At 33.4% G+C, this 72,089-nt stretch overlaps 2 protein-coding genes across 2 annotated transcripts; both read right to left on the reverse strand.

The window, feature by feature from the left end:
* Positions 1-15,008: 15,008 nt before the first annotated feature.
* Positions 15,009-37,038, reverse strand: LOC132745320 (uncharacterized). Its single transcript, XM_060734213.1, has 4 exons — positions 36,841-37,038; positions 18,648-19,248; positions 18,088-18,246; positions 15,009-16,280 (listed from the first exon to the last, which is right to left on the reverse strand). The coding sequence occupies exons 2-4, from the start codon at positions 19,221-19,223 to the stop codon at positions 15,321-15,323; spliced, it is 1,695 nt and encodes a 564-aa protein (XP_060590196.1). The 5' UTR covers positions 19,224-19,248; positions 36,841-37,038; the 3' UTR covers positions 15,009-15,320.
* A 4,046-nt stretch (positions 37,039-41,084) lies between these two features.
* Positions 41,085-45,153, reverse strand: LOC132745321 (uncharacterized). Its single transcript, XM_060734214.1, has 2 exons — positions 45,015-45,153; positions 41,085-44,722 (listed from the first exon to the last, which is right to left on the reverse strand). Exons 1-2 carry the CDS (start codon positions 45,027-45,029, stop codon positions 42,983-42,985), a joined length of 1,755 nt encoding a protein of 584 aa, XP_060590197.1. The 5' UTR covers positions 45,030-45,153; the 3' UTR covers positions 41,085-42,982.
* Between the last annotated feature and the right edge of the window lie 26,936 nt (positions 45,154-72,089).

Consider the following 72,089-nt stretch of genomic DNA (forward strand, 5'->3'; position numbering starts at 1 on the left):
CACCACCATATATCAAAACGACATCACTATTTATAATTACCACAGCACCATTTATCAAAACAACAGCACCATCTATCAACATTATAGCACCAGTTATCAAAGCAACAACATCGTATATAAATTGACCACTCAAGGTACCAAAGTGACACTACCATATATTTAAACGACATCACAATTTATCATTACTGCAGCACCATGTATCAAAACAACAGCACCATATATAAAATTACATCACCAGTAATCAAAATGACATCACCAACTAACAAAACTAAAGCACCATATGTCAAAACGACATCACCATTTATCAAAACCACAGCACCATCTTTTAAATCCACAGCACCATTTATTTAAACTTCAACACCATCTGTCAAAACGACATCACCATTTATCAAAAACCACAGCACCATTCATTTAAACTACAGCAACATCTGTCAAAACGACATTACCATTTATCAAAACTACAGCACCATTTACCTAAACTTAAATTCTCAGCACCATTAAAAAAAACTACAGCACCATCTGTCAAAACAACATCACCATTTATCAAAACCACAGCACCATTTACTTAAACTACAGCACCATTGTCAAAACCACATCACCATCTATCAAAACCACAGCGCCATTTATGAAGTCTAAACCACCATTTATTTTAACTACATAACCATCTGTCAAAACGACATCACCATTTATCAAAACCACAGAACCATTTATGAAATCCACAGCACTTTTTATTAAACTACAGCACCATCTGTCGAAACGACATCACCATGTATCAACACCACAGCACCATTTATTTAAACTACAAGACCATCTTTCACAACGACATCACCATTTATTTAAACTATATAACCAATTATCAGAACCACACCATCTGTCAAAAGGACATTCCACTTTAGAAGTGTTAATATAAGGCAGTCATGACGTTCCATACAAAATGATGCTTTTATTATGAAATAAACAAATGGACTCGCCCGATTTGAAGGGGGAGCAGTAAGTATTGACATAAAACGAAAAAAGTTTAAACACGCAAAATGACATTTATATTAAAGTTCAGATACAATGTGTAATAAATTATAACATATGTTGGCCTTTTTTAAAATTTGCTTCTTTGTTCAATGATCACACTTATATTGTTCTTTGTCGTCTGCTGCTAGTAACAGTGTTTACCTCTAAATAAAAGTAAAACTTCCTGAAATCAAAATGGCGCTGTCCATAAAACGGAATGGTGCTGTCCATAGAACGAAATGGCGCACTTTATATACATTCTGAATGCTTAAATTGAATACTAGTTAAAAGCAATAATTTACTTTGTAATAGAAATTGTTTGGAGTAATCTCCAAATATTATTAAACAGAAGTTTCTTATTCTGCTACTCTAGATAATAATGTTCTAACAAATTAATTCATTTTAATTATTCATCATAATTCTTATTTTCTGTATTATTTTAACCAAATATATGCATATGTTTTGTGTTTCATTGCAAGTACCTTATGTGCGGAAAGGAATTTATATAAGTCCCATTTGACTTGTTTTCCAATCCACGAAACATATCAGTGTGATTGTATATGCTTACTGTATATATTTATGTTGTATAAATAGAAATAAAATATTGTTTAAACTAAAGTCATGATCTGTTGAAAAACACGGACTGCTTGTTCAGAATGTTTGCCGAGGATTGGCGCCATTTTGAAAATGCACAAAATTCATTGAAGTTTACATACTTAACGCATTTTATGCAATATATTAATTATTTCTATTCTCGATTTGATGTAAACATCGTCAGTACATGACAAATATCCGGTTTCTTATATCACGTGACTCAACCAAGCTCCCTTATCAACAAAGTAGAACCGCATCAGCAGCTTATTAGTATGAAGCCCCTCGGTTTCCTCAGTGCTCTTTGTCTACTTGCTCATTAATTTGAAATATTTGTACAAAACGGATTTATTCGATATTATTTACTATAAAACAACGAAAATACAAGCAATGACTACATAAATGCCGTATAGTGCCGTTCTTGTACAGTATTTATTGCTATTTTACCGAACATTATTAAAACTTGTAATGGCGAGCCTGATTTACAAATCGGACAAAAATGGCGTCGAATACCAGAACATCACAAAGAAAATCTTTTGACATGTCATCGCCAGACAACTTGGGCGTAAAGGAATACAGAGAACATCTATGTTATTAAGGAATTAATGTTTCTGCATCTATGAACAAAGGTACAATGAAAACTCTGTATAAAGAAAATTCACATAAAGGAAAAACAAATTAAGCTCCGAGTCGTAACAGAACGACATCGATCGCCACTATCTCGACAAGGAAAAGACGAAGACACAATCAATGTATTTCGACCCTTGATAATACTATGTCAGCCTTCACTGAGATAGTGAATGCATTATCTGAACCAAGAGGATCTTGGCAGTTGGAAACAGAAACAGGATCAGCAAGTAATGGCACCTTAATTGACATTAAAATAGGTAAATCTTCAGAAATACATTTTCAACAACACCATCTAGATGAAGTTAAAGACTAGTTAAAGACTAGTTAAAGACTAGCTCAGTCTTCTATATGCATTCCAGCAAGTCAATTTGGAAACTTGGATACTGTTTCGGAATCTTTGAAGAAACAAATGATATAGGACGAATTCATGCCTTTTATGGGAAAATATTTTACGATGACCACTTGGCATTTTCCAGTAATAAAGCAGATAGACATGCAAACCAATCAATAGGGCAATCCGTGATAAAGAAAACTATCATCTGCTACTGGGAGGTACCCGGGCTTAACAATGATTTCAATGCCAGTCCGTACATCACGATTAAAATTTTTTTGCTCAATCATAATCAACAACAACAACTACTACAAGGGCATCCCAAATCTCCTACATGGAAGACAAAGACAAAATCGGCAGACGAATCGTGACACACAGAGGAACTGATATGTAACACTTATAGCAACAAAAAGGGCTGTTCTAGACGAGACTAACACTGACTTCATATATGCTTGATTAGTAAATCAGATAGCCATTCAAAAACGTCTTGCCAGAAATTTGAATACAAATAAAACTACAAACATCCAAAGAAATCAGACTTACTACTTTTTATAGCATCTACACCAATTAACATTAGCAGCTCAAGAGAAGAACTAAGGAGTCATCAAAACAAAAGTTTAGTCAAATATTTATGTAAGATCTGCAAAAAAATCCAGAGGAAGTGGATAACTTTAAATTTAGAGCAAGATAATAACATTTTACAAGGCCCTTTTGAAACTCCCCTATAGACCATTATAGAGTTTCACCAATTTGAATAGCATAAAGAATATTCTGTCAAGAAAAAAATTATCGTAGACTGATCATTACCTCATAATGATGAAAGTCATTTGAGTATAAATGAATTAATAGAAAAAGATCAGTGCAATCTTTCATATGTTAACATGGACGAGTCAGTATCATCTATACAAACATGAACCGGTTGAAACGGGTGGACACAGAAGAGTATACCTCTTCAAGTTTCAGAGTTATGTCCCGGACAAAGTTCAAAGTGCAATAATTTCAAACTTAGGCATGACAGGTTATTATTATGCTGCTGACCGTTCCAAGGCGGCGCCCCACTGTGTTCCTCAGATGTATGTCTTATGTTGTTTCATACTGTTTTGGTGACACTTTTGCTTGTGTCCCTTGTTGTTTTCTCGTCTACGGTAAGTATCTTCCCCATTGCCTCTAGTTTTTATTTCTTTGATTACTCCCCATCCCCTCCCCCGGTCTCCTGTCCCCTTCCCCTTTGTGGGCCTATTTTTATTTTCTTTGGAATTCCTAATCAGTTACAAATTAATTATCATTTAATGATTAACCTGTCCGTGCTCTGTCTTTGCCCTGTCCTGTTTTTGTTTGGGGTCCCCCTGGGCTCCTTGCCATTGGTTCTTGTTGCTGGGTCATGTGGGGGTTGCGTTCATTGAACGCCGCCTTTCCTTGTTGATCTTGTTTATCATATTTTTTACTGTTCTTTGCACTGTTCATACACCAAATGATATCTATCCACCTACAATGTTTCTTATTCATATCTCTTATAGTGTCCGAGTAATGTCCCGGGCAATGGTCAAAATGCAAATATGAACACTGGGAAATAACTCCACAATTAAGCAAGGCAGAGTTATGCTTTTTCACTGCATTTCTAACAATTGAGATATATCTACCTACAATGTTTCATGTTGATATCTCATATAGTATCAGGGTTATGTCCCGGACATAACGTAAAGTGTAAAGTGTAAAAATAAACAAAGGGCAATAACTCCAAAATTAGGCATGGTTATGGTTATTTTGCATTGCTCTTGTACCCAATAAAATCTATCTACAGAGTTATGTCCCTGACAGGAAAAGCGGATGGACTGACGGGCAACCGGACGGACGGATAGACGGACACAGTGGCGAATTTATGCTATCTCTTTGGGAGCAAAATAAACGTATATACACAGTTAGTGTTTGGAAGTCGTTTCTCGCCAAAAAATTCGATAACCTACCAATTGCTATAAATGGATTGCATTGCTCTTGTACCCAATAAGATCTATCTATCTACAGAGTAATGTCCCGGACAGGAAAAGATGCGATTAAATAACATTTGTCTATGTAAAATATTTCTTTTTTGTCATTGAACAATGCATAGATTAAATTAAAAGCTTATGAAACTCGAGCCTATATTCAAAAATGAGCAGTAGACTTTTATCTTGACACCGGGTACACAAAGTCCTTATTTCATCGAAATGTATAAAATTGTACCTTTTAAGTAACAACTGATAATGAAATGTAGCCAGGACTAGTTTTCAGTATTTTTCATCGATAATAATCATCATAAATCTTGAATCATCACGTGACTCAGCCGAGACATCTTGTTTCGTAAACTCTTTTTTCCTAAATTTAGTCCAACTCCAGATCATTTTATTTGAAAGACCCCGAATAACCAGAAACAAATTACCATATTCCTTGTAAATTGTGTTAATATGTTACATGGATGCATCTAAGAAGTTATTTTTTAATAGATGAAAATAATTGATAGAACAAATAAGTACGAGTAACAACCTTACATTTTAAGGATATTTTAAAGTAGCGTCTCCTATTTTATTTGTCTTTCTACTGAATAACAAACAATATTTGTTCAGATATTATATGAAAACATTAAAGCATTATTCTCATGAGTTGCATTAGCTGAATAACAGAATAAGTAATACATATTTTTCTCTTTAAACATTGAACAGTGTATCATAGTAAGAACCCTTATGTTAAGCATTATTTTGCTTATATATGTTTAAAGAAATACAGTTTGTTTTCTCCAATTAAGTTTATCCGTATAATGTAAAACGCTTTAAATGACATCTTCCGTGCAAAATTTTACTTCAAAATACATATGTCGAAAGAAATATAAGCCAACATTGATATTTTAGGATATTTAGGGATTTAGCGGCCATCAAACTTGAGCTAAATGAATATTCATTCCAGAAACTACATAAAGACTACAGACGAACTTTTATTTGGTATATAAAATTTGCTGTTGGCGGGAAAAAACCCAACTCGATGTCTTTTAAAACCCAAAAAATTTTCCCAAAAACTTATACGTTCTTTTTCCCTAGAAGAAAACTACTGACTTAAACTTTTTAAAAATACTAACTCAATGAAACCAACCCCTTATATTTGCCCAATTTTGGTTTTTAAATTTTTTTAAATATGCATTTTAACATGAAATTGGGGGTTAAAATATGCAGAAAATTTCGGGAAAAAACATTATCTTTTTCATAAGTTTTTCATTGTATTCTTGATATAAAAGTATTTGATGTGAGAAGTTCATTCGAAAAAAATCGTTGGGCTTTTTACTGCAAGTATTTTTTTTTAAAATTTTTTTAAAATGAAATTTTGATTTTCCAAAACATTTTTGCTGACCCTTTGATTATACATTTTCCCACATTTTAAAATTTTTTTCTTAGAAAATTGGGTTTTTTTAAAAAGACCCCAAACAAAAAAAATTTTAAATTTAAATTTTGGGAAAAACCCAACCCCTTTTTCCAGTTATATGGGGGGCTTTACTCTTTGCTTTTTTAAAAAAAAAAATTTGTTTTCCCAAAGGGTTTTTTGTAATTTTTGCCAAATAAACGTTTAGACATTCTTTAAAAAAACAAAAAGGATCACTAAAAAATCCAAAAAAAGGGTTTAATTTTATCTAACACAAAATAAATTTTGGCGTTTCATCGAAGTCTAAAAAACTACCCGATTTTTTAAATTGCAAACCCCAAACCACCCACATTTAAAACAGGGAAATCTAAATAAAAAATTTTGGGAATATAAGTCAGACGGGAAAAACCCATTAACCGGGGAAACGGTGTTCAACCGGGAAATTTCCCCAACCTCACACCCTTGGGCACACCTTGTAAAAATGACAAATTAATAAATTAAAAAAAATACACCTTGGTCTCAAGAAAAAAAATCACTACCCACCACCCGTTTACGTCGACCGAAAGCGGCGTGTTTCCCGGACGTAAACTTTTCCCTTAAAATTTTTTAAATTTTGAGACTTTATAAAAAACTTGAAAAAACCAGCCCTATTTAATAAACCTTTTTTGGTTTTTTTTTTGAAAATTGATTTCGAAAAAACTTAAAAAAACTATAGAACGTTGGGGCCAGCGTAATAATCAACTTTTTTGTTTGTTTTTTTAAAATGTTTTAAAAATTTTGAAAAATTGGGAAAGAGAAAACGACTTTGAACGTTTAAAAATTTCAATCAAACCCTTTTTTTTGGTTTTTTTTTAAGTAGTCAAAAATCTGAACACTTTTTAAATTTAATTTTTTTTTATTGGGTTCTTGGGAAATTTTACTGCACAGTGAATAGCCTTGCACATTTTTTCGCGTATAAGTGTTTTAGGCCCGAAGGGAAATGGGCCCGCACTTGTGCATTGGTTTGGGCTATTTTCCTTTTTTTATAAATTTAAAATTGCCCTTTTTAAATGGCCACCAACTGGCTTTAAAAAGATTAAACACTTACTGGCATTATACTTTTTAAAAAATTCATAAATGGGGTTTAAAAAATTTTTTTATTTTAAAGGGCACACATATAAATCAGTAAATTTTTTCGAATAAAATTTGAATTCAAATTTCTTTCCCTTTTTTTCAAAAGCCCCTTCCAAAAAAGGCCAACAAATGCACAAAAAAGTTTTTTTTTGTTTTAAAATAAAATTTGAAAATATTCCCTTTGGTTTCCCTTTTATTTTGTATCCTTCATCCCGAGATAGGTTTAAAAAAAACCCAAAAAATACCGTATTAAATTCCTCCATAAATAATCCATTACCCCCCTTAAATTTTTCCTCTTTAATTTTAACCAAAGAGAAATTTTTACCCCTCACGACAACCAAACAAGACTCAGCTAAAAACTTCAGTGACTTTTTGGCAAAAAACTCGTTGTTTTATGTTGTCCAAATGGGGTACCATGATTTTCCTTTAAAACCCCCTTTCTTGGAAAAAGGAAAACTGTGGATGGCGAAAAGCGCCGTCCCAGCAGTAACCCCCAGCTGGAGCTTTCTAGGGGGTGTTGTAAAAAGGGGAAACAATTTTGTCGGGGAATTCCATTTTAAAGTTGATTTCTAAAAATTTTTAAATTCCCCCAAAGTCTAACAGTGGCAATAGGTATTCTGATTTGGGGGGTTTGACTTAGAACCTTAAATGCCCTTTTAAGCTTCCACTAAATGGGATTAAGCCCCCCCTCGTCTTTTTTCCCCTTTCCACCCGGAAAGATGACGTCTGATCACATCAAATAAAAGCATGGAATGCCAATAAACCAAATTGGCCCAAAACCCGGGGAAGGTTTCAACCCTTTAAAATTTTTGGTAATATCTAAATTGGGGTTTTTTTCTTTGGGGAAAAAATATCCATACCTTTTTTTATTATATGTTAAAGGCTGTTGTAGCATAAAAAATCAAACAGTGCCCTACAAGGATTTTTTGGGTTTTATTACTTTAAAATAATAAAATTGTTATTTTTTGTGTAGATGGAATATCAGTACTTTCTACTTTTTAATTTTAAAACTCGGGGTCCTTTTGTGGGTATTATCTGCTTATTGTTGTCCATGTTAAATTTCACCCGGGGTATTTTCACCCATAAAAACCCCCAAAAAAAAAAAAACAAAAATTTATTTCCGGGCGGGTATCCCAAAACCAACCGTTAATGTAAACTTTAGATTCCCAAATTTATTAAAAGGCCCCTTTTGGCCCAAAATTTCCTTTTTTTTTCCCGTTTCTCAAAAAGCATTTTTTTTTTTGTTTGTGGTGATTAAAAATTTCCAAAAAGTTACTCACATTTTCCCAAATTTCCTCAACCATTTTTTTGTTTTTTTGCATTTTGATGTTTTTAAAAAAATACAAAAAAGGCAAAATACTATAAAGAATTTTTTCCTTTTATGACAAATATTCTCCTTTCTCAGTTTTTCTTAGGTTAAAATTTTTAAACACAAATTCCCAAGGGGGCAAGGAATTTTTGACCTTTTACCTCAATAACCCACAAAAAAAAAGAAAAAAAAGGGGGGGTCCCGAGGACCCTAAATTTTTCTCATTTTTGATAAACTATTTATGCCCTGGGGACCTTGGGTTTTTACGGGCAACCGAAAATTTTTGCATTATGACCATCAAAAACCCACCAAAAGAAACATGGGGTTTTTAACTTGGGTTTTTTTTTTTCATTTGTTGATTTGGGAAACCAAAAAAATTATTTAAACTTTTCCAGTTTAAAAGGGCCCAAAAACTCTAAAAACGAAGAAAAAATTAATCAAAACCATTTTAAATAACACAACTACACATGCTTAAACCTTCCTTAAAAATTCTTTTACTTTAGGTAAAAAATTTTAATTTTGATTTTTTGACACAATTTTGAGAACGGCAAAGCATGAAACCCGGGCGGGCAAAGGGTAATTTTTTTAAAAATTTAAAACGATAAAAAATAAATTCACTTACTTGTTAAATTCCTCTGGGTCGGCTTGGCGATTTCCCCGTGAAAAAATAAAGATAAAAAAATGATATTTTTAAAATTTTTTGTTTCATGGTTAAATGATTTTTTTTTAGCGCAAATTTTCTTTAAAAATGTAAGAGAAATTTTTTTTTTGAAAAGGAAAACTGAAGATAAATTATTTATATCGATTTTGATAGGACTGTCCTAAAAACAAGGCGATAAATCCACTTGATTATATCTATTTTCTGATTATTATGATGGTATATCCGGCCAAAATTTTTGTCAGTAACAAGTTTTAGAAATCAGATTCCCCATTCACTCAGTTATAGACGGACATTTTAAAATATAGTGTAGACAGTTATATAACTTAAGAAGGTCGTGATCTTTGTTTTATTGGCATGCATTGATATTTGATGAAGTTGAAAAATGTTAAACTTACAACAAAAAGTGAATCAATTATGCATACAGGCAAGGACTTGACCTTGACCCCCGTCCCCAAATTCAACCTAAACTTAGGGAACATTAGTTTAGAATTTATTGTTAACAACAGTAACATTGCCATTGATACATGTGATCCCAAGTTGCACTTAAAGTGAGAGGATCAATACCAAATATGAGAGATATCATAAATTAATAATCTTACTAGGAGAACTTTAAGATAAAAAATATTTTGCCGGAATAGGTTAACCATACCAGGTCCTATATTTTGTAAAAGGGGAATAACTTGGAAAAAATGGATAACACAGTTATAAAACTTGCCCATAGCATGAACTGTGATTGATATTTAATCGTGCAAACTATGAAGTCATTAATACAGACAAAACTTAACATAAATCCAAGTTACCGGTTTGGGTTAACCATATTCATTTTCAAAAAAAGGAAATAACTTCAAAACAATGACAGCAAAAGTTATATAACTTGGCACGATCAAACACTTTGTATTGAAAAGTGTGAAAAGAATGAAACCATTGGTACTGCTAGAATGTAATAATTATTCAACTTGCAGGATTATGTTAACCTGTTTCAGGCAGACGTTCGGATTAACAGTTCAACTACTACATACCCGAGAAAACAAAACTAGTCGAGTTTTGTCCAAAAATTAAGCCAGAAAATAGCAAGAGCAATAACTAAGAATATGAAACAAATATGAAAAAGTGAGTTTCATATGAATGTTCAAACTGATATTCACAGACATGCACCCAACAAGTATTTATTATAAAAAGGGGAAATAACTAAAGAATATAGAACGTTATAACCCTTGAATTATGCACTTTTCATAAATGAGATTCAGCAAACTTTGAAATGAATATCTTAAACACTTCTCTGGACAAATATAAGCATGAGTTAACAATAGTTTGGAGAGTTATCACTTTTGTGCATAGCACACCGTCTAATAGAGATGTATATATCTAAAAAAATTCAAACAGATTTTTCTATTAATTATCGAGTTATAGCCCAAACAAAATTAAAGAATACAAATTATCAAGGGTAATTACTCAAAATTATGATGCGTACAGTTATCATATCTGTGCATTGCGCTCTTTTTAAAACATTTCTATATAGCTTTAAAGATTCAACACGTTTCAAGGTACGCTCTGAACAAAATATAGCATAAAAAGAGACATAATAAGCATTGCAGACAAAAGAAGAAAAAAGGTAAATAAGAAAGGTACAGACAATATTCTTGCAAAGGCACTGCTCCTGAATAAGATCTATGATGTTTCAAGTTGATATCTCAAATTTGACTAATGTAGAGCAAAAAGAATATAGTTTAAGTTATAGAAGTATTCCTTTCTATATTTTAAAAAGGATATGTAACTCCAAACTCGAAGTAGATGAACACACCACAAAGATTATTTGGATGTTGGGATAACATTTTAGCTCATCAGAGTACATCATACTCAAAGGGCATTTGTTTTGTAATGACAGTTATGTTTTTGGTCGCCAGGGCCGTTTTTCATATTTTCCCCATTTAATTTATTTGATTTAAAAGGAACATTAAAAAAAAAAACCCCCATACCCAAAAGGGTTTATCTTTAAATGACCCTCTAAATATGGTAATATAATGGTTTCGATTTTGATACATAAGAAAAGGGCAAAAATCTAAAACTAGTCTTAATAATAAATTAAATCTTTACAATATTGTTCTAAAATGAAATAACAATGCCCAAAAGCTTTAAACTCAGCAAAATAATAAACACTTTACATGGACTGAAAATGGTCATATTTAGATTTCTTATTGGTATATCTGATTACAATCTATTCCTTTGAGATTTTGTTTCGATTTACTCACACTGATCTAACCAAAAGAAACAATTTATACACATTAAAATAAATTCTGACCTAGGGTCCAAAAAAATCAGGAATGAAAGGCGATAGTGAACGAGACATAAGAGATTCCGAATTAATGAATTAATTCCAATATTGTTTGAAAGAACAACTCAGTAACGTGTGTAGCCGCTCCCGTAACTGGCAAAACATGTTCGAATTATCTGCCTCATGGAGTGAACGTAACGCCTGATTAAAGTGTTAGACAGGGTCTGCCATTTCTCATGCAGTACCGGAACGAGGTCTTTAAATAACGTTATCCATCTGGTAACGTGCCCTCACTCTTCGCCCAAAATCATTCAAGACATGTAAAATGACATTCATATACGGGGGTCGCGAGCTAAAAAATTGGTTGTTAAACAGGCGATGTATGGTCTTTCATTGTATTGAGGTCCTCTACAGAGTATGCCAATTCGGTCAATATTTGCCCGCCCTAGGATCACTTAATTTATAAAGACAAACATAAAACAATAAAGGTAGGTCTTTTTGTAAAACTGCAATTCTTGGAGCTTGGATATTTGGCATGCAACAATGGCTAGTGCACCTTTACAGAATAGTTATAGGGCAAGTCATTTTATAAAAAAATATCCCTGTCTTTTTGGCCATTTAGTACACATAGACTTAAAAGAAAAAAGAAAAGTCTTAAAACCTTCTTTTTGAAAAATTGAATGCCAAAAGTTATATGAAATCTGGAAACAAAATGATCCCTCGGAAGCTTTAATCACAACAGAATTGCATGGGAATTGCATGCAGACTCGGTTCAAGTCAAAACTGATCCGTTCGTTTGTGTACTTAGTGTCTTTAAACTTATAAACGTTAATAAATTGTAGTATTCATTTAAGAAACAGCTCAGCCAAAATCCTTGATATTTTAAATGTAGCATTGCCTAGTGGACCTTTACAACAGAAGTATAAGTCATGCCACTTTGGTTTAAAATTGCCCCGCCCTGGGGGTCACTTATTTTACATAGAGTTGTATTTTTAGCTCACCTGAGCATGCTCAGGGTGAGCTTTTAGGATCGATGATTGTCCGTCGTCCGTCCGTCCGTCGTCCGTTCACATTTAGTTGTTTACACTCTAGCGGTCGCATTGTTTCCTTAATCATCATCAAACTTGGTCAGGATGTTTATCTAGTTGATAGCTCGGATGAGTTCGAACATGGGTCATCTCGGATGAGAAACTAAGTCACAAGAGCTAAAAATAGTTAAACCTTGTTAACACTCTAGAGGTCACATTTTTGCCTCAAACATCATCAAACTTGGTCAGGATGTTTGTCTAGGTGATAGCTCGGATGAGTTCGAACATGGGTCATTTCGGATGAAAAAGTAGGTCACCGGAGCTAAAAATATAAAAACCTTGTTAACACTCTAGCGGTCACATTTTTGCATCAATCATCATCAAACTTGGTCAGGATGTTTATATAGTTGATAGCATGGATGAGTTCGAACATGGGTCATCTCGGATGAAAAAATAGGTCACCAGAGCTAAAAATAGAAAAACCTTGTTAACACTCTAGCGGTCACATTTTTGCATTAATCATCATCAAACTTGGTCAAGATGCTTGTTTACGTGATAGCTCGAATGAATTTCGAACATGGGTCATCTCAGATGAAAAAGTAGGTCACCAGAGCTAAAAATAGAAAAACATTGTTAACACTCTAGCGGTCACATTTTTGCATCAATCATCATCAAACTTGGTCAGGATGCTAATCTAGTTGATAGCTCGGATGAGTTCGAACATGGGTTATCTCGGATGAAAAAGTAGGTCACCAGAGCTAAAAATAGAAAAACATTGTTAACACTCTAGCGGTCACATTTTTGCACCAATCATCATCAAACTTGGTCAAGATGCTTGTCTAGGTGATAGCTCGGATGAGTTCGAACATGGGTCATCTCGGATGAAAAAGTAGGTCACCAGAGCTAAAAATAGGAAAACCTTGTTAACACTCTAGCGGTCACATTTTTGCATCAATCATCATCAAACTTGGTCAAGATGCTTGTCTAGGTGATAGCTCGGATGAGTTTGAACATGGGTCATCTCGGATGAAAAAGTAGGTCACCAGGGCTAAAAATAGAAAAACATTGTTAACACTCTAGCGGTCACATTTTTGCATTAATCATCATCAAACTTGATCAAGATGATTGTCTAGGTGATAGCTCGGATGAGTTCGAACATGATTCATCTCGGATGAAAAACTAGGTCATAGGAGCTAAACTCAGAAAAACCTTGTTAACAATTGTCATCAAACTTGGTCAGGAAACTTGTCGAGGTCATTGCTGGGAATAAATCGAACATGGGACATCTCGGATGTGAAACTAGGTCACCGGAGCTTAAAATAGAAAAATCTTGTTAACACTCTAGTGGCTACTGTTGTGATCCAAATATTGTGTTGATTGGTCTGAAAGTTTGTTTTGATGATTTCTAGGTCAAGTTTGAATATGTGTCACCTGGGTAAAAAACTAGGTTGCACTGCTCAAATATGGATAATCCTTGTTAACACTGTAGTGGTCACATTTTTGACTCACCTGTCATGAGACTTGGTCAGAATGCTTGTCTAGGTAATTGTTTGTATGAGTTTGATAAGTCAGGTGAGCGATCTAGGGCCATCATGTCCCTCTTGTTTTAAGTTCTTTTCGGTTGCTTAATTATATTCCAAACATAGTTGAGGGCGCTTTTACATAGGAATCATTCTGTTGAGCTATATCCCATCTCAGGAACTAGAAGAGATGTTAACTTGAAACTTAGATGATCTCACTTTTTCTTTTTTTTAATCAAAATATTAGTAAGAAAATTACAAAGCAATCAAAACTGATGAAACAATGCCGAGTTAGCAAAGAGAAAGTGGTGAAAGAATTTCTTTATTCAAAAATGTAAATATTAGGCATGATGACTTTTCTATTCCAGTATAAAAGAGAAAAAATGATCTTGGTTACGGAGTCAGGGTCTTGTTTGTTTATAAAATTCTGGAAACTAAGTGATCCCTCGGAAGCATTAATCACAACAAAATATCATAAGAATTGCAGACTCAGTTTGATTGAGTCTGTACATGAGGGATAATGAATAAGTGCAACATCCCTCACACCCCCTAGCACCGGCTTGAGCGGTACTCAATTCTAACACTTTATAGTGTTGGCATCAATGATCCCGAAGGACCAGAAAATATAACAACACCTACGTTATATTTCAAGCAAGTTATAGCCCATAACAACGTCATGATCGATGCATTTAGACTTTGGGCTTTCTTTAGGGATTCTGTATTAATCTATTTTAAACTTTCAAAGCATTTTGAATAATATTAAAGATACCGTTACAGAACTAAACCCCTATACAAAATAATCATATGAATATATTTAATGAAGTATCGATTTAGATGGATTAATCTCAGAAATTCAAACAGAAGTCTCACTAAAGTCTTATAGGTGGGAGGTCTTGTATTTCATTTTATTCATAATAACAATAGTCTTTTTTCATTATCGTTGACTTTAAAATAATTGCCCATCACAGTTAAGGTATAGCCTATATATTGATATAACAATGTCATGATCGATGCATTTAGACATATTAAATTTCAATGAATTGGAGTCTTTTTAAAGATGCCTTCACAGAATTAAACCCCTATAGAAATACTTACATGGATATATTAAATGAAGTCGATATAGATGGATTAATCGCAGAAATTTAAACAGAAGTCTCAAATAAAGTAGGAGGTATTGTATTTTCAATTTATTCACTATTACAATAGTCTCTTTTCATGATCGTTGATTTTAAAATAATTGCCCGTCATAGATAAGGTCGAATTCACCTACGGACTGTGGATTTTTTGATAGCTTTCAGAACGTTGATGGTTTTACTAACCTGCCTGAAATGATAAACGGAAGGACATCTGAGGTCCTCTTTCACCATTCAAGCTGAAAAGTCACCATATGACTTGTACTCAAGTGTGCGACGTACAACCCAACCAAAGCAAACAAATTAACAAAATCAAAATTAAAAGGGTACCTAGAAACGTTTGCTACACATAGACAATGTACTTGATAAGCACTAGGTAAGTTATAAAAATTGATATGAAGTGTTGAAAACGAACCTTTAAGTGTGATTTTGGACTTGCACAGCTGAACAGATTTCTGAAGTTCGTACGACCTTTTTGGAAAAATGATGTTTTTGTTACAACATGTCCGCTCTTATCAGACGAATCAGCGCTAGTCCCCATTAAAACTTTTACTTCGTTGCCAGCCTTGCTGATTTCAGATAGAACGTTGTCTTTTGCATAACAAATATCAGATATAGCTTCAATTTTCTGTCTATCAATATCGCCTTTTGCCTGATCCCCGGCTGTGTTTATTTTAGATATACCATCAGTAGTATTCCCAGCAATGTCTTGTATTGCCTGATCCCCGGCTGTATTTATTTTAGCTATACCATTAGTAGTATTCCCAGTAATGTCTTGTATTGCCTGATCCCCAGCTGTGTTTATTTTAGATATACCATCAGTAGTATTCCCAGCAATGTCTTGTAATGCCTGATCCCCGGCTGTGTTTATTTTAGATATACCATCAGTAGTATTCCCGGCAATGTCTTTTAATGCCTGATCCCCGGCTGTGTTTATTTTAGATATACCATCAGTAGTATTCCCAGCAATGTCTTGTATTGCCTGATCCCCGGCTGTTTTTATTTTAGATATACTATCAGTAGTCTTCCCAGCAATGTCTTGTATTCCCTGTTTCCCGGCTGTGGTAATATCTGCCATAAGTGTTTGCTTTACCGATGTCCCAGCGTTTCCAACATCAACTAAAGCGGCATTCTTAAATTCATCAACTTCTAGTTTTAATGCATTCCGTACAGATAATGCTTTCTCATCAAGTTTACGCAATGATTTTGCTGTTCTTTCGTCAAGTTCGGTTAACGCCTTATTTCTGTTCTCAAGAAGTGATACTGTGTCTCCTTGGTTTATGTGAATTGTGTTGTTTCTTAACTACAATGCAAAAGGCATATATAAGTGTAATATTAAAACATTGAGTTTAATATGCCTTGTTTAACAGAACTATCACAGTATATACACTTTGTTCCGCTTAAACATTTGCTTAAGCGAGAGAAGTAAATATGTAAAATACTGATTTCGAAAATGCCCCCTTCTTTTACTATAGGAGTTACATGAAATAGATTATTTATGTTTTATGTCCAGCTGTAAAACCTGTATTTTAAGGGGAAAAAGCTTCCTAAAATATTTTTTTTACACTTTGAACAACGATTTCCAGGTCAACATATAATCGGCGAGCATAGTCACCTAACACTTAAAAATAATCATTCGAGCTCCAGAAAATAAACTTATACTAAGTGAACTGGCAATTGTTCATTGTATTGTTACATGTGACCTTGCGGCCCAGTTTAAGTTGAAACTTGAACCCAAAAGACTCTGTCTTAAATATGCAAAGACAATTTATAGTCAATTAACCAATCTTATAAGACTCGAGGCCTAAGAGACAATTTCTTCAGATTCATTTTACCAGATACAAGGATACCTGAGTCATCATCATATAATAAAAGTTTATTGGTTAGGGTTACAGACATGTCATTGACATATATTAGACATAAAAGAGGACCTACAATGAACCTCAGTGGGACACCATAGGAACTCGGAGCAGTAGTAGAATGAGTACCAGCCACATCCACCAGCTGCTGTCTATCAAATATAAGACTTGAACCATGTAAGAATGTCATTACCTATGGCAGATGCTTGAAGTTTCATAAAGAAAAAGAAAAAGAATTTCTTCACGTGCAATATAGTGTGATCAACTGTATCAAATGCCTTTTGTAGATCTAAAAGTAGAATGCAATACTGCCTTTGTCAATTATCATATTCTATAAGTATTTCATCATTTGCAAATTTACTTATCTCCATATCTCCATATTTTGCCTTTATCCGTAGCCAAGAACATATCACACAATAAAAAACCGAATAACTTCAGTGATAGCAATTCTTTTTCCCAACAAATGAAAAATTAATAATTACTTTACATAACTTTATTTTGAACAACTTTGATATGGCTTTTAAAGAAGTTTATTAATCAATCAAGAGAAAAAATTACTTTATCACAATTTTATATATTCGGAATATCAATTTGTTAGTCAAATATGCCACATTATAAGTCATTTATATTGTTCTTCATTTCAACTTCTATTATATCGATTAAATAGACAAACTGCTGGCTACATACTTAGTCCCTAACTATAGCTATTAATCTGAAACAATATTGTTCTGTTTGTAGTAACATTGACCCTAACCGTAACCCCATGGAGTCAAAAAGCAGTCATAGACCTTTTTTTCAAATAAGCTATGCACTTTATTGTCTTATCATGTCATATTCATACAAATTAAATTATCAGACTGGACCTTTTTATTTTCTATTTCAGCAACATTGACATTGACCCATGATTGCTCTTTCCTAATAATTGTTTTCTTTTGTCTTGTCCCCTTGGTCAAAACATTAGTAGAACAATGTTAAATCATCGGTTTTGAGACAAATGTGAATGCACAACCAAATACCGAGTATAACATGTATAAGAGAAAGTGACAATTGATTTAATAAGCTTATTGTAATTAATAAAATATTTCCTTAAGCCTTTGTATTCAGTCATTATTTCAATGTAATATACCGAAATAACTCGAATACAACCGGATGCCATTCCTTCAGAAGTTCAACGAGCACTTGAAATCAAAGCATATACTCACTTTTCACATTAATATATCATATTTGTCTTTCTATAATAAAATTATGTACCTGTGTTAGTTTATAAACCGCTTTCTTTGATGCATCATCGTTAATCAGACACTTTGGATCTTGAAGAACTACAATGAACGCGTCCAAATAAGAACACACAGTTGTTTCGTCTATTTCAAGCTTTGGGCTATGTAATATTTTATTACGGATATCTCGCGCCTGAAAGAAGTTTTATGATACATTCATGTAGAAGGGGAATCACATTATTCCTATGATTATTTCGTTCTTTATTGTGTTTTTGTTTTGTTTTTTTGTAATACATGTATCAACGAGAACATTATTTTTTCTGCTTATAGTAAAGGAATATTTGGTTTTAATAAGTACTTTAATGTGTTTATACTTCTAATGTTATACTAAAGAACTAAAGAAATTCTGAATTTCGAATTCATATTTCATTGAATGTTTACGTTAATTTTCTGAATATACAACACACTGATTTTGTTGATTACAGTTAAATGTGTTTAATTAAATGGCTATAAAATTAGTCTATTCAATAATTAAATAACATGTTTGATGATATAAAAATCATTTATAAATTATTGGCGGTTTTCTGTACTTACCAAATGAAACGAACTAGTATTGTTATGAGGATTAATACTGGTCACAAAGTTTTGCATTGACTTGTTGTTTAAAATAATGCTTAAGAGACCAGCAGCATCAGTATCTTTAGCTGATGTCCCTGGACCTTTAGTTGTTTGGAAACATTTTGCATAACTCCACCCATAAGGATCCGAACACCACGTGCTTGGGTCAGTGTTTTTCCATAAGGGGTCTTCAAATACATGCTCGTGTATAATTGAGTCGTAGAATTTACTACAAATGCCACCAGGGCATTTCCTACGCCCTACAGGTCTGCTTCCAAAACAGTTAGTCGGACTCTTTTGGGTGCATGTGCGTCTGCTACATGCCTTTGTAGTGTTGAAATGATCTGGAGAAAGATTATGTGAAGTACACTGGTTGCACTGTTGTGGTGATCCAGGTGGTAATGTCAATATTATATTTCGAAGGGTATTATCACGACATTGCAGTACCTTTTCTCCAACAAATTCTTGAAGACCTTCCTCTAAGTATTCTAGTCCTTTTGAGCCTCGAACCCAATTCGTAAACAGATCTGAATCCAGTTCCTCACTTTCCATTATAGCATTTTCGAAACAGGTCAGTCTGAATGGAAATATAAATTAATAAATGTGATAAATAAATACAATGTTTCTTAATGTTATAAGATCGACATTTTAATCATGCTAGTGTATTCAAACTGAAACTGAAACATTTATATTCATTTACTTTTATAATTACAATGTATATTATATTACATGCCATGAGAAACAAAACCACATATGTCTAATCAGTTTTTTCTATTTTTTTCACTTTGGTCATATTTGATTAAGAGGTAAAAAGAGGAGAGTTGGGTGTGAGATAAGTCTTTATCACGGCACAGCAAAGACACAGCATAGTCCCGCGCAACTAATCACAGCATAGTATAGTAAAGCATAACGTAGCATATCATTCTAACACAGTTGACGAAACTTTATACTTGATGCAGCATAAAATTATAAATATACAATTATAGTAAAACAGTTCATATGTAATGTGGTGTAAATTGTAATAAGGTAGCATTTTTAACAGTAAGTTAGCTGAAAAGTTTTGTTGGCAAGTACATTTGCTATACTAGATTATGGAGCTTTTCAAGCAGAATTTATTTGTAACAATATAACAAAAGTATGACAAAGCTGACAAAAATGACATGATAAAACGTTTACATGTATTTCAGACAAAGAAGATATTTGTAAACAATATTTCACCACGAAGAATATCATTTTTACTAAGACGAAATTACTGTTGTTTGTACTATGCATATAATATAATGAAATTATCTTCCTTTAAGTTATACGCCTGTGCATAATCATGTATAGTCTATTATTAGGCATTTAGTTTGAATGCATATGACAGTTATTAGATGTTTTGATATTTTTGCTTGACAAGTGCTTTAGCAGTGTAGCCCTTGTAAACTTCCTTATTGTTTTTATTTACTATCAACATTATGAGTTAAGGTAGAACTTGACACTTTGCGACTTTTTGAGTAGCGTGCAAAAAAATGACCATATTTCTAATTGGATTTCGTTGATTTTATTTCAATAGTTTCAGCCATTTTTTGTACACATCACGTCAAAGTTGACCATCAAAGCCCGTTTTTGAACATGACGTCGTTGCGTAACCTTGGCAACTGTTACGGGTATTTCAACGTCATTGGCAGACAAAATACCTTAAATCCTACAGCATTCGACGGAAATTATCTTTTCCTTTACGCTGATATAAAATTTATTGTTTTACGCCTAAAAATGTTTGAGAAATGGAAAGAAAATTGTCAATTTTGTGTAAAATTTGACGTTCACTTTAGCCGCAATTTTCGGCTTTAAAGCGACTTATTAAACAATTCTTGAAATAAATGTTTGATTTGTTTCTTTAAACGTCCTTTAAAATGTATACTTAGTCAAAATAAATAAATAAAAATTAGGGGGTCAGCGAGTCAAATTTTCCGGTACACGTCATTTTATTTCCCCCACTCCGTGAGTAATTTTGTAACGAAATTCGACGTATGCAGATACGTTTGAGAGTTCAAAGTGCGGCAATAATGTTCAGCTTATCAGAAGAATTGTTCTAGAGGTTTACTTATACATATCAAACAACAATGTTCCATTGAAAATTCGTAAAATTTAAAATGAGACCTTACGATGAAAAAGCATATTTATATTTAAAATCTTATCCTGGGATTAAGGCGTTGATATTTTGCTTATTCGCTTAAAATTTAGGCGTTGATATTTTGCCTATTCGCTTAAAATACGCGTCATTTTCCTACAAGCACGTCACAATTTCTGATTGATATATACTCGATTTTTTCAACAGAAGCAAAGACTGGAACCCAGGCTAGTAAAGTCTAAATACAGATACATTTCAATATAACGTGTTGCTTGAGCAAAAAAGGAACTGCCAGCAGTGTACGAAACTTGCAAGATATGTAACAAAAATTGTCTTATTAACTATCATGGGCTTGGTCGAAGTGAAATATTATCGCATTTCCATTCTGTGACGTTTATGGTTGCTGAAAATAATGTACGAAAAAAAAATCCGATTATTTTTCTTGTTTTGAAGCATGATTAATAACTTCTTAAGGAATCGTGAACAGACGCATGCAAAGAAAATGACACTAGGCGTTCAACGGCGACACATACGCTGCGCAAACAAATACAAATTGAGAGTTATTCATTGCAGTGCAACTTTTTGATATTTTAATACATTAAGATTCATTAAACTTTAATCGAGAAATAAGCCATAAGGAACAAAAAACAACTAAACATGTATTTTATTACGTCAATTTAGAAATTTACGGAAATCCAATCATAAATTAATTCGTAGTCTCCAAGAAATTTTGCAAATCTATACATTTTGCATTACCCACACTATGAGTGATATACTGTATATGATATGTATTTTATTTCACCTATTTAAAACAATTTCACTTGTAATCAAAAACTATCGCAACAATTTGACAGAGTATATGCTAAATAATTGGCGAAATATTGACATACGGTTCATAAATGAAATTTAGTCAATTATATTAGGGTGAAGCAACAGTCATGCTTGAAACGTAAGCTCAGTGGGTGTTGAATAACAGGTGTAGCAAGTTCGATTCTACAAGTAAATAAACATCTTTAATACAAATTTTCTCGTTTAAGTTATCATTTTAGAATATCATAATGTTAAAAATAACGATTAATTGAGGATTCACCATAAACGCTGTATACAAAACATTACTATCAAAAAACATTACCTTTGCAAAAATTCATTATTCACAGTTTAGCCAAATTTATGGTAGAATTTATTTTGAATATGAAAATTTAGAAACAGTACTTTAAACATGAAATATAATGAAACGCTGTAAATACACGTCTTCGAATGTTTAGCAGAACATATACGCGAACCGGTGGTCCTGAGATAGGAGTATTGCGTTGTAAATCTTTATACAAAATAAAGATATTTAGATACATATTGTCATTTTTTTGTCTGTACATGCTACGGGCACTGTAGAGGATCTGTCGATGTTTTATATGTTCTGTTCACTGACCATTTAATCAGTATGCAACTGACATGTTTATAAAACCAGGAAATATTATTTCACTATTTAATGTTATTATTTTTTTCCTCTTGTAGAAAGTGGGTAATTTTGAAGTACATCTTCATTCTCTGTTTTATGTAGAAAATCTGTATTTACTAGAATAAACAAATCATATTTTGGTAATATCTGACCGTGTTATTAAAAAGAATAGGTATCTTAGTAAATACGACTTCATTCAAAGTTCCTGTATATTACGAGTGTACGGATCACGGTAAATTAGTCATATACGTATTGCATTATATACGATCCCGTTCATCTAAGTATTCAGATTTCACTTATTTTTACCTGTCTATCTATAATATACGAATTCCGTACCCTTTATTATATCCATATATGTTCCACAGTGGTAATAATGGCGTAAAATGCAGTTAATAGCGTGATTTTGACACAGGGCGATCGTTTTAATAACATTAAAGTAACAAACGCCTCATGATAGCGTGACTTTTATCCAAAGGGGTGGGGGAAATAAAGTCACGTGTACCGGAAAAATTGAGTCGGTGACTCCCTAATTTTTTTATTTATTTTGACTAAGTATACATTTAAAAAAAGACGTTTAAAGAAAAAAATCAAATATTTATTTCATGAATTTATTAATAAGCCGGTTTTAAGCCGAAAAATGCGGCTAAAGTGAACGTCAAATTTTACATAAAATTTACATTATTCTTTCCATTTTTCAAACATTTTTCGGCGTAAAACAATAAATTTTATATCAGCGTAAAGGAAAAAATAATTTCCGTCGAATACTGTAGAATTTAAGATATTTTGTCCGACAGTGACATTGAAATACCTGAACAGTTGCCAAGGATACGCAACGACGTCATGTTAAAAAATGGGCTTTGATGGTCAACTTTGACGTCTTGTGTACAAAAATTGGCTGAAACTATTGGAATAAAATTAACAGAATCAAATCAGAAATATGGTCAACTTTCTGCTTGCCAATTTTCAAGACGCTACTCGAAAGTTCGCAAAGTGTCGCGTTCTACCTTAAGTTATAATTATTATTGTATTATAGTTACTAAAATTTCAACTTTTATAGGACCTGATAATTCCTATTTAAGTGTACCGTCGCGTGGTAATTTCAATTATTTCACTATCGCTATTTATATAATAATGTGCGGTGACATCACATTTTCAACATAGTGGTCAAATGACGTAATTGTAGAAACATGAGGTCAGTTTTGTTATTCTTAATTTATATAAAAACAGACAGCGAGTCAGAAAATAGAACATATTTATCATAAGTATGCTGTACTATGAATGACAATGCTAAATCTAAAGCTTTTGCTTCAGCAGTAAAAGTTGATGCATTATCTGCTAACCTCATACTATATGTAAAATTATTTTCAAACACAGCCGCGCCTACTTTGCAACCTTCTTTTGAACCGTCCGTATAAATGTGTATGACATCTTCATATTCTTCCTTAATTCCTAGAAATTTCTCTTTGAAATGTTCAGGTGAATTTGATGTCTATTTTATTTTTGAAAGGTTAATATTTATTTCCGTGGAATTATAAGTCCAAGGTGGAATATCCTCATCGTCATTTTGAAGGATACTGTCTGGATTAATTTTAAGTTTATCTTAATCATCTTTTAAACGAAGGCCTAATGGATTAATTTCCTTTGGTTTGTTAACAATTTTTTAAGTATAACTTGGTGAAGTAAACTATGGTGGCATATTTCTGCCAACAGTTAACCGTATAATTATCGCGTGTGTGTGTTAACACGACACATAACAGAATGTTATCAGACTTCTTAAGTTTTTTTTCTGTTAGATAGATGAACGTCATATAACTTCCGAAAATACTAAAATACTTAATTAAACAAACACAAAAGTTTTATAGATAAACAAATAATTATCTGTAACTGGAAAGTGTTGGCATTTCTTGGCACTTTATAGTGTTTTTAGAAGTAAGATTCTAACGGTCCTACTAAACACTGCTAAGGACTGCTAAGGACCGCTAAGGACTGCTAAGGAGCCACAAAGGACTACAAGGGAGGCACAAAGGACCTTAAAATACCTTCTAGGGCATTCTTATAATACACGGTAGTATGTTTAGTGGAAAAAAAAAATAATTTTAAGAAAAAATATGATTTTTGTGAACATTGTATGAGTTGCCCGACCGCTAAGGACTGCTCAGATATAAAAAAAAGACTGCTAGGGAGGCACAAAGGACCTTAAAATACCTCTAGATTCTAATGAGCTATTTATGTATCAAACAGAAATACGCCTAGTTAGTCTGCTACATTTCTGATATTTATCGTGTTCAGAGGTGTATCATCTTAATATAATCTTAATCACTTGTTTCATCTTAATTCTTAATGACATACAAGGAAAACTGTAACTCTTCAGTCAATACATTTCTCAATTTATCAGTAAAAATATTTTCAGTCTGTAAAATAAACAACAAACATGACGATACAAGACACATCCATTTACTCGGCAAGAAATAAAATTGATGTTAACTTACACTTATTAAGGAAAGCCTAAAAGGATTTAAATTATTATAATACCACAGGGGTATTCCCCCTTACTGGGTGTATTCAGAAACTATAAGGAGTTCTCCTCGGTCATATTTAAAACAACATGGTCATTTGGGTGGACTATGATGTCAGGGTGGCCAGTATCAAGACACGGACCGATTAAAGATCAAGACAGGGAGGACTTTGTTTTTGCTGAACAAGCGGAGATATTCAGATCCACTATCAGTAAGGAAGTGTTCCCTACCCCTGCACTAATACTACAATAGTTTATTTGGAGTAGAGGTTGTGGGACCATTATTGGAATGGTGTATGGAATCACAAAAAGATACTGTTAAACTGAAAAATTTATTCAATTCTTTATAGTAAAGTCACAGCTCAGAACTGTTTCATATTGAGGGGCGGACAGATAGCTTGGTCGGTAGTCAACTGGGGTACAGTGCTCGAGGAGTCCCTGGTTCAAGTCCTGGTCAGGCTGTATATTTGCCTCACCCTTTGACATTTGATTTCCAACAGATAGTAATACAACAATGTGATATTGGCCTTTGAGTTTCATACCATCACCTATTCCACAGGGGACTGTGATTATATAAAACTCCTAGTCCTATACTGTACCCATTCAAGGACGAATTTCAATCAGCAGGGGAATATGTCAAGGTTACGAACTGATCCCTATTTAGGGAGATGATGAATAAGCAGCCTGATTGTTCAGAAGCAGCCTGATTGTTCAGTCGGTTGAGGTGCGGAATGTTATTCCCAAGGTCCCGGGTTCAAGTCCCGGCAAGGTAGCACACTTTTGACGGTAACATACTTGCTCACTGACAGTTTCCGACCCTAAATTAAAGTTTATTATTAATATTATACTCTAATTCATTAAAGTTCATAACGCTTGTGTGGACACATCACCGATGTAATTTTAAGCTAGTAACATATAGATTTAGCCCTTGTCTTGAAAATGTGTTGGGCTGACGGACTGCAATGTATGTTTCCTTTCGTGTAAAAATATCATATTAATTTCATTCGCTGAGTACTATGTACATGATTTGAAGATTTGGTCGTTTATTACCATTATTCTTTTTATTTTTGTTTACGCCGAAAGTGGTGTCGACGTAATAAACGTCAATCCAAGAGATTCCTGGGCTAAAGCAAAGTTTGACTTTTTCAGAACTGTGCATATTAAAAGACGAAACCGTTAAATTATGTTTTTAATATTAGCGCACAATAGTTTATATTTTTGAGAAATAATTTGTTGAGGCTGTGACAAAAATAACTTTGTGCGAGGTTGAGTGCGTTTCAGCTCTAACATAAACCTGTTTAAAATACATGTCTAGCTATCATTTTATCAAATCGCCAAACGATTCAGCTAAGGTAGTAAAAAAAAACTTATACGATTACGATATTTTATTAAACGTTTAGAAACGTTTCGTTTTGCGTGCTTTTTAGCGTGCGTATAACGTTTAGCAAATTTCGTTTAGCATATAACATATGGTAGCGAAATGTCAGACCCTGATGTGCTTAATTGCAAAAACCAAAAGTAGTCCAAACTCCTCGAAGCGGTTACTTCCCTTAATATGTACACTAACGCTGACAAATTAAGGGGAGCTCACTGCGTAAAGACTGTCAAATGTCAGGCGCATTAATTTTCAAACCTTCTCAGGGAAGAAAAAAAGTTACCGATTGGTCAAAGATTTCAAATAGTCTCTTATATTTATAGATATACATGCTTGTAGTAAGCGCCATGATTATTAACATCAGTGTTAAACAAAAAGTTTACCTGAACAAAATATATCGAAATTGATAAAGGATACAAACCCTAATTTAGAATAATGTGGTTTTCTTCAGGCTGTTATCTTATAACTTCCCTGTGGTTTAGGGGTTTGGATGTAAAAGGTCTGGAGTTCAAATCCAAGTTGAGGTAACTCGTGCTTTTTTGTGTTTTTTTTTAATTGTTGAAACCAAATAAACATTGAATTGAATATCAGTGTTGCAATTAGTCTTATAGCCAATTTACTACAGTTATAACACTGGAAACAGCATTGGTGGCACTATACAAAACAAAATTGGTTTATATTATCAAAACCTTCACCTTTCTGACATTTTGAGACCCAATTCAGCGCCTTCTGTGCTTCGGTTATTAAATGTCTTTATGACTGTCGTGAGCCGCGGTTTATGTGATTATTGTTCTTAAAGAATGTTTTACTCCAACAGTTTTGAAATTACAAGCTATGATACATTTTATCAACTGAGCTGAAATGTAATCGCGGGTAAAAGAGTTCCCTGTATTGGACAAAAGCGGTGGGTCACAAGTTCGAATCCCAGCCACGGGGGATCTGTTCTGTTGCATTTGCATTTTCTATAACGAACAGAATATGTTCGTATCCGAGACGAGACAGCAATTTATGTAACGTTCTGAAAACATGTAGATGAGATGTCATTAACCATTTTAGATCATTGAACTTTCAGTGGCTTTGTACATAGTAGGAAATTTGTGTATACATTATACATTGCCAAACATAAATAATAATTTACATATGTCTAAGTGACATGCTAGGAAAATTGTTTATACTGATACTGTTTTAAAATCGATACATATTACATAGCCTCTGGAAATAAAGAATAAAGGTGCGGACATATTAACTATACGGAAACTAACGTCACCAACAACCGGATACTAGTATTAGAGACAAACATCACTAGGTAACAGTTAAATAGAGTGACCTTTAAAGGATGACTCCTGTCTTCATCTATAGAGTAGTACCATAACAAGATTTCGTGAACGTTTTGAACAGCGATTTTCTTTGCCTAGGGTTATTTTTTCCTAATAGACTAGTTCACTAGTTTTATATTTCCATTAGTTTTTTGTAAGTATGTGCTGGTTTTTCTTGGTCGTTCAAGTTCCTTTTTTACTTAACCTATTATGTAAATGGTTTGTATTGCACTGTGTAATTGCTCCATTAAGCTTCAAATTTAGACTGGATTCGAAAAAATATAAAAAATATAAATCGACTTTAACAAAATGATCAGATTGCATAAAAAATACTTCAGATTTTTTTGTTGCCCTTGTCAATATGTCATATGTCAATATGTCATCTGCCGTTGAAAATCACATTATATTCAATGACCCAATAGTCAAAACTTTAATAATGTTAATAAACAGTCCCTTATGATGTTTTGCGAGATAAGTTTCAAAATGCCCGCTACGGTAAATGAGCTTGAATCATTTCAATCAGGCTTAACGTTTAACGGAGATTGTGCACAGATAACACTGTCTGGTATTGACATACAAACATTCAACCTTCAACAATGTCTCTATTTACATAAATTGTGATCCATTTAATAAAAGTTCATTCAAAATAATTAAGCTATGATTGTACTGATTGTAATAGATTGATTTGTTGTTTACAACTTGATCTAAATATAAGCAGTTTATAATTTAAACTATTGAACAACTATAAGGAAAAAAAATTTCTTTATTTACAAATTGTAAAAATGTCACATTCAGTACTGAAGCTCATGGACTTATAATGATTAAATCATATATACCCGTGTAACATTACAGCCGAATGACGGATATATAATATTGCTAATTATCGAACGTGAATTAAAGACATTAACCCGTCAATATTAACTGGTTCCCTCAAGTGACTCTAAAACTAACGGATGACTTATAAAAAGACCATAAAATGTGAATGCAATGCAAAATAGAATAAAAACAAGCCATGCCAGCTCCTGGTTTCATTTAAAATGCCTTACATTATGTATAAAAACTTTCCGTTAATGCCGACCCAGTATAATTAAACACACCGTCGCACCTCCCACATTGTCACTTCTTTTTTTAAGATTCAAACAATACCGGGAGTGTCACAGTTATCACAACAGAAATGCAAAATGCTATAGGGGTAGTTATATTCAGTAGATTCAAGTCTATGTCCAGACAACGCTTACAAGAATATTTTGACATAATTTAACCAACATATCGATGTATTTCTATAGATAACTTAACAACTGGAAACTAGCCTTTTCACTTTTGATTCTATTATACCAAGTTGGCAATAATATACCCTATGATAGCAGGTCTTGAAACGAAATGTAACTGAAACGTTAAAAGTTTCGTCAGCTTTCTTGCTTTGTTTTGTCATTTTAGTTGTTTAATTGTTTGCTTCCTTTTAAGACATTGAGTACTATTGTTGTTGTCAATGAGCTTCTTGTTATTGTGTCATAGTTTGTTGAAAATGTGTCCGAACCAATATTTGCACAGTGCGTTAACTGTGGTGCAGAACGCACGGCAGGTTGATTCCATGGGCGGGGGATAATAATAAGGTAAATGACTTTGATATATGAAATTAAACATTATTGTCAAGATGCACATAGGTTTAAAAAAAACGGGTCGTAGAATCTTTCTGCACTCCGCTCTTTAAAAATATATTCTAACGAAAGTAAATTCGCTAGTTACATGGTCGAACGAACATTTTATTGTGACGACAGCGAAAGGGACAATAAAAGAAAAGGCCTATTCATATGTCCGTACATCGGTTTTAATTTTTTGGGTTTCATACTGTGCCGACAGTGACCGTGTTGATTTTTTTACCTTGTTTAACCTAGGATACAAAAATAGAAATACTCTCAACAATCTTATTTATACGAGTATTCGGGGCGGGGATGGGGTACGTCCTCTCATATATTTAAAACATATAATCTATAACTAAGGTATCGACACGATCAATACATGTTTTACATATTTCATAATATTTTAATTCATTTTACACCACTGTTGAAGCTAAGCTTGTTTACAAATATAACACCCTTAGTGCAAATAAAATAAAGCCACATGACAAAACACATGTTGTTAATTATGGACCTGTTTCATTTTTATTGTTTCCAACATTTTTAAGAGAGTTGTATATGGCCAAAAAAGTAAATTTTAAGGACAGGGATTTGTTTTATCAGTTTCAATAAGGCTATAAAAGTGGTTTTGCAACTGACACATTTATTATTCGATTAACAGATCTTGATTAGAAATGGACAAATTGTAGTCATGATACATGTAGATTTGCAAAAGATATTTGATACAGTTGACAACACCATAATGCACATAAAACTTCAAGCATGTGGCATAGGTAATGACATTCTAACATAGTTCAAGTCTTATCTGCCTGATAGACAGCTAGGGGATGTGACTTTCACTCATTCTGCTACTGTTGCCATTACCGGAGGTGGCCCAGGGGTCCATTCCAGGTCCTCTTTCATTTTTGTTATACATGCATGTCAATGACATGCCTGCAGTTAAAAGCAATAAGATGTTTTGTAACTGACAATCTAAAGACTAAGAAATTCTATATTATGATATGAATCGTATGAAATTAGTGATAGGTTGACAATAAATTGTCTTTGCAACTCGGCAAGACAAAGTCTAATCTTTTTTTTGGTCCTAGTTTTAACTTAAAAGGATCCTTACCTCCAGGTCACATGTACTGGTACTGAATATACATGTACAGCCTATACCTTCTGTTAAGTATTTAGTAGCAAATCATGATAAAAATCTATCGTTTGAGGTCATTCTAAAATCTTTCTTCAAAAAGGCAAATGCTAGGTTAAAAGTTTCTTTACAGAAAAAGGGATTAACTTATCCAGGATACTAAAATAATTATTAATTATGTTTTTGATACTGTGTTATTTTGACTATTCATGTTTAATCTGGAATCATGAGGTAACACATATGTTACCAAAAAAACAACATCGAAACACAGAGCAAGTAAATGTGATGTGTGTTCAATGTGAACAATAATTATATCACATACATGTATTGATGCGATCATAAATTTGTTACCAGTAACAAATTATTTTATGTCATGTCTTTAAAGTCAAATTTGGTTACTTGATCCCCAAGATACTGTCTATGGTTTAAACAGACGGCTTAGTAAAAAGGATGCATTTTCAATTCCTGAAGTTAAAAAATTATTTTCTTACATAAGCTGTCCACTGTGGAACATTTACCAACTATTATTGCTCACATAAACTATCTGGCTATTTTTAAACTTGCTGTGAAACAGTCCCTTTTAGATAATTTAATTAAAGTATAGTTTATGACAACTTATTTTTTATGATAGATTTGAGTCATTCATGGAGATTTTCTTTGATAATATCTGACTTACTTAACATTTTAGATAAAATAAAGATATCTTAACTGCACTGTATTTGGTAGAGACTGATATTATCTGGTACTTATCAAAAACACAAGTACTTAACTGTCAATAATAAAATTGTATTGTTTGTTTCTATAAGAGGATTGAATCTAGTCTACTCTGTATTGTATATGATAAAATCAACATAGTACTAAATATTTTTTGACAAATAGTGTGTGAAACTATTCTTTGTGATATTTCCTATCAAGTATTATCATTGCCTCTCTATGTCATGATGTCAATACTTTGGGCCCGCAATGGTTTGTAAATTTGTGAATTTCTTATAATTAGAATATTTGTAATCGTATTCATATATTTTAAATCAGCCCAGTCGATATTTCTTTAAAAGAAACTTGATATTATATCAAACAAAAAGTCCAACGTTTTTAACGGACAATTACTCGCAATTCATACAATACAAATACTCAATGTATGACTTATCTTGGATCCGGGATATTTATTTCAAAACGCGAAATTTTAATCTGTTGTAGAATAGGCATATATCTAAAAACAATACGATTAGACGAGTCACAATTAGACACTCATGCACTACTACACATTCTTTTTGTAACAACCATACCGATCTTTCAAAGGGCAAATATAAAGTTCCCTATACTTAAAAATTGTTAGCGTTTTTTTTATTTTATATTGAAACGTTTAAAATATTCTGCGCACGACTTTTTTGTATTATACTTAAAACAAAACCGTCGATGTCATTCCTTTTATTTTTTAAAATTATTATATCCTTTTTTTAAGATATCATGTTAGAATTTGATATAAAGGTATTCATGGCAACGTTCCAACATCAAAAATTGTCAAATAATCTCTCTTCGCAATCGTGAGCATTAAACTCTTAAAAAATATTAATTTAGAATAACATCGATTAAACCGTCAACTTAAAAATATCTGGTGTAATGAATTTAAGTACTACACTTAATTTTAAATGGTTTCTCATACTCATGTTTCTTTAGTCTTGTACGTGCGTTCGTCATATCTTTCTCGTCCAATAATAACGTGAAAGGTAATCAGCCGTAATATATGTTACCCGGGCTTATTCCTTCTTAAGTTATCGTATTGGCAAGGTTAAAAGGCCGTTAGTACGTACATACTTATCAACCCTATCACATGATTGACCTCGCAAAGGTCAATAACTTAGTCAAAATAAACGTCTGATTTATGGGCTTTGGATTGCGACCTCTTAATTTGACCCTAAAGACTTGTATCAAGTTTCATGTGTAAACCTTCATTAGTTTAAATGATATATGTTGCATGTTAAACTTTAACATGTAAAACTTTAAAAGGAAGTTTCAAAAAAGTCATATATATAGTGTAATCTGATATGTTAATAATCTTGCGCGACACAATGGTTACCCACAGCTTAATTATCTCGTGCGCATTATTTAATAACTCGTGCGCACGACATAGCATTCCGTTGCACCGCTTAATTATCTCATGCGCATGATAAAATATATAGTTCGCACCACTCGTGTAACTTGTGTATACGACAAAGTATCTCATGCGCACCACTCAATCATGTCGAGCGCATCGTTTAGTAACTCGTGTGCACGACTTAGTAACTCGTGCGCACGACATAGTATCTCATGCGTTCCACTTTATTTTCTGGTAACTCTTCTGCACCACTTAATTTACTCGTGCACAGTATCTTTAAATGTCTGCATTTAGTAATTTTTGCGCACGACTTAGGTACTCATGCGCAAGACAGATTATCTAGTGCACACGAATTTAATTATCTCGTGCGCATGACTTAGTATCTCGTGCGCACGAGATTAATAGAAACACACATATGTGTCACCGACTTAGATAGACAGTGCATGTAACATATACCTTTACTCAAGTAAATGCACTGTGCATGATTTGGTATCAGATTTTTCAATAGTTAGTAAAGTCTCCAAACTATGATACAAAAAGATAGATTTGAAATGTAGAAGTTTCATGACAATGCAATGCAACAGGTATTATACCGATGCGTTTTATCCATATGCTAAGCAGCTATTACTTTCAAATGCTTCTTCAAAATAAAGTGAACCGTTTACAGTGTTTACAGTGTTATGTATACCTTTCGGGCAATATCACGAACTGTAAATCTCCTTCAATTATAGCCTTTATTTTGGAAACGATTTCTAAACGAGATGCAGATTTTGGCCTACCTGATTTTAGTGCATTTTTTATGCACTCTACACCAGACTCAAATTTATTTTCATATTGATTACTATAAAAAGGTATGTATTGGTTTTTATCGTGTCCCACGTGGATCACGAGATAGAGGACAATAAGCAGTCGTAAGTCTCGGTAAACTGTCCTCATAACATAAATCAGACAGTTGCACAGTCCATTATTTGTATACGGAGAAACAATTGTATTTCCATTTATTTCCATTTAAAAAAATGATAAAAACATGTTTTGCAACCAAGCAAGAAGTTTTTAAAAGGCCCGATGTTTGTGTTTTTTTGTTTTTTGTTTTGTTTTTTTTTGTTGTTGTTGTACCATATTTAAAATATAAGAAAATTCCAAGCCGAAATGACTAAATTATTTCCTTTATTAAACATGGACGTTTTTTGCTTTTAATAGAAACTGTCATTAATTATTCTTGGTTGTCCTAATGGATTTTTTAATTAAAGAGGTGTAATAGTTATCTCGTAATCTTTATCAGGAAATTTAAGTTATTTTACATAATTTGCAATGATGTAGCATTTTTCTAATTATAGGAAAATAACCAAAATACAAAAAGAGAAATATACTGTATTATATTTGAAATTTCAAAAATGATTAAACTTGCATGTCTACTATAATAAAAATTGTTAACTAACACTTCATAAAAAATCTGACTTTTGGTATTGTCAATTAAATGTATTGTATACCTTAACCCAAATCCTGTCATTGTGCTTTGCGTGGCGTGAAGCGTTTTTTAAAGATTATTATCAAAAGTAAGGGGACCCTTTTTCAAATTAAAAAGGGGTAAATAAACCCGGGCTCTTTATTTTAATTTTAAAAAAAAACAATGAAGCGAAAATTTTCGATTTTTCACTTTGGCCTTTTAGTAAATTCAAAAACCAACACAAAAATTATTTTACACTAATGCTTTTTTTTTCTTAAAACCCAAAATTTCAAAAATTTTTTTTCTTTTTAAAAACCCAAAAAACCCTTTTTTTGGGTTTTGTGTGGGGCCCATTTTTTTGTCATATTTCCCGAATGATTGAAAACCGATTACAAAAATACAGACCAATGGGAAGTTTCAATTTTTAAAAAAAAAGAACCTCAATTGAATACGAATTTTTCCAAATTTAATTTAAAAAAAATGTTTATAAAATTAAAAGGAAAATTTTTTTGTTTAGTGAAATATGAAAGGGTTTTTAAACGAAAAAACATAAAAGCCAATTTTCAAAAGAACCGGGGCGGGGAGGGAAAAATTTGTGCTTTTTATCATGTTAGTAAAATATGAAATATATTTACTGATAACACCAAATTTTATGGGGAAAATTTTAAAAAATTTCTTTTCACTTTAAAACTAAACCCAATACAAACTCCCCCCATCAAGGGGGTTTATACTCCAAAAAAAATTTTATTTCTTTCCCTTTTCTTTTACAAAAAAAAAAACGGGAAACGTGTATTTTTTCAAACCCATAATTTTTTCTTTTTCCCAACTATAGTTTTAAAAAACGTATCATCGCATTTAAAAAAAAAAATAACAAGTGTCAAAAGTGTTTGATAAAATCACAAAACCCTTTACCAAAAAATTTTAATTTTCAACTTTAAGCTTTTTAATTTTCCATTTTTCTCACCCCCATCCATTATCATCCTTAACATCAATCATCAATTAAAATTTATATAAAAATTTTTTTTATCATTATAATAACTGTTTCCCGTTTTTTTAAATTTCCCAAACATTGCCATTAAACAAAAATAATAAAAATGAGTTGTTATAAACTCATTTTATCATTAAAAATTTAAATTTTTTTAAAAAATTTATCTTGCCATCATCGCATAAACATTATCTTTTCCTTTTACTTTAAAAATCAATTTAAAAAAGAATTTCAAGAAACTCCGCACCTTTAAAATTTGGGCGCCGGGGGACCGCCATATTAAAATCACCCACACATTTTTTTTCAATTTTCCCTTTCAGATTTTCATTAAAACATTATTATGGTTTTAATTTAAAGAATTTTAAAAAACAAAAAAAACCCCTTTAACAGCTATATTTTACGTGGACGTTTGGGAAAATTTGGGGCATCCCCCAATTTTTAAATTTTAAAATACAATGTAAAAAATGGCTGATTGTTGCATGAAGTAAACCGTTTTATATAACATAAAGAAAACATAATACAACATATCCTGTTGTATTGTAAGGCATTTCGCAATTAACAAATCATTTAATAAATAGTCTTATTACTTTTAATATCAAATAAAATATCCAAATAAACAAATATTACGTTATCAATTTGAATGGCCGCTGTTAATAAAAAGAAGCGAACCCTTTGAAAACTGGTTGCCTTAAATTATAATTTATTTAGTATTTTTTTTCAAAGCGCATTGGATTCGTTATTGATTAAATTGTCGGGTGTCCGCCATTTGTTGTAATAAACATTGCTAGACCTTGCATACCGTCCCTAACTTTGGGTAGGCGGGGCCGCTAACCGGGGAATAAAATACTTGAAGTTAAATATGTTTACTAAACCCGGTTAATAAAGAAAGTGTCAAACCAAAATAAAGTTCTGGTAAAACTAAGACTCTCAGAAATGTCCATGATACTTGCAACAACTTTATTATTTAAGGTGGATTCCGCTTTGTCAGCCATGTTTGTTTTCACAAAGTCTGTCCAAAGTGAAAGTAGGCCAAAATTCATATAACAAAAAGCTCACATTGTTATATGATGAGCCATTTGCAAGTACACTTCCAGTTCTACATTTTAAAGACTAATTTAAACAAAAATTAAAATGATAATAATAAAGAAAATTTACCTTGAATGTGCTACATTTCTGAAGACCAAAATCATTCTGTTGCAAAGTTTTATGCACATTTCATGAATGGCAAAATCCTTTTTAAAGTCTGTTTTAGTGCCTACAAAAGCTATTTTTTGCAGAAAATACAAAAAACTTAAAAAAAAACATAAATTTTAGGAAAGTAGTTTATCTGACCTTGAAAAAACATGGCCACTATGACATGTGTAAAAAAGTAGTACCATGAAAAATAAACATCATTTACCTATTTCTTGTGTACATGACAAACAGAGACACTTCACTGTTACACATACAAAAGGTTAGATTTTAAAGTTTGATTGTGTTTTCATTTTAATTGTAGTTCATAAGGCTATAAATTATGATTGTTTTTCTTGCACTACTTTTTTACAAAAAATAATGGAGGCCATGTGCTTAGAATGACATGAGATACTGATTTATTTGGAGTTAAGTTTTGAAAGATTATTGTATTTGCTGCAAAAAATAGCTTTTGTAGGCACTAAAACAGACTTTAAATAGGATTTTGCCATTCATGAAATGTGCATAAAACTTTGCAACAGAATGTTTTTGGTCTTCAGAAATGTAGCACATTCAAGGTAAATTTTCTTATTGTTATCATTTTTATTTTTGTTTTAAATTGCCTTTAAAACATAGAACTGGAAGTGTACTTTCAAGTGTTTCATCATTTTACATTGTAATCTTTGTTGTTATATGAATTTTGACCTACTTTCACTTTGGACAGACTTTGTGAAAACAAACATGGCGGACAAAGCAGAATCACCTTAAATGAATATTGTCCTTATAGAAATTATTACATATCAACCATATATATCAACAGTTGGTATTATATTCCTACAAAAATGTAATTAAAAAAATCCTAAACTAACGTTTAATCATTATCATATGTTTTTGCATATATATTGTAGCATGTTTCTAAAGTACTTACCTCTTCTGATTAATTTCGGATTAATTCATATCCAATTTTAAATCCAACACATTTTGAAATACAGTCCTGTGTGGGGTAATGTTTGTATAATTTAACACATCTATTGGTTTTATGTTTATCAGTATTTCATATTTAGATCTAACACGTAAAGTTTAAGAAAACGAGATAAAATGTTTTTTTTTTAATATAAAACATTTAAAAAATTTATTAAAATCAAGAACCTGCGGGGTTTTTTTTTGGTAAAATTTACAATTCCCATTTCAGTTTAAAAGGGTTTTGCTCGGTTTTTTTCCCGTAAACTTACAAAAATTATAAAAGACGAATTGAAATTTGTTTGGGTTGACAAAAAAAACTTTTTAATTTTTCAAGGGACGTTCTTTGGGGCCTGAAAGGAATGATGAACATAAATAAACCTTAAAATATAACTAAGACTTTATACCGCCCCAATGGGCCCAGTTTTACGCCCTCAAGGTCTTAAATTGCGTTTTTTACTTTTTTTTTTTTTATTTTGTATGGTTGAGATTAAAAAGTTTGGGTGGTTTTAATTTATATATTTTATATAGTTTTTTTGAAAATTCAAAAGTAAACAAGAAATTTCTAAAATTAACAATTAAAAGGGAAGTCACAAATTTTCAAGTTTGAAAAGTTTCTAAATAAGTAATCTGTCTTACTTCCATAAGCTCAAATTTAATCTCTAGGTATTGTTATGTGCTGGCCTTCTAAGACACGGAAATCAGGCTTACTCTTGATCAGGGACTTTTGCTTTCACGTGGACTTGTGGCAAACAGTAACGCTTATAGTTTGACCCGGCAGCAAAGACAAGTAGAGTAATGATTTTAAGGGGATTATACGCCTTTTAAAGAACTAAAATCTCAATAAATAAGAATAACATTTCAATCAGTTATGCACATTAGCATTAGCAAAAATGTTGTTTTAATAAACAGATATTCATAGCAATATTCTCTTCTTGTGTAGGACTAAAGGTATCCATCTTGAAAATTGTGGAACAAATATGAGGTGTCGGTGGCTAAGCAATGTTTAAAGGAGAATTATACAACAATTTACTATTAAAACATTTTAAAAGCGATCTTAATTAATAGCGTAAGTTATTATGTTAACGAAACAAATTATTCAACAATATTCTGAGCGATTGCTACTGAAATGCGTAAGTTCCGAAGGAAAACAACTTCTGTTCAAAGTATTTCTAAAAGATTATCTTTACTTAAAATTTAATCAAATAATTCAATGTAAATATAAATCTATTAAATCGTTAAATTAAATTACCTATTCTGGAATTAGATCAGAATGAAAGGCGGTAAGGTAATGCTTTGAGTTTTCAGAGCTGCGGAGTGCTTTCAAACAGGAATGCAGCGCCTTTTATACACGTGATTCAAACATAAACAACAGTGTTTGTCAACAATTCAAACAAAAATAAAAGGGGACCCATAAGGGGTTCAAACAGTTCCGACACCTCAAACAGTTAATAAATAAATCAATATATCAATGAATAGAAATGAAATTAATGCGTACATTTACCACAGGTAATTATTACAATATTCAAAATACGATAATAAGGAGTGAGTAGTAGATGTTGCGCCTATCAATAATTTAATACAAAAACATAGATTCAAACACTTTCCGCCGAAAACCTCCCATTGAAAATCAAGCAGAGCTGGTAATTCACTATGACGTAACTTTAAAGTGCATGTATGACGTAGTCTCAAAGAAGCATACAAAATGGCGGACTTAAATGACAATAGTGTGAATTGACATAAGAGGTAAGACATAATACGATAGTAAGATAAGTTTAAAGCTATATATGAAATTCTGGAAACAAAGTGATCCCTCGGAAGCATTAATCACAACAAAATAACATAAGAATTGCAGACTCGGTTTGATTGAGTCTGTACATGAGGGATAATGAATAAGTGCAACATCCCTCACGCCCCCTAGCATAGGGGAAAGCGTAGGTTAAATTTTACAGATATAAGGTGATAGGACACTAATTTCGAAAACAAAAGTAGGTTGATTTACCTGCGCATATCACTACCCACTCCTTAGCGAGGCAAATTTCCATCTGCCTTGCTCGATTCATCAAACATAATGCAAAGATAAAGGTTAAATATAAGAGATCTGTTTAAGGTTGAATAATTAGACACAAATAATAGGCTTTCACAAAATTGTCAAATTGTCATTTCCATTTGAGAACAATTAATAAATTATGTCTTTAATACCATTTATCAATTACTAACTGTTAAGTATTAAACTTTGTAAGTCCATCACAGTTCAATAATAATATAGTTAAAATGTATACTCTTTGAAACAATCATAGTGTAAGATTACCATTAATGTCAAGTGTTAAAAATATGAATCAGACAATAAGTCACTTCTCAGTTATTTCAATATTTGATTAATAAGTCTGTTAATTTCCTGAGCATACATGTATAGAATATGAGTCAGTTGAAGTTATCTCTACTATACAGCCTGTTAAACTTCCAAAATAAATTAATGGTAGTGTAACCTTTCTCTCCTCCACCCCGTCTTTCCGTCATGTGATTCACTGCTCAATTGTCTCTGGTTTGCTCTATAAAAGTCTCCTCTTCTACTACTACCCTCCTCTTATCTCTACCGCTCTTCCCGCTTTTCATTCTGTGTACACCTCTCTGAATTCTTTTCAGCTTCCACTCTATTTTCTTTCTTACCTTCCCCTGCCCCTTCTTTTCTCCGACCTTCTCTCTTCCATCAACTCTGCGATTTCCTTTCTCATGATATCAACCGACTTCTGTAACTTGTTAATCAACTTCGCATTCTCCATCACCTGTCCACCAACTATCTCCCCCGTCTTCCGCACCATTTCACTCAATATCTCGGTAAACCTCTTCTCTCTTGCCGCAATTCTCTCTTCCTCGCTGTCTGAATTCGAGTCTTCCGATTCTTTTTCTGATGATGATGACTCATATTGCTCTTTCTTATGTTCTGTCATTGACCATCTAAACCTCTTTGAACCACTATCACTGCCCTCCTCACAACTGCTCGGCATTTTAACACCTTCTCCCCTTCTCCTTCTCTTCTCCTAATACTACCTTGTCACCTCACGCTTCTGCTCTTGCTCATCAATAACCTCTTAATGACAACTTCTCACTATCCTTAAATCTAACGGCTCATCCTGTATTTCCTCACATTAACGTTCTTCAACCAATACCTATTCCTCTCTCATCTTTTCCTTCTTTTGATCTTCCTCCACTATAATCCTTAAATATTTCCTCTCAACCTCACCCATATCTATACTAGCCTCCATCATTCTCTATTATGTTGTAACATACTGGGAAGCGCTTTTCCGTCCACCAGGCCATGCTTTCCTCTTTTCGTTAGCCTCTCTATTTAACGTTACGTCTACCCACATTTGGAGTTCAAACTACTACCCAAATATTGGTCTAGACAATTTTACATCTTTTCTCCCTTCCAATGACCCATTTCTGTGCGTGCATAGGTTGTCAGGTGCTGTAAGGCTGTCCTTTTTGGTTCGACAGCCTAAAAAACCAATCGACAAGCAAAGTATGGTTTGCATATCGTTCGGCATCGTTTGGTACTTATCGCACATGATTCCTCTATACCTCTTTTACTATTTCATGTTGAATTCGGCTTAAGACCGGTGCTAGAGGGCCGTGGATCGGTAAACTTGCACTTTCCAGTACCGTCCATGAACAGGCTCAATCAAACCAAGCCTGCAACATTTTCAATTTTGCCGTGATGGGCTTTCTTTAGGGATTCTGTACTTATCTATTTTTTGGAGTTAATGTATGCTTTGGTAGTTTAGCGCGGAGGAAGGTAGTCTAGTACTGGTGTAACTCTCCAGGAACGATGGTTAGGAAACTACCCGCCTATATGACTGAAATACTGTTGGGAAAAGGCGTAAAATGAAACAAACAAAATAATGTTATCCAACTTCCCATTTCTCTTGCAGTGCAAGCACCGATAAGCCCTCCCTCTTATGTTCGCCGAATTACATGAAGGTTTATCCATGGCACTGCAAAATACACATATGACAACTGAATGGTTACTTTCGAATGTCATACTTCTTTTATATTGCCACCGACCCACATTTAAGTTAATCTTGAAAAATTCTGAAACTTTGGTCTAAAGAATATTTTGTTAAGGTAGGCTGACTCGATTGGAACTAGGGCTCGAACAAATTATTTACCAGCACGTGATTCACGTGCACACATAAGATAATAACAAACAATCACCACTCGGTATTTGAATGTACATAACATTTATTTTCACATCAAAACATCCATTTATATGTATAAACACATTTACATGAAGATTGTAGGCAGTAGTCGCTGGTCACGACAACAGTCAATTTACAAATAATATAATAAAATATTTCAACATTTTTTTTTAAATTTCTAATTATACAGCGAGACTGGTCTCTTTAATTTTTTTAGATGCGCTGGCCGCCCATTTAGGAGGATTTTTCCCTTCATATCTCTTAAGCTTGTTATGATGTACAACTCTTTCTTGACCTCCTTTATTTAATTGCAGCACATAATTTAAAGCTGACCTCTTTTCTTTAATAACATATGGCCCATCAAATGCCTTCTCTAACTTAGGCATAACCCCTATTTTCTTGGTCTCATGAAGACACCAAACCAAATCACCTTCTTTGTAATTATGAAAATTAACTTTTGAGTCATAAATGTCTTTGCTGCGTTTGGCATTAACCGATAAATGTTTACGTGCAATCTCGTGCGCATGCAACATCCTACCTTTATTCCAAAACAGATGTATCATAATAAAGTTTAGACGAATTTGTAGCATTTACGTGGCCAAATATTATATCCGCTGGCGTTCTGATCTCTCGACCAATGCACATTAAGTTCGGCGAAAGTCCGGTTGACTCATTAGGAGATGCCCTATACGCGCCGGCTAGGCATCCGAGATTAAGGTCCCAATTGACCTGTTCACCGACTAAGTATGCTCTTATCATTTTCAACAACGTTCTATTAAATCTTTCCACTTGGCCATTGGCACGTGGATTTCGTGCACTCGTGCGCGTTTTTCTAAATTGTAACATTTTGGCATAGGTCCCCGAAAAGTCGACTTTCAAATGTCGAACCTTGATCACTGTGGATACTCAAGGGACATCCCCACCTGGCTATGATATTATTGAGAATTATAGATGCACATGTCTCTGCGGTTTGGTCAGGGACTGCGAAAACTTCGACATATTTGGTAAAATGATCACTCAGTACCAATATGTAACGGTTACCCCTAGGTGTTAATGGAAATGGGCCGGTGTAGTCTATTGCAATCACGTCCCATGGTGCACCAGCAGTTAGGGAGCCCATAGGTGCTCTAGGAGATCTACTTGATTTGTTGTCAACTGCGCACGTGTCACAACTTTTGATAAACAAGCTTATATCTTCGCGCATCTGGTACCAATGATATTGAGTCGCTATCCAGGGCTCCAGATAATTTTTTAGGGCAATGAGTATTTACTCATTGATTTTTTTGTGAATGAGTAAAACTTGAAATCTGACAGGAATATTTTTACTCCTTAAAATGTATGTAAAAGAGTAAAAGATTTATTATGCTTCCATGTTTATTGTATTATTATACGTGTAATACAAGATATGTCAAAGTCATTTCTTTTGCTTTTTGGACTCTCTTGGTTTATAGTCTTGCATTTCCAAACGGCATACGTTTTATCTGAACCTGAGGCATATTTCTGTTGCTCATAGGATGGTCCCCTATGGAACCGTTGTTCTTAATAATATCCTGCAAATTGTACAACTAAAAAGAACTTACCTTAAATATTTTATTACACCTTGATTTACTGTTGCATGTTGACTCTTAATTACACATATCTTTTTTAAAAATAACTCCGTTTTTTAAACAGTTAAATGTAGGTCAATAAGCCATGTTTCTCAGCAGGTACTTCAAGGGAGAGCACTACAGTACCGCGGTAACTCTTGCAATATTAAATATGGTGTCCATGTAGGCACAACACTTCCAAAAATAGTAACTTTTAAATTAAATTAACCTTTTTAACTATAAACTGTCAAAAATTTAACAACTTTTTAAATATTTTTGTGTATTTTACCAAGTTTTTGTATAAAAATAACTGTCTATTGCATTTTTACTCATTTAGTTTGCAATGAGGGCATCTGAAGATACTGTCTCTTCTTAGCACTCTAACCTCAGAGCAATATTTTAAATGTGTCCAATGAGTACAAAAGTCACATTTTCCCCATGATACAAATACAATTGTGTCACAGCCTCTTATTTCTTCAGGTTGCCACCCATTGCAGACACAGCACAAGTCTTCATTGTCATCTTCAGTTTCCATGCTGTCATCATGATCTTCTGCCAAAGAAATAGGCCCCCCAGATTTCTGTAATCCCGATGTACTTGGCAATTGATCTTGAGGTTTTTGTTTGGATTTTTCCAATATTTCAATGTTTTTTACACTTAGCAAATTTCCACTCAGAAATGGTGGGACAAACTTCTTTCTGGGTTTGTTTTCTACAACTTTAGTTACAGTTCTTTTAGAAAAGAAAGATGGTGCGTTATCAGTATCATCAGTGTTATGTGTTGTTGCAATTTCAACTTGTTCTTTTGGTGACTGATGTGATGATTGTTCTTTTTGTGACAATTGTGATGATTCCAAAACTTGGTTGTTTTTGTATATTTCAGCTGGGGCAACATCAATATCAGTGATACTTGATTTGTTAAATGGAAATACACCAGTTTTCCTGAAGGCAGCTTGCAGATTTTCTGTAGAAAGGGCTTTCATGTATGGTGTAGAGGTTAACTCTGCCACAACATATTTCGAAACCTTTAGACCTGGGTTTTGTTGCATGTATGTGTGACATGACATACTGTACATTCTCTTGAATGGCCCAAAAACTGCAACATCTAATGGTTGAGTTAAATGACTTGTATGGGGAGGCAACACAAACAATATTACATTGTTTCTCTGGGCCCATTGAGTAAGAGTGAGGTTAATATGAGATTTGTGGCCATCATAAAGTAGAAGTGTTGGTGTATCTGATGACAAATTGGCATACTTTGCAAAATGTTTTGTTACATAATTTTGAAAAACCTCCGTGTTAGACCATCCATTCTTGGTCATTTCTCCTGAAGAGCCAACACATGCATTCTGGAGGAATTCAGGGTTCCAGCGCTTTCCCGGAAATATAAAGTATGGTGGAATACCATTGCCAATAGCATTTCCACCAGCTATAATGGTAACTAAAGGTGACCTTGGTGATGTAACAGCCTGAGGATTTGTATCAGTATTACATACAAGTTTTGGGGGTTGGTGTTCTGTTGATATTCCAGTTTCGTCAATGTTAAAGATGCGCTCAGGTTTGTCTAATAAATTATTTTCATTTAGAATTGTCCAAAGTTCAGAGTAATAGCTATCAATGACCTCTCTTGATGCAGACTTGGCTCTGGAGATTGCAAGTTTCTGTGGCTTTGCTATTTTTAAGTTGGGCCATCTCTTGATAAATTGGTAAAACCAACAATCACTTAACCTTTCAGAAGATTTGACAGGTTTACCCAGGTGAAGAGCATAATCCCTTGCCATATATTTTATTTGGGACACATTATAACCGTATCCAATACGAGCCATATATGAAATATGCTCCACAAGTTTTTCTTCTTCTTCTTCAGGGGTGAATATAGGCTTAAAACCAACAGCTACATCAACAGGGACCAGACCCCTTGTTCTGTCACGAAGAGTAGACTCTGGCACACTGTACTCTCTTGAAGCCCTATAAACAGACATGCATTTCTGTGTTGCTTCAAAAGCCCTCAACAGATTGCCCCTGTCATATGCCATCTTCACCTTTGCCTGCTTTGGCTTAATTCTCTGAAATTATAGTAATAAAAGAACTAAGATCATATTTGTTTTATTATTTTTATTATGAAAAATCACAAAAATAATCACTTTTATAATGTGAATTGATGGCTCTTTTTGGCTTCCGTAGATTTTTTTTGAGCAGGATCTGACGTCACGGAAGTTAGCAGACGACCTTGACTTGTCAAAACATGAAAATATCTGTTTTATCGGTAAATATTGTGTTTAAAATAAAAATATTTTTAATATATGTCGGAAAACTGTTATTCTATATATCATTTAAATATAATGAGAAGAAACTTACCAGAAAAGAAGACATTTCTAATTATTTCTGTACCGGCGCAAAAAAACAACACTTCCGCTTTCGTTTTAATATAGTAAACAAACAATAGGTGGCGCTCCGTATGTAAATAAGGTCATTTTCGGATTACAGCGGAATCGGATAAGACGCGGTACCGGCGGGGAGTAGTATACGTGGCAGCGCTAATTATTTCATTGATTATAACCGTCACAATTACTTTTGGGTCGATTTTTGTTCGGCTGAAAATACGAGTCAATCGTTTTAACTTTTGACAGCGACATTGTACCGGTTAATTCCACCACCTTACTATACATACGCTAACAACCGATGAAAGTCGGAACTACAGGAAGTTACCGTTAGACGTTGCAAAGCATTCATACGAAGTTAATTCCACCACCATACTATGCATACGATAACAACCGATGATGGTCGGAAATACAGGAAGTTACCGGTAGACGCTTGCAAAGCGTCCAGACGAAATTGAAAATAAAATAATCACCGAGTTTACTTTCGGTTACGTTTACGCGAAAGAAATGTTGCTCAATGCGTAACCTGAATTTTGTGTGCGTTTTCATACGCTTAAATTTTGTTTTGAATGCGTAAACGGGTTAGGTGGCTGAAGGGCTGGTGCCAGCCATGCCCACCGATACCTATCTGACCCCTATTCGTGGTAAACGCCTAATTAAACCTAAGAAACTAGACAATTACATAACTAAAAACATTGTAGAAAAACAAGCTATAAACCATCATAAGTGCTATAAACCTATTATCTCAAAAAGTGACCAATTTGAACATTCATTCTTTCCTAAGACTATTAGTGATTGGAATAACTTAGACAGTGCCGTTGTGTGCGCAGAGACAGTACAGAGCTTTAAAACAGCTCTCCAACAGTGCTACTAAATTACTTAGCTCCTCTCTCCCGCTGCGTACATACCGGAAGGTTCTGCAGTGTACACATTCAGATTCAGATTTCCATGCGTAATTACGCGTATACGCATCTTATCTGGAGCCCTGGCTATCTTAGCCTTAGTTTTCTTGACACCTAATGCCCTGCAATAACTGAACTGTAATTTTGGAAAATAAGTTCTTCCCTAAGCTGTTTAGGCACACTCAATTGTAAAGACTCATAATTTGTATCAGGCCTCTTAGCAACCTTGTAAAGGATATTATCTTTTAGGACTAAAGAGTCCCATATCAACCAATAATATCTCGCGGCGTGACTGCGTAACATTATTTCATCGCTACTCGGTCTTTTATTTTCTTGTAGGGCGCTTATTACAAATAATAAGTCGGGGTCATTACGTTGGTAGGTTATCATGCTATCTGGGAGGCAGAGGCTTAGCCAGCTCTGGCTTCTACTTTTATCGCTAGAAGTGCTTGGCAATGGATTCGAACCTATAACTCTTAGATTAACCGTTTCCGCATCTATTTTCTTTACCGAATCGCTAATGCATTTTTCGGAATAGTCTGACATTTTTTCCCCTTTAAATGATAAGGCCATGTTAAACGCCCTCTGTCGACATTTTTTACACGGTCCGCACTTCAGCGGTTCGCTCATATCGACATCATCGCAAGAACAATCTCTTGGTGTTTCACATCTTGACAGCGCGTCGCAATGGCTTTGTTTACTACCCGGACGATATTGTATTTCAAAGTCGTACTGCGCGATAATCTCTATCCATCGAGCTATTTTACCGCTCGGCTCCTTCAGACTGAACAACCATATGAGCGCTTGGTGATCTGTTCTGACAATAAACTTCCTTCCGAGAAGGTATTGTCTGAAATATTGTACAAAATAAATAACTGCTAGAAGCTCTTTTTCCGTAATACAATAATTTTTCTCAGCTTTGTTAAGCGCGCGGCTTGCAAAAGCGATGACGCGTTCTCGATTGTCTTGCATCTGCGACAAAACGGCGCCTATTCCGACACCCGACGCATCAACGTCTAACATAAAACTACCTGCATCATTAAGTGGATATCCCATGACATCTGGACTCACCAAACATTCTTTCAATTGATTAAAAGCTTGTTCGCATTGCGCATCCCATTTAAATTCTACATCTTTTTTTGTTAAGTTTATAAGCGGTCTTGCGATTTTTGCGAAATCTCTAACAAAGCGCCTATAGTATGATCCGGTAGCGACAAACTGTTTTACAGCCTTACTACTAGATGGTCTAGGCCACTGTACTATTTTAGCAATATTTGTTGGGTCAGGTTTTATGCCATCTTTAGAGACAACATGGCCTAGAAAGACTACTTCATCTTTAAACATGTTACATTTTTCAGGCTTCAATTTTAAACCAGTAGCTTTTATTTTACCTTCATCAACCCTTTGAATATGCTGTGAATATTTTTCACCAAAAACTATTATGGTTCGTTGAAAAGTACATCCGGCATGATTGTCACGACAAAACCAACATAGTGCGTTTGCGACCAACATGGATCCATGCTGTTCGCTTACAAACCCTATAACAAGTAGAAAAAGTGATAGCGAACAGCATGGATCCTGATCAGACTGCGCTGATGCGCAGGCTGGTCTGGATCCATGCTGGTCGCAAACCCATTATGTTGGTTTTGTCGTGACGCGGCTCTGTGTCTTTTTCACCTGAGACAAACATGTCATTATGAAGTGTAAAGTATAAACATGAGCGATGCATCAACATACGTTCATTGTAGGGGAAGAAACTCGTAAAACCGTATGTTAGTATTACGGTATAAGTTATCCTTCATTTGTTAGCTACCCAATATATATACACAAAATATATCAAATAAGCTAAATGTTCAACAGAATGTAATGCCAATGTTGACTATATCAGAGTTGTTATTGAATACAAACCAAACAAACAAAACAGGGCATTTCTATGTGGTAGATAAAAGGCTGACAAAGTTAAACTTTTTATCGTAAAACACTTCGAGATCATTGTTGCCAAGAGTAACAAAAGACGCTGATGTACAGTTTTTTTTTTTTTTTTTTGGTCTGTCTGAATATTGTGAAAACACTAGTAAGAGGTAATATGATTTAGACTCTATAAATAAAAGATGATTTGCTAGCTGTCGTAAGATAATACATTTGAACACAAATCAATCAACCAATTGCTCAATCAGTTAGGAAATAAATGAATGAATGAATGAATAATTGAATGAATGAATGAATGAATATATGAAACACACTGCTGCCTGAACAATGCCCGCAACAACTTTTATTGAAGTCTCTTTTTTCCCAATTAATTATTCATTTCATAACTCGTGAATAAAGATCTACAACCTAATTTGAACTACATTGTGGTTCTAATCTTAAAATAGCGTTATTTTCAGTTAATAAATCATGAAACATTATACCTTGGCAGTCTATTTTTACAATGATATCTGTTAATACAGATACATGCTAACGCTTTAGTGAATATGTTTTAAGGCTATATACAATATTTGTAATTCCATGAGCCTAAAGCACAGTTAAATTTTAAAGAGTCAACTATTGTTCCGGATCTGACATGTATTTATACATAGAAACCAACTTTAAACCATTAAAAAAAACAGTGTTCGGAATCCTTTTTACATTGTATTGACTATCTATTACCCTGTTTTCATGAATAAAAAGTTGTATATATATATATGCTTTACGATTGTTATTCACACAAAAAAGAACCATAAAAGAATCAAAAATTCTTTGAATTCGATAGCAAATGTAACTTTCCTGGTACGAATGAAGATCAAGAAGTTATTGAACAACAACAGCAGTCACAACAACAACAACAACAACAACAATAAAACAGCATTTTTTCTTTACTTTCACACATATAATCTTTAAGTATATAAACAAGATTTTACGGAACGAAGCACACGATTCTCGTGCAGTGACAGCTTAGCAGTCGGCAAGTATCGCACATTGCTCCACACATTGTTTGACAGAGATTCCGTTTATTATAATAGAGCTATATAAAATAGCATCAGCATAAAACATACATCTTATAATTAACTAAACTATAGCATTTACTCCATATATCATTAGTTAATTGATATACATGTACATATAAAATGCACTTAAGATAGTAAAGAATATCTTTTTAAAAATAGAATCAATATAAGACTATGTCTTCTTTTTCTAATCATTTTCTTGACTGTATGATTTGATTCGTATTATATTTGCATGTTAATGTTTATATGTATATACTTTGGAAGAAAATGAGTTTGGACGTATATAATTTTGTTTTTCTCAATTAAACCCCATTTGAATATTTTTAAGATACCGACGATTCAATCTGATGCATGCTTTTTTACCAACATAAACTAATATTACCAAGTCATAACCGACATAAACTAGCATTGTTATGTTATTACCGACATAAACTATCATTGTTATGTCATTACCTACATAAACTAGCATAACCACGTCATTACCGACATATACTAGCATTACCACGTCATTACCGACACAAACTAGCTTTACCACGTCATAACTGACATAACAAGCATAACCACGTCATTACCGACATAAACTATCATTACCACGTCATTACCGACATAAACTATCATTACCACGTCATTACCGACATAACAAGCATAACCACGTCATTACCGACATAAAATATCATAACCACGTCATTACCTACTTAAACTAACATTACCATGTCATTACCGACATGAACTAGCATTACCATGTCATTACCGACATAAACTCGCATTACCATATCATTACCGACACAAACTAGCATTATCTTGTCATTACCGACATAAACTAGCATTATCACGTCATTACCGACATAAACTATCATAACAACGTTATTACCGACAAACTAGCATTGTTACGTCATTACCGAAATATACTAGCATTGTTATGTCATTACCGACATAAACTATCATTGTTATGTCATTACCGACATAAACTAGCATTACCATGTCATTACCGACATAAACTAGCATTACCATGTCATTACCGACATAAACTAGCATTACCATGTCATTACCGACATAAACTAGCATTATCACGTCATTACCTACATAAACTAGCATTGTCATGTCACTTAGTACATACCAGTTCATATCCGACCAAATAAATCAGTCACGAACATTAACCATATTATTGTATGAAACATGTGTAAATGCACGGGAAATCTGTTATCTCATTACATAAAAAAGTATAATATATTTTACATGACAACAGAGAACAGACATCTGCCATGAAAGATGTAGCAATCGTTAATAGGAAAAACAAGTATAGATATTTTACCATAAAGCTTATAAATTAATCATTTCATCACGAAATCACGAATTTTCTTTTAACATATGATATTATGAATAATAAATTGATTATTTGAATAAATCATCACACTTGGATGCGGTTTTATAAGCATCTAATACCCACCTTCTATCAGTTGTTGACTCAATGTAGATCAAAATTAACTGAAATTACAACTCTCAAAAGATAGTATTAAAATGTTCAAATAAATGGAGAGATATTGTTAACACATAAAATCGTTACGTGGAGGTGTTGATATTTTCGTATTGTATTAATTTCAATTTGTTAGGTTGTTGTGTTTTATTCACATTCACAACTACTGTGATACTTATGTATTTGTTTTCGAACGGTGTTTTTTTATTCATGTCACAATTAAGAGGTTTGTCGGCCAAAATAGGCATGTATTTTGCGTTTACAAATTGATACATAAGCTTTGTTCAATTTGGTGCTTACGGATCATGTCAGTTTTTAGCGTTATAGCCATATTATTTATTGTCAGAATGCATTAAAAAAAATCTTTAAAATTCATACAAAAATAAAATTCAGTACACACAAATTAGAAAACAGATCTTTCATCTTTATTTATTATGAACTATGACTGTTCTTGAATTGATATAGGTTTTTTGGTGTGTTTTTCGGAAGTTGTTATAAATTTTTAAATCCTTTCATTGATTTTTCAGTAGCTATGCTTATACATAAAATAAATTAAAATAGTATCACTAAACTGGTTTAAAGAACTTCATATTGATTTGAATATTTATTTAAGCTTTTTTGTTGTTTTTTAAAAGTGAACGTAATGTGAAATTATATTATCATATACGCTCCCTTCGCAGCTTACTGAATACACTCCCGTTACTTCAGACGTGAGCGATAGTGGAACATTCGACCGATGCGCAGGAGAGTAATTATCATATATATCAAAGGTAATAAATTTACGTAGGGGCATATATTACACAAATTGTTTACATTTTGTAATTTGTCCTTTTTTTTTCTTTTTTTTACTATTTGTTTCATGGCATATTTTTGTTCTATTGTTATTCACATTGTTTTTCTTGTAATAAATTTGGAAGCCATATATTTTACATAAAATCCCAATGTTTATTGTGGCACAAATTTGTAAAACTGTCCTTTTATTGTTGATGCTATCAGTTACATCAATTGACATATGAGCCGCGTCATGAATCAAGTCCCAATATAGCATACCATTTGCGACCAGCAATGGATCCAGACCAACCTGGGCATCCGCGCAGTCTGATCAGGATCCATGCTGTTTTCGCTTACAAACCCTATAACACGTAGTAGAAACTGATAGTGAACAGCATTGATCCTGATCAGGCTGTGTGGATGCGGCAGGCTGGTCTGGATCCATGCTTGTTGCAAACGCACTATGTTGGTTTTGTCATGATGCGGCTCAGATGTTGTTTCATTCTTTAATGAATTTCGAAGCAAATTCATTTATATAATGCTGGAAGTACATTATTACACAAATTGTTTATTGTATCTTTTGTTTATTCTATTTGTTTAATACAATGTAAATGATGATCTTTGTTCATTGATGTATTATAGTATACCTTCTTTGCTTATGTTATAATTTTCAAAGTCCAATATTTACAATAAAACTATATTATTACATAAATTGTCAATGTATCTTTTATTTCACATTACATGGCAAATCCAGTTTGATTTTGTGATGTATCAAAGCTAAGGTACATCGTTACAGAAATTGTTGACTTACCTTTTGTTTGTACTATTTGTTACAATGTGATTTTTTTGTCTTTATTGATATTTACCTAGTGTGAAGCTTTGTTGTGGATATAGTTAGCCTTAGCCAGTAAATTTTATCATTTGTTTTGTTTATTCATTGTACAGTAGAATACTACTTTACATTTGTTAAAATAAAGCATCGTTTGAAACTTTTAGTATTTATTCTTTGTTTTTTGTTATACAATGCTCCCTGTAACATACAGGAAATTATACATACATTGGATTTGCATAAATTGTTTGTTTATTAAAAAAAGACGCACAACTTGTCATTATGTAATGGAAAGTAAGTATTATCAAAAGTGTAAAAAAGGATAACAAAGGGGCCATGGCATAGTTGGGTCCACCTAAAAAACTATAGAAAACACAAACAATTCAACGCAGATGTACATGTAGGTCATAGGGGTCGCATTCCAAAGTCATTCAAGGTGTAATATGAGTCTCTTAATTAGAGACGACATAGAATAATGACTTAATGCTAATTTAGTAATCTATTTCAGAACATCCCAGCCGATTGATCATAACTAATTCAGGACATAAATGGGATTAAAAGTAGTTCTAACACATTACTTTAGATGTTATCAAAAGGAGATGGTGTGACCTTTCTGTAATGGATAACAAATGTAGAGAGGTATTTTTGAATTAGTTTGCACGGCAGCGCGTTTTTAATAGATACACGCATGTGCCCGGTAAGTTATGACAAAGGAGGACAAAATATATGTTAGGATCTCGAGTTTGAAGCCTTAGTCAAATAATGGCCCGCTTCACTTTTCTTTGTCAGAAGTAAGCAAATTGCGGATACAACGGCGCAGAGGCCGGCATTAGTTTTGCAATTGTACGATATGGAAGGGCATTGTCTCCAAAAACTAAATCTAGATCCGTTTTTAGCTCACCTGTCACAAAGTGACAGGGTGAGCTTTTGTGATTTTGGGGTCAAAATTGGCCCCGCCCCGGGGGGTCATTGATTTTCCCTATATGCATATAGTAAAAACTTAAAAAAGTCTTCTTTTAAAGAACTCAAAGAGCTATGGCTAAGATATTGAGCATCAAACATGTTCTAATAGGTGTCTACCAAGTTTGTTCAAATAAAAGCCCTGGGGTCAAAATTGGCCCCGCCCCAGGGGGTCATGTGATTTTCCCTATATCGTGCATATAAGTAAAACTTAAAAAATCTTCTTTTAAAGAACCAAAAAGAGATTAGAGCTAAGATATTTAGCATGAAACATGTATTCTAATAAGTGTCCTCCAAGTGTGTTCAAATAAAAAGCCCTGGGTCAAAATTGGGCCCGTCGCCCCGGGGGGTCATTGATTTTTCCTATATGCAATATAGTAAAAAACTTAAAAATTCTTCTTTTAAAGACTCAAAGAGCTATGGCTATAAGATATTTAGCATCAAAACATGTTCTAAATAGGTGTCTACCGAAGTTTGTTCACAAATAAAAGCCCTGGGGTCAAAATTGGCACCGCCCGGGGGTTCATTGATTTTTCCTTATAATATGTGTATAGCAAAAACTTAAAAAAATCTTCTCCTTCTTCTTTGAAAAAACCCAAATAGCTCAGAGTTAAGATATTAAGCATGAAACATCTTTAGTGAGTGTCCTACACAAGTATTGTTCAAGATAAAAGACCTGGGGTCAAAATTGGCCCGCCCGGGGGTCGGTTGATTTTCTTTTAATATGTATCGTATAGCAAAAAACTCTAAAAATCATCTTTGGAAAAAAACGAGAATATCTAGAGTTTTTAGATATTAAGCATGGAAACATCTTCTAATAAGTGTCTACAAAGTTTGTTCAAATAAGAAGCCCCTGGGTCAAAACTGGCTCGGCCCCAGGGGTGTCATTGTTTTTAACTCAATTTGTATAGTAAAAACTTAAAAAAAATCTTCCTTTAAAAAAGCCCAATGAGCTTAGGAGCTTAGATGTTTTAGACGCATGAAGACAGTCTTCTTATGGGTGTCTACCAAGTTTGTGCAAAGTAAAAGCCCTTGGGCTTAAATTGGCCCTGCATACGTTGGGGTGGGGGGGGGCTTATATAGGCAGGCTGAGTCGACCTCAGGCCACCAATGGCCCTGCTTGTTATTTTTTTGACATGCATTTACCCTAATAACTCGACGAAATTTTTGCCATAAGGTTCTCTGCTTGGCTACTCTCAATAACAATGCAACACCAGCCATAGTTTTACAACCAGATTATTTAAGATGACGCTGCTAAAATTTCATTCAGTTGGTTAGAAAAATCACATAATCTTAATCCCACGGTAATTAACATATGTATCCTTTTCGCGGTGCAAATTGAAATCTTAACTTAATTTAATTAAGTTTCGGTTGCCACTTTTATTAAATATGCCTCGTATATTACGTAGTACTTTGGCAACATTTGTTTCATATGGCCTACATGCAGAACATACATGTACATGCAGAATCTCTCCTTTATGTCACTGCGAGTTATGTATAATTGATAAAATGAACAGGGACTATAATCATGAATGTCTCTTGAATACAATTTTGTTTTACCTGGAATCCTTGTTTCCTTTCTTGCAACAGCCAAAGTCCGTGGTGGATCAAGAAGTGATATCCACTTCGGGCTATCATGGTGTTGTTTTTATGAATATCTGTTGACTTTCATGGAAGTAGATTTTTATATTATCCCAAGTGAAACACTTACTAGAATTGCACTCACTAAAGAAATACATAGCAGTTTAGATTTATAATGAAATATTGTTACATATATCGGTACCAGGTATTTTGATTTTTCTATTGTATTGGCTCATGTCAGGTGCTCGTTCTATTGCCATACACATACAAGTACTATGATTCTTACATAGATTTTCATGCTAGTTTTATATTATAACACAAATAGACACTGGAGCTTTGTTCATTCTGTTTTCCGGCTGTTAATTCGTGTCAATTTTTTAGTGTCATATTGACATATTTAATATTTATATATATTTGCTTTATATTGTATCAAGACTTGACACTTGAAATACCAGATATTTCTTATTGTTATGTACTATGGTTTGTCTTGTAAATTATGTTTTTTAGGGATTATTGGTGTGGGACAGTTTGTGCCTATATGTCATATCACTACACAATATTCAACCACACACGTTTGTGAATTCCTTAATTATCTTGTTATGGATCAATCCTGTTCTGTTTGTCAACCTGCGCATAATGCTGAATAACACTCATTACTGATCTTCTGATTTCTACTTTTTTTAAAATAACAATTACAACCATACCGCAAATGTTACATTTGATGCAATTTTTATACTTCGTAATATAGTGCCACGAATCCAGAGTATTTAAATAAAATATTCATATTACAATGTAGTTATTTGCTAATGGTGTTGACACTGTCGCAGCTGATTCAGTGAGATTGGACTGATTTCTGACTGTAATAAGTAGATCATGGCACGCACATTTAATAATATGGAACTAGATGATTTTATACATTGTCTTGTCCGACGAAAAGAAACATCTTACATCTATACTAAGATTGGCTAATGGTTTAATGTATTATCCTGATCTCTATTTTAAACGATTGCAACGTTTTATTTTGTTTAAATATTGATCTTTATATGCATATATTAAACGTTTCGGTTGATTGGGTGCAAATAGAATCAGGCGGTTGAGTAGTAGAACAATTTTGCGCTGGTGTGTTCCCGCCCCCCCCCCGGCAGATCGTATTGCTCGTACAGTAATATCAATGAAAATTAATGTTCTAATAAAAAAAACAAGTAAAGAAGGAAAAATATCTCCGTACGGGCCGCTTATAAACTGACATCTTTATATATTCTATCTTCTCGCTACGAAGTTAGATCGGATCGTGTTGCACATTTGTCAAGTAATACATTACAACCGTTATCTGTGGTGAAGTTGCATATGGACACTTCAAAGACTTCTATGCATATGAATGTCAATGACTTAAAAATACGTTGAATTGTGTGTGTTTAGGACTCGTTATACTGTGGGAACGTAGCTTAAAAGTCTGTTTTAAGTATTGGTTCATTATTAAATATATGCAATGGTATCAGTACATTTCGAAATAATTGTAAGATCATGCGTGTATGGATATGTATAATTAATACTTATTGACTCATTATTATTTCGCAAATATTTCGATAGTGTAGTTGTTGCGCGCTGTAACACCGCACTTTGGGGTCCAACCCTAAAGTGCGTAACACTTCGCTTCGCACTTAGGGGTCCAACGCACTTTGGGGTCAAAATCGAAAAATTGACCCAAAAAATATTTTGAGCTTATTAATTGATACAATTTTATTTATATAATGACAGTTCTTCACTAACTGATCAAGATCATTTGAAATCCCTATTGATTCTACTACAATTAAGGGCACATGTTTTGCTTGGTTTATGTTAAGCATTGGCTTTGACTAATCGGACCCCAAAGTGCGGTGTTACAGCGAGCTGGTGTTTCAACTATTCTGGTGCTGGTTCTACTTCCAGCATTATAATTTTTAAAATAATATATTTTTTTTCAATGCACGGGTACTTCGTGTTATTTTTCATGCATATAAAATTAACAACTTCAAATGTTTTAAAACATCATCTTGATTTATTTTGTGGTTACTATGATGAACGAAAATGCTTACAAATGACAATCATCTATTGTAGGTGGTGAGCACACGAGTGACTGAGCATTATTATAAGTGTATATGATTCGTCAAGTGGTGCTCTAACGCCTTATCTAATCTGCAGTACGTACTTGTTTCATACCCACTTTTATGTGTTAATTGAATTGCAGAAAATGCATAAACGTATACTTAAAACTATTGTCATCAACAATTTGCGTCATAATGGTACATCGAATAATGTGAAAACGTTATTGTGTCGACTAACAATAAAAGAAACATTGTTGGGGAGAGAAAACTTTGGTGAGCACCGTTCGGGGAGAAATTAGCCCGGAGGATATCCTGTCGAGTGAGGGAGAATAGTAGGCGTGTCTTGTATTAGCTCAGTCTTATCATATGATGAAGCATAATTTATGTGGATCCGAACTGGGGTTTTAATCTTCCAAGCTCTCTGTTTAAGAGCAAACCGTGTAAGTACTTATCTTAAGCGGATAGTGTAACAAGGTCAAGGTAACTATTAATTCGTAACATCCTCAGGTTTACATCACAGTTTATTTTAGAGCTCGATTGAGAACAAGCGTCTTGGAACTTAACTATGTTTGAGTTGCTTCCTGCATATACTGGTGTCCACCTAGTTGAATCAATGAGTTTATGTACATGTATCATTGAACTCACAAGGAGCCACGCCGCTCGACCTTTCTTTTTCTAAAGCATTAATATATGAAAACGTCTTGAACAACCTTAACGTTCCTTTTTTAATGAACCTTAATAGGTCTGCTTGTATTTACCTATTTGATCATAGTATGAATCCTTATATATCCATAAAGAAATGTACAAAGTAAAAAGAGAAATATTTATCTAAAATTCAGAAGAAAAAGAAAAAAATTATTTCATAGGTTACGTCAATCTGTATATAGAAGAAAACTAATTATAGTAACTATGACAGTAAAACAATTAAATTGGGGGAAATATCAGCGTTCATACTGCTTAGTATATAATAGCCCTAAGTAGCTTTTCCTATCGTATTAGTTTCATCAGGGGGTAATATTACCGTATATATAATGCACGAAATTAATGCACAAATGTCAGTTGAGATAATTTCATATATTTTTGACATTCAAGGTCCAAGGCCATAAAATAAGCCAGGTCAATTGAGTTTAATATACATGAAGTAGTGTCCTAAGAAATGTTCTGTTGATATAAAGTTCAATCCAATATTATTAGCAAGTTACAGCAGTTTACAGGTAAGAACGAAATCTTTCAATAAATTGACTCATTCAATAGCCAGGTCATTTATGAGTGAAAGTCAAGGTCTGTCTGGTTAACTTAAAATGCTTATCCTGAAGATTATTATTTCAAGTCTTGGAGAGACATATCCATTCCAATATAACGAAGTTATAGCCCAATATATAGCTAGAACGAATGTCAAACTCGAATTTGTATCCTTGAGGGTCAAAGGTCATTATCGATGAATGTCAAGGTTTAGTCTGGTGTAGATAAAGGATCTGTGTTGGTTGTGGTCCGGGAAAATTGAAGAAAATTGCCAAAGCCAGAACTTATTTCAAAGAGTCTTTGAAAATTCTTGACCGGTATGGGCGGATGGTGAGGCGGGTAGGGGGGGGTATTGGTAGTAGGGGAGTGTGGGGTCAAGGTACGGCGGTGAGCTGAAGAAGCCTTAAATGATCATGTGTGATAAGGGTACAGAGTTTTAACGGCGGATCGGCAACTGGCAAACAGCAGAATGCGCCAGGACTAATAACATCGACATCTATTTTTTTATTCCAAAATAAGATTAAAGAGTGTCAGAGCCTAAAAATCCTCGTAAATTAATTAACAGACATGCGGGTGTTATTCTTGTATCAAACATAAAGAAGGAACAGAACACATAACGTGGTTATGTGAATAGCAATTGTTTACTTTTTTGACGAAAAGGTTCAAAATCATAATTATTGTTTAATTTAAACATATATGGGGTCGTAACTTTATGTAACATATTAATTCGTTCCATTTGTTTCAAACAAGAAAATATAATAATATATCATAAATATATATTATTATTTAAAGCATCAAGCTCAGTTAGCCTATTATAACTATACTACAGACATAATTATGAATACATTTTACATATAATTTAACTAATCATCATTAGGATTGAAGAAATATATATGACGTCGAAAAATGGTCGAGAAGGTCCAATTAAGGAACAGGGCATTACTTCTTGAAAATTACATTGAAATATTACATGTATATATTAAATAATGGTTCATAAGCCCTGATACGCATTTATTACATTATCAAATCCTAATTAACAATTCATTTTGTTTTAGATTTGGTTCATTGTCTGTACTGATCTTATATCGAAAAGTGATCATAAAGATATTAAACCAAGTTTCAATATTTGATATAGTAATATTTTTATATACAAAAAAGAAGGGAAAATTGAACTGAGAGTAACTTACTATAGGTTATCAACCATTTAGAGGCACTTCATCTTTCCCTCTTATTACTGACGTATTATTGTGGCTGGCAAGGACTTAAATGGCTACGATTTTTTCCTGCAGTAAGAATTGGAATATGTTGTGAGGCGTTGGTGTTTGGTCGTTTGGTTATTTTAGTAACGATGTTTTACGTGGGATATCGAGTTTTGGAATTATATGAGTGTTTTGTTATATGTGCAGTGTTTTTATTCAGTGCTTTGTTATCCTGGGGAGAGGGTGACGATTATGAGTGGGCTGTCATAATAGTAACAAAATGGGTAAAGAGAGAGGTGGTATTGGGTGTGTTGGGTCGCGAAGAGCATGTCGGCTAATTTCTACTATAAATTTGGTACTTGATTGCAAGCGTGATTGGACATGGGAAGGAAGAGAAGTGGCATGATATGAGTTGTTCTCGAGATGGTGGAGTGGTAATTAGGTTGAAGAGGTGTGGAACTGATAAAAGAATAGGCAAAAAAGATAAGAGAGCATGTGTGTCAGGAAGTAAGAATGAAAGCATTCGTGGTATCTGGGCGAGTGTATGTGGGGTCCTTTAATGTACGCTTGTGGCATTTTACTGTTTTTTTTTTTTTACTTATTTATTCCATAATTTAGTAATAAAGTAGTTGTGGGCTTTTTTTGAATGAATCGATGGTTGTTTTTTAACAAGTTATCTAGCCAATAAATTAGAGGGTGAGTTTACAATTTGGGTGTTGTAGTGATGAAAGCAGGCAGGAGAGTGAGCAGCACGTAAGAGGTATTGGTTTTGAGGCAAGGCGTTAGAATTTTGTGTAGAGTAGGATAGAAGTAGTTGGGGAAGAAAAGAAGGAATTGTAGAGGATAGATTTCAAATTAAAAATGAACAAGTGATTTGTAGGCTGTCATGTGTTTGTTAATATTCTAATGTAATAATTGAAATGGGAAGCGCCTCCCGTCTATACATTGAGTGATAGCCTCGTGGGTTTTGAGTTCGTCTTAGCTGTTCGCTATTAGTGTATGGTGTTGGTAATTTTCCTGATCCGGGTTTTGAGATGTTAGACCGTGTGGGCTGCTGTTGTGGCGAGTGGGCGGGCGTGTGGAGGTGCGGTATAACAGTCGGTGAAGGGGGAGTGTGGGTGTGAGAGGTGATGAGTAGCGAGAAGTAGGTGTGAGATGGGGGTGGTACTGAAACGATTGAGTGAGAGCGTGGAGCGTGTGAGGAGTGTGAAGAGAGCAGTGCATGAAGGCGCGACGAGAGCTAATACGGCCGATTGTGTGAGCAGAGGAGAGAGCGAGAGACGAGTGCGCGGGGAAAGCAGAGAGAGAGGAGGGAAGGGATGTGGTAAGGAATCTCCGTGAATTGTGGTTGGTAGAAATCCGGCGCGAGCGAGGTTGTGAGCGACGTCTATGATGACCTGGACAGGGATTGTTTTCTATATTTTTTGCTTTAGCAGTCCTATATTGTGGGCATTCGGAACGGGAGGATATGCGCAACGGATGTTGCATATCGAACTAGAGGATGGGTACTGATCTCACTCCTTTGAAAGTCTGGTTGAAATTCTTCTAGTGGTTTAACTCTGAAAGCCGGACAACGTTTTTTCTGTCTTTAGCTTCTGGCTCCCATTTGTGCAGGCAAAGCAGAAGCGGAACATTCCGGTGATGTTGCACAACTAGTGATACTATAAGTACTTTCTGTAAACGTGGGGGCTTGGTTGAAATCTACTAGTTATTTGGCCTGTGAAGGCGGACAATATGGTTTCGGTTTTTAGTTTTAGCTGTTGTGGCCATTTTGTTGCAGCAGGCGAAAGCGTGCAAGTGATGTGCATCTAACTAGGCATGGGACTCGATGCGACGCGTCGTTGTAAAGTTTGGTTGAAATTCTCCAGACTGTATTGTTATGATCATTTGTAAGTTCGCGGATCAATGTCATTTAATGTGGACCGACGGACACACCTGACCGACGGACAATAGTCGGCGAGGAGTGCATTAAACCATTTTATGTCTCAAGGAAAATTTTTGGCGATAGACATAATATGTATTAGTTACAGTGTCCTTGGAAAGAATTGCAGTCCAATTTTGAAAATCGAAACAGGTTGATGTATTGATTTACTTTGTCCATGTTTCAAGAAAATAAAAATAAGGGTTAAGAGAAGGGTCTTTGTAAATTAATTGTAGGTATTATGATCCCTGTCTAAATATTGGTGACAGTGTTTGATGTTTGGTTTTTTATAAATTTAGAAAAGTGTCTGAGAACCATTCATTCGTTATATCGGAGACAGGAGTTTAAAAAATTCTTGAATCTCAGGTTGAAAAGGGGGGATTATATATTTGCGAAGGAAAGATAAGATTATTTCTGCAATGGTTGGTAAATGTTGCGATGAGCTTTTTAAAAAAAGGGTAAAATTTCACATGATGATCTGTCAAAATTAATCAATTGCTCTTAAAAATGCATCACTTGAGCAGACAAGTGGGCTATGACAAAAGTTCCTTATATAATTAATATTACATCGAACTGTGTACAAATTACAATGACATGTGTGACAATTTAACAAGGAACATAAACGATATATATGAAATTATATATGATGTTCGAAATAGATAATTTACCTTACAATTGCATAAAAAAGAGACATTTGCTATTGGGGAAAGGTGGCAAGTTCCTGCCGTTGGAGTGCGTGGGCATCTTGGATTTGAATACGTTGTATAGTGCTAGATTCATTCTTAGAATATTAATATTATCTAAAATGGGAGTGAATTCACTATGTATTCATCATACCATTACAACTATTTATTGCAAACTCGGGAACAAATTGGCCACGGAATATAGTATTCATTGTACATATGTGCATATCAAAATATTGTCAAGAAAATATCTAGACTTGTGAGAATAAAAGTACTTGAATATGCGGTAAGAAAAGTTAGATAAAGTCAAGATAAAAGTTAACTATAATCTATCTCTTTACTAAATGTAATTCATTTGACCTTGACACCGCAAGATCGGGCTTCTGGAATGAGGAAGTTACTAGTAACGGAGATATATCACCTGGTTTTTGCAAAATTTATTATTTGAAACAGAGCTTTATGGTTTGTGGGGAATTATAAAGAATAGTTGTGGTTCTTTGGTATGTTGCATTTTCTTTTAATTGTGGTTTACCATTGATATATTTTTTATTGAATTATCAATTGTATATAAGTTACAGTAAAGAGTTTATTGCTTCTTTAGCACTTTCACTCTCTCATTGCTTGTTTCTTGTTAACATTGGTATGAAGTGTCAATTGCAGTTCTAAACATATTAGTTGTTTTGAAGTTATGCACTCCGGACAAGGAAAAATGAACATAGGTGCAATAATCGGTCGTAACAAATATCTGAATTGATGGAGTTATGGTTATTGTACATTTGCATCTTTCTTTCGTTGTGCATTTGACCGCTTTGACCTTGTTACTGAAGTTTTAACTTTATTCTCGATTGTACTTATATTAAGTAGGCTATGGTTTCCAAGTTTTATGGCTTTTGTTTGTTTTGTTTGTGGTGTTTTTTACGCTGTCACAGCTCTAACTGACAGTATTTAGGGTCATATTCTGCGGGGACGTCCAGGCTTTACTGGTGGAGGAAGACCCCTCAGGTGCCCTTCCGTTTGCATTATTTTTCAGGGCCGAACGGGTACCGGTTTATGGAGGAGACCACCGACGTTCGGTAATCTATGCTGGATATTGCTTTCCTCACCTGCAGTTAGATCCAGCAGTCCCTGTCGTAATTCCGCGCCACAGGAGGTGAGGCTGACAAGTAAGGGTGTTCATGATTAGGGCAAGACGCCGTTAGCCATCCACATTCTTGGTTCCGCGTTCTCGCACGGACGCCCTCAAGTATTGCATCTGGACAAAAAGTAACAAAGGGCAATAACTGTATTTTTCCAAAAAAGAGTTATGGTTCTTGTGCACTGCACATCATCTCACTGCCCTGGACCATTGTATGAAGTTTCATTGAATTTCAATCATTAATTTTCAAGTTATGTACTGGACAATAAAAAATAACAGAGGGCAAAAACTCTTAAATGAGTCAAGAAAGAGTTATGGTTTCTGCGCACTGCGCTTCCTCTCAATATACTTGACCATTGTATGAAATTGTATTGAATTCTAACAAGTATTTTTCAAGTTATATGCTCTGGACAAGAAAAAAGCAATGGAAAAGTAACAAAGGGCAATAACTCTTTAACTGCTCTGGACAGAGTTATGGTTCTTGTGCACTGCACTTCCTCTCATTGAGCTTGGCCATTGTATGAAGTTGTTTTAAATTCCCAACAGTACTTTTCAAGTTATCCTCCGGACAAAGAAAGGTATCAAAGGGCAATAACTCTGTAATAAGTCAAGAAAGAGCAATTAATCTTGTGCACTGCACTTTCTCATAATGTGCTTGATGATTGCATTGTATTGAATTCCAACTAGTAGTTTTCAAGTTATGCTTCAGACAAGGACAAGTAACAAAGGGCAATAACTCTGTAATTACTTTAGATAAAGTTATTGTTCTTGTGCACTGCATTTCCTCTTATTGTCCTTGACCATTGTTTGCAATTGTTCTGAATTTTAAAAAGTAGATTTCAAGTTATGCTCCGGACAAGGAAAAGTAACAAAGGGAAATAACTCTGTAATTAGTCAATTCTTGTACACTGCACTTCCTCCTCATGTGTTTGACCATTGTATTAAGGTATATTGGATTCCAATTATTAGTCTTCAGGTTATGGTCCGAACAAAAAAAAGCTATGAAAATGTAACAAAGGGAAATGACTCTGTAGTTACTTTAAAAAGAGTTATGGTACTTGTGCACTGCACTTCCTCTCAATGTGCTTGATCATTGTATAAAGTTGTATTGAATTCCAATCATTAGTCTTTAAGTTAAGCTCCGGACAAGGAAAATGCAACGGCACGCTGGACCAACCGACCGACCACAGAGTGGCTCCTATATACCCCCCCCCCCACAAACTTCATTTCGGGGGTATAATAAGTTCTATTTTAAATGCAATTTATGACCCTTTTATATGACCTTTAAGAAATGCATTTCTTTTGTGAAAGTGAATGAGTCTACTAAGTTTAATGCGTACATGATGTGAATAACTTTATAACTAGAATATAACCTGGCCTTCTCATATTGTGTCACATTTTGATAATCATAAAACAAGAATAGAACAGCCTTAATAGTTTCTGACACAATGATGCTCTGTAAGATTAATAGTGACAACAGAAAATGATTTGCTGAAAATTATTTCATCAATTTGTTCATATCAAGAAGCCATTTGAAGATTAAACCTTAAACCACTGAATATAAACTTAAGGCAGTAATATACCGGATACAAGTTTTGTGAAATGTACATAGATAAATAACATCCTACAGCAAATTGCCTGATTTAATTCATATTGTCCACTGTTATGTAAACATTAGAGCTGTTAGAAAAGACAATACACTAGACTAACTTAATATCAGTTTTAATAATTCATAACGTATAATTAAAAAATAAATTTTTAAATATTCTATATATTTTTTTATCAATATGAGCAGTTAAATGTTCAACTTTTTCCTGGCAATTATAATATAAACCTGACAATGTCAATGAATGTGAAATAGAAAATATTGACAGCAATTTGTATGCTTTATTGGAAAAAGATAACAATGTGATAAATAACACACACACTCCAGTGAAAAAAGTTGATTAAAGTAAAATGTAACATTTTAAAACTAAAATTCTAAGTTGAAAAACATGCTTTAAGAAGATAATGGGTAACATACAGAAGCACAAAACCGTGTTTGGTAAAAAAATGCCCATGCCCAGATTATTGTCAGTTACAAATTTTCAAAAAGGTTTACCTATTTACTCACCCTATTATATATAGACAAAAATTTGCAAAAACACAGTTTTTGAACTTGATTGAGTCATGACTTTAATTCTTGTAAAAAGTATAAGTAAGCATGTCAAAACAATTTTGTGTTTAAGTGCTAAAAAAAAGGTATTACATTTGGAATAATGGAAGACATAGTAACTTGCCAAGATCTTGTACTTTTTATATATTAGTAGGTGCATAAATTGTGAAGCAATTGGTACAGGTAGAACTAAAGATAAATCCAAATTCCTTGTTTAGGCTTACCTTTACGGACAAACGGACGTGTAGCAAAACAATTTTATTTGTAAGAGGTATTTTTCATAGTAAAAATAAGACCACTTTATGAAAGTGTTAACTTTATATGACATAATCATACAAAATAAAGTACATACATGCTAAGAACTTTCGACATAGAAATAAAAAAACTAAAATATATGGTGACAACTGTTTTAAACTTGTGGTAGATGTTTATCACAGGTAAATCTCATATAGTTCTTAAGTTAGCCATGGATTTGAAAATATGTGATATTTATTTTGTAAATGACAATGAGCCAGTCTTAACAATACTTAAAATTAATTAGCAAATCTAAGCTTAAAGTTAACATTAACAGGTGATGTATAATATTTAATTTCCTTCCATTGTGGTGTCCCAGATTTGTAAGACATTACCTCATAGATAGCAGTTGGGGTCTTCTGATTAACAATGAAGTCATACATAGAGGAAAAACTGAAATATAGAAAAATAAATCTATTACAATTCCAAATTTATAATAAATAGGACAGTAAGATTCAATTATGATTAAAATCAACTCTCAATAATGCTCTGACCGGTTTTAGGTCTGACCTTGACCAAATGCGAAATCATTCCTGGTAAGCTTTCACACAGCAAATCACTGGCGAGCTTTTATAATTTTTGAAAGCGATTTTCACGATTTCAAGAGCAAACATGGCGTTGTCCATTTAGCCGAATGGTAAAGTGACAAAACAATTTCGACCATTAACATTGACTCTATAATGGCAAGTTGATTTGTTAAAAAATTACTTTAAACATTTTTTCTAACAACAATTTGTTTAATTTCCACGAATAACGGGATTTTTGATACTTCTAATCTAATGTCTTTGTAAAAACTTGTTTGATATTATTAAATTATAACATGGCTAAAATAGCTTTCTCGTGAAATCCGTATTATAAAGAAGGCAAAACATATACGGTTATCATCAGATCTCATAACATAGAAAAATAAGAAAATCAGAACGTTAGTCAGATTGTTAAGGTTTAAAACTAAAGGCACCAACACATTCATTTTTTTTGTTTGTTTCTGAAGTCAAACTCATCAGGGTAAGAATACTGTTGTAATGATTCTCCCAGAAAATAGACTCATTTTCTTGTACAATATATAATTATTTAAATTTTATATCTGACTTTGACAGTCAACATCATTTACAGATCTGAAGGTCAAACTTAAATTATTTCCATGTTGGTGTTGCCATAATAATAATAGTGTTGTTGTGGCCGAGTATGAATCAAATCTGTCCATTATGATTGATAATGATTATAATATAAAAGTTAAATCTCAGTTTAAGCTAAATCTTATAAAATGTTCTGATATAAAGGAAAGCCGTAAATGAATAACAATGTTTTGACAATTTCAATGTGGCCATACCACGTGACATTCCAAGCGATTCCTAGCAAGTCATATGTTTTTTGTCACTGTTTCATAGAAAAATACATGTTAAATCTGATATATTTACTATGTCCAAAGTATCGAGTGAATATAATGATGTTTAAGCATATTTTCATGAAGTTATGTTAAATGGTACGGAGCACACTGTTATCTGAAATCTTATTCTTAAACTGGTATAACAAAGTTAATATTTGTTCTGAAATAGTGCATGTGTAAAAACCTTACTGGTTGCTATTGTTATGGTAAAACAACAGTTCAAAAATATTTGTACATATAAGAATAACCAATGAACCCCCCCCCCCCCAAGCTTGTCATGGATTATTTCTGGCTTGTTTTATAGCCGATATTCGGTCATATTTCAATTGAAAATAGTATATTATTTTCCAAATCCACAGGAAAAAAATCCCAATTGAAAGATACATAATAAAACTATTGAATAAAAAACTTTAAAATCTTTGAAAATATAGGCTTCTTCCATGTTTGAGTTTTTATTACAATAAACTTGGTAATCACCCATTAGAAGACGTTTCATGCTTCATATCTCAGCTATAGCTTTTTGGGGATTTCTAAAAGGATATTTCTTTTTTAATTTCTACTATATACATATAAGGAATATCAATGACCCCCCCCCCCCAGGGCGAGGCGAATTATGATCCCAGGGTTTTTGTTTAAACAAAATTGATAGACACTTAAATATTTAAGCTCTTACTCATTTGTTTTTTTTTTAAAAAGATTATTTTAAGTTTTTACTATAATATACCTATAAGGAATATATAAATGACCACCGGGCGAGGCCAATTTTGACCCCAGGGATTTTATTTGAACAAACTATGTAGGCACTGGCTAGATGATGTTTCATGCCAAATTTTTCAGCTTTAGTTCCTTTAGTTTTAAAAAGAAGAATTTTTAAATATTTTTATTTCGGTTGCCATGGCAACCAGAGTTCTACATGGAAAAAATATTTGAACAATTTTTTAAAATTGACTAGCAATGGAACATTCCTATGAAGTTTGGATGAAATTGGTTAAGGGGTTTAGGAGATGTCGTTAAAAGTAAAAGTGAGTCAGAATGGGCCTTTAAAGAAGCATAAAATGTAAGATACAAGCCAATGAGCGTTCTCAAGGGCTCACAATACACATTGAACAGTAATCACTCTTATTAATATCAAGTACTAGAAGTAGGGTAATATTACAGCCTTGCATCTGTTTAAGTCTGAAATTTTCTGGAAATATACACAATAAAAATGCACCAGAAGCCACCATTTGATATGTAGATTCAATAATTTTGTGAGGACCCGCAGACCCCACCCCTCCAAAAGATATTTACCCCACTCCCTATTAAAATTTGTTTAAATTTATATATGGAATATCTAGAGCTACTATATTTCAGTTGATTCTTTAAAATTTGACACCCATTTAAAATTAATTATAAGGATAAATTACATAATTTCCTGGTGCATATATTATAAGGATATTATTTCATGATAAACTTCAGGCTGATTAAATTATACATGTACAGGGGCTTATTAGTCTGTTCACGCTATACATGTAAAGTACTGTATTTCTGAAGATTAAAAAACTATGAAGTTCAATATTAAGAAAAAAGATAGACTTTAAAACAATCAATTTATTGTTGATGCATTAAAATATAATAATCTGTAATCATTAAAATGTGCTCAGTTCAAAATATTAATATATTAAGAAAATAAAAATATATAAAAAAATAACTTACTTTTTAAATAATGAAACATCAGTCCACCCTAAACTCTTCCAGAAGATAATCCTAGTTGTCCAATTATGTGTACACACTTAAAAGTGAGTATCTGATTCATAATAAAGAAATGATGTCTATTTCACCTGTCACCTGTCTCATAATTTATTTATAAATTGTTTCACCAAATTCATTTAAGGTTACCCAGTACCTTTTACTTACAAGTTTGTTGTTGTTTTGAACTCAAACGCATACACTCCTGACCTCAAGGTGCCATCATAGATGACCACAAAATCTTCTGATTGTTTTATAAATGCTTTAAACATTTTAAATTCTGTTTTTGGTTTTATATCACAACCTTCCAGCCATACTGTTACTGTTTGTGGTAGTTTGTTTATAAAAGTAATGAGATCATGTAAGACTGAACAAAACATTGTTATACATGTCAAGTTAACACTTTCTATATTGATCATCTGAGGTGACAGTGTTAATGATATTTCACCTAGATTTATTCCCTGTAACCTAACATCTTTTATATGATGTAACAATGGTAATGTGTGTACCATTATTTCTATGTCACTGGATGATTCTAGATAACTACACCACAATGTTTGTAGTTTACTGGCTGCTGGTAGTTGACTGAGAAAAGATGACGCAACACCAGGTTTATTTAATTTACCTACATCACAATTCTTTAACACCGATACATCTATGTCTGTTTGTGACACAGGTATATGACCAAATCCTAAACACCTTAGTTGTGAATGTTCAGACAGGTCAAGGTTGAATCCCCTACATGAAGTATCATGATCACTACAGTATAGCCTATACAATCTTATTTCTTTCATTGACTTTTTACTAGTGAGGAAATTAAACAATATCTCCATTATCTCGTGGGTCATAGTGAAACCTTGTATATGTAAAAATTCCAGATGTTGTAATTGTACCAGTCGCCCATTTATCTCTGCAGATAGCCGGCGACGCATTCCTACCAATTGATGATTTTCCCATTTACTTGATATCACAGTTAAACATTTTAAAGGGTTCAATAACAAGCTCATTATTTCCATTCCTACTATTTCACCCCAATAGTATAATTTCTCTATATGTAGAAGGTCAGAAAGTGTAATTAATTTGATAATTTCTTGTAGACTACAAATACCTTCATTTTTTATCATTATTGATTTTATGTTTTCTTTATTTTGTTCCCACAGATGTTGTAATTGTTTGAAGTAGTTTCCTTGTTGACATTTGCCATCAATAATGAAATCTTGTAAACACAATTTTAGATCTTTGTTTTCCTTTCTTTCTTTGGCACAAGAAATGTACATGTCTTGTATGTCTTGTAATTGCTTAATACACCTGGAATCAAAATATGTCAAAGTTCTGTACTTACTTGTTATTTCATCACTGTTTATCACAGGCATTAAATAACTTGATATTGCAGACATTAATTTAGGGTTCATGTTACTGATGAAGACAAACACTTTTGACATGTCTAGAATATTTTGTAAACACTGGCACTCTTCAAATAGGATTCTCTGAACTTCACATGTATTTTGAAAACTCATAAATATTGCTGAAAAATATTCTTGCACTGTTTTATGTGAAAATGAGATTTTAGAACTTTCATTTATTAATGTTTTCACTTTACTTTCTGACAATATTCCTGATAGACAACTTGATTTCAAATCTTCTTGGTTAAGATATTTTTCAACCATATTTTCATCAAATACTAATGTGTGCTCCTTTGTCTTACTGAACAATGTATAAAAAGCTAGTTTCCCAATGGTCAACAGAAACGTGTAGTAACTACAGAAATGTTTATGTTTTCTGAAACATTCAGGGACGTAACTCGGAGGTGTTCTACACGATGAATGAAACTTTCCATGTAACTTTTCTGTTCTAGATAGGAGAAGCTGAATAATGCCTGTATATAACTCTACTGCTGAATTTCCTATTGGAATTTTTTCAACCCATAAACATATAAGATAAAGTAATAGGAGAGGGGTGGAATCCATATCCTCAAGGTCATGGTCACTGATTGCTTCTTCAAATCTGCACACTTCATTTTTCAGTTCACTATCTTTTAAGTTCTTATTCAACGTTTTTATTGCGTTACACTTAAACTGCCTGGCACTGACTTTATTTAGTTTGACTAGCTCTACTGTTTCGCCTTTTTGATTCAAGTCTGACATTCCAAGCTTCCATGGCCGAGTCGTTGTTAAGATTACACATTTTTCACGTGCATATCGATGTGGAATAGTTTTAGGAAGTCTTGAACAATCGTTGTCAGGATGAGTCCATTCATCTAGTCCATCTAATATAACAAGACATTTTTTATCATGTAGAATGTCCTTTAAAAGACCTTTTGGCATTGAAGATGAGCAAGGGATATTTTGTATGAGTTGTTCTTCAATCATGTCGTCAACATCACATACTTTAGCTGAATCTCTTAATAGCACCAGAAATAAAAACTCAAAGCCAGATAACACCTTCAACTCATCTTCTTTAAAATGCTTATACTTTTCATCCTTTTGATGAGCTTGACACCACGTCAATGCGAGATATTTTGAAAATGATGTTTTCCCAAATCCAGCGACCGCTGATAAGTATATTTCCTGTGAAATATTTCTACCCAATATAAACAGGTCCTGTAACGACTTGACTCTTGTTGTTTCTTTCCCTCCACCAGCCTGATGAGTCTGTATGTCAATTTCTGGCATAATGTAGAAACCGGCTAGAGGGGTAGGGACAGCAGCTGTGAGTGGTGAAAGAGGAACTGTACTCTGATAGGTTTTGTACCATGTAATTAATTCATTCTTCAGTTCTGAAATAGAACAAGCAATTATCATAGTATTGCAAGCAATTCATAAGTCCCCTACCGGTTAGAACTCCAGCAACATTCTGAAGGGCCATTGGCCATACACTTATGTTTCTATTTTAAGTAAATTTGTTGAAAAAGTTCTTTAAAAGTGATCACAGGAAACAGTTTTTATGTACAGATAGACGGACTGAAGGACACTCTACAGTTATTTTTTAAACATCCCTGTTATCAAAATATAACATTTTTAAAAGCAAAATTTTTAAAAAGGAGATAACTCTTGAAATAAAGATGCAAGATGTCATACATGATGTGAGTGTAACAAAGAACAATTAGTAATGTAGGTATGAATAATGAATGTTTATTTTGAATTTGAAGTAAATGAAAGTTAAAAGAACGAATAAGAAAAATTAAAAGTTTAAGGAGGAGATAATTCTGGCAATATGGATGCTAGATTTATAAACCTTGTCATATTATTATGATGTGGGAGTTTGAAGAAAATCCTATCATGATTGGAGAAGTTGGAGTAAAAATTACCAATTTCTCAAAAAAGTCTAAGTTTAAAAGCGGCATAATTCTGGAACTAGTCTTGCTAGAGTATTGAACTTTCTCACAAATGTTGAGTGATAATAAGAAACAAATATATGAAGTTTGAAGTAGATACATTCAGAAAAAAAGAAGTTATTAAAAAAACAATATTTTTTCATGAAAATTTTAAGTTCAATGGAGGTAATTCTGATAAATTTTGTGCTAGAGTTGTAAACTTTGTCACATATGATGTGGTTGATGACTAGTTTAGTTTAAACATATTTTATTGTATATATATACATACATAAATTTTCACAATTATACATAAATACATTAATGTAAATATACAAAAGGGTTGGGCCAAAAGTCATAACAACATTATCGGGGGCCCTGTGGTTGATGACTAGGAACTTATATTTAAA

Source organism: Ruditapes philippinarum, unplaced genomic scaffold, assembly GCF_026571515.1.
Source record: "Ruditapes philippinarum isolate M1 unplaced genomic scaffold, ASM2657151v2 ctg6656_1_1_1_1, whole genome shotgun sequence".
Taxonomy (NCBI): domain Eukaryota; kingdom Metazoa; phylum Mollusca; class Bivalvia; order Venerida; family Veneridae; genus Ruditapes; species Ruditapes philippinarum.

Coding starts and splice junctions, on each gene's coding strand:
- LOC132745320 (XM_060734213.1), bottom strand. CDS start 19,223: ATGGAAAGTGAGGAACTGGATTCAGATCTGTTTACGAATTGGGTTCGA. Junction 18,247..18,647: donor ATACTAGTTCGTTTCATTTG/GTAAGTACAGAA, acceptor AACTTCTTTCAG/GCGCGAGATATCCGTAATAA. Junction 16,281..18,087: donor CGGTTTATAAACTAACACAG/GTACATAATTTT, acceptor TTTGCATTGTAG/TTAAGAAACAACACAATTCA.